A 72,089-nucleotide genomic window follows, 5' to 3' on the forward strand; every position below is an offset into this window, starting at 1 on the left:
ATGGCGAATAAAAAATAAAGGCATAAGAAAAATGTGAAAACAAAACAATTAAACCAAAATATACCGAATATAAACTAAAAACAACAGTAAAATATAAAAAGTGCAATAAAACTAATAAAATAACAAATAAATAAGGAAAACATGAGTAAAAAAAAAATAAGACAAACTAAAAAAGAAACGATTTCTCTCAAAATTAACCCCTTCGGTGATTTCACTTTTTTTTATCAAAACTGAAAAATCACTCCACAAAATGGAATATTTTTTAGCGTTATAAAAACCTCATGAGCCACTAAGAGAAAAATATCCGGTTTATTAACCGGTTTATTAATTCTTACTCCACTAAAAACAGACCAGTCACGTTAAATTAAATTACGTGCTATTTTTATCCCACTGAAAATACTTCCTTATTACCCAGCCATGGAGGGAGTTTATATCCAGTGGGAAATTCCTTTATTTAATGAGTAAACTGTGAAGTGTTATCACCTCGGCTGGGTTTACCTGGGGGTGGGTTTGTTGCGTCATTACCAAGAGCAGGTGTTGTTTCTCACCTGGTGCCGTTCCCAAATAGGTTACGTCATAATGTATGTGTTTATGTATGTATGTATGTATGTATGTATGTATGTATGTATGTATGGCGACCTGTGGTGCAATGGTCAGCAGGCTCGCCTGGCAAACTAGCGGACCGGGTTCGATCATCGGGCAAGGTGAAACTTTGGGCAAGTCTCTCTACGCCAATTGCCTCCATCCTTCCAGCAGTAAATGGGAGCTTGGATGTTAATAGATTTGATGATCGTGTTCCGGGGTAATGGTTAGCCAGTGCAGTTGGTGAGTTGTCTGGTCTTCTCGGACTGTTCCTTGACCCTGGGTTACTCAGCTTGCTAACTCAAGGTGTGGCTGTTGTGTTGGCGACAGCTTCTACACCTTAAACAAATTTACGCCTAGGTGGCCTTTGGGCCGGCTATCCTCGTTAAACGAGGGGTATGTAAATGTATGTATGTATCAAGACCCGTAGCCTGGCATTTTTGTGCCGTGGGTAAGTTTCACGAATAGTGCCCCCTTTCGATTTTCTTTAATTATATATATATATATATATATATATATATATATATATATATATATATATATATATATATATATATATATATATATATATATATATATATATATATATGTGTGTGTGTGTGTGTGTGTGTGTATACAATGCCTCACTAGTAGGAAATCGAACCATGGACCTCTGCGTGTGAACAGGGATCACCATCACCACACCACAAGGACAACAAAAGCAATCCTAGGCTTTGTTTTATTCCACACAAAGCCTGTTCATCATGCTTATTGAGTACCGTGAACCTTCATTGGGGATTGCCCGTGCCAACTATGTGGTCGGAGTATAATTTTACCGAATCCAGCTAGGAAACACGAGGCTACTGTTACGAACCACGCCATCAATTGTCATGATCTACCTACCCAGCACTACGAACCACGCCATCTATTGTCCTGATCTACCTACCCAGCACCACGAGCAACGCCATCTAGGGACGAAACACGAGTATGACTCGTCTTAGTTACCACTCCGGGGTTTCCCTTCTCCATATCCTGATCGCAGAAAAGATTCACAACTTGTTCACATTAATCTCATGAAACTTTACCATTCCAGGCAGTCAGAGGAAGACATCCCAGAGGCTATAAGCCTACCTGTATTGCATACGGTTTTGTCAGGGCCGGAGCCGGAGACAGATGACATGGATCTATTGGAGAATTTAGACTTCCCTCTACCTTAAGAAAACCCTGCTAACAGTCACATACTCAACAACTTGGATGAGTATTTTTCTGTTCTGAATCCATCTCAAGCAAAAGATCTCACTAAGCTATTATCGACATTTCCTAAAGTCACTTCAGACCTCCCAGGGTTTTGCAATATACTTAAACATGATATTAAGCTAATCTCAGATGATGTACAACCCATTAGGCAATCAGCATATCGACTAAATCCACAAAAAAGAGAGATTATGAAAAAGGAGGTAGATTTTTTGTTAAAACATAACTTAGCTGAGCCTAGTACCTCCCCCTGCGCTTCACCTTGCCTTCTCATTCCAAAACCCGATAGCACTTTTCGTTTCTGTGCCGATTATCGTAAAGTGAGCCAGGTCACTGTCTCAGACTCCTACCCTTTACCTTTGATTGAAGATATAATAGACAGCATAGGCTGTGCAACATTTATCAGTACCGTGGACTTATTGAAAGGATATTATCAGGTGGGACTCACGGATAGGGCAAAAATAATCTCAGCATTTATAACTCCATTTGGTCTTTTTCAATATTTGGTTATGGCGTTTGGCTTTTCTAATGCTCCTGCCACATTCCAGAGGGCCATCAATTACCTGATTCAGGACCTAGGTGGGACGTTCGCCTACCTGGATGACCTGGTGGTGGTGTCGGACGGCTGGGACGAACATCTGGTGCGTTTGGAGATACTGTTCGCACGACTGCAAGAGACTGGATTCACCATAAACCTGGCTAAATCTGCTTTTGGCCGGGCCTCAGTGACTTACCTGGGACATATCGTTGGGCATGGTATGGTGAGACCCAAGGACGCAAACGTTAAAGCCATCTTGTCCTTCCCCACTCCAAGGACGAGGAAGGAACTCATGAGCTTCCTGGGGATGTGCGGCTACTACCGTCGGTTCTGCAGTACTTCTCCAGCGTGGCCGGACCCCTCACAGACCTTACCAGTTCTGCGGTCCCTTACATCTGGAACCAGAGGTGCGACCAGTCTTTCCACCGCCTCAAAGCCTTCCTTGCCTCCAAGCCTGTAGTCCACCCCCCTGACTACACCTTGCCCTTCCATCTGCAAATCGATGCTAGCTGTGTCGGAGTGGGGGCTGTGCTCCTACAACCCGACCCAACCACTGATGTCCTTCACCCTGTGACATACTACTCCACCAAGTTGAAAAAACATCAGACCAACTACTCGACCATAGAGAAGGAGGCCCTGGCTCTGGTGTTGGCAGTAAAGAAGTTTGAATGTTATCTCCAGTCTTGCCCACAAACAACCCTAGTCCGACCATAACCCACTCACGTTCATCCAAACCAACAAGACCTCCAACCAGCGAATCCTCTGCTGGGCTCTCCTCACCCAGCCCTATAATCTACAAGTCCGGCACATAAAGGGAGTGGACAACCTGATTGCGGACTCCTTATCCCGAGCTCCAGTGGAAATGCAGCAGCTACTCTCCAGACGCACCAGGTGATCACCTCCTTCGCGCCCGCGCTACGGAGGTCTTTGGAGGGGGGGTGTGTTATGAACCACGCCATCAATTGTCATGATCTACCTACCCAGCACTACAAACCACGCCATCTATTGTCCTGATCTGCCTACCCAGCACCACGAGCAACGCCATCTAGGGACGAAACACGAGTATGACTAGTCTTAGTTACCACTCCTGGGTTTCCCTTCTCCATATCCTGGTTGTTGCGTCACCTCCTTCAAGTCTTCTTCATCAGCTCCAGTTCGATGAGAGTTCAGTTCACTCTGGGAAGTGACCACAGGATCACCTATCCTGGAAACCTACGGCACAGTGACTACCTACCGTCTTCTACAATACTCAGCCTTACTCGTCGCCATCTCAGCTCCGCACTTAAGTATTTGTTATCTTATATTGCCTCCCACCTCCACCTTGCTTCACGATTATTGTATGTTGTATAAATATGTATATACTGTTAATGTTTAGGTTAAGTATGGTTAAGGGTAAATTATAGAAAGCTGAATATTTTGTTAAGGAATTTATGGTACTTTATTATACACAACAAAAACTCGCATCCTTTGTCTACCCTTTTATAGTCCGATTGTCTTTGTTTTTTTGTTGTTGTTGCCTGTTGGGATCTGGGTAGACTTTTAACTATATTCTAAATCCCCAACTCGTAACACTACATATATACCGACCTCATCACTCCATATAGCACGCGGACTTACATATACAAACAATGCCTCACTAATCGGGAATCGAACCCTGGACCTCTTCGTGTGAACAGGGATCGCTACTACCGCGCCACAAGGACAATAAAGGAATGTTAGGCTTTGTTTTATTCCACACAAAGCCTGTTCATTTGTCTTTGTTAAGCAACTAGTGAGGTATTGTTTGTATATGGAAGTCCGCATTCCATATGGACTGATGATATATATATATATATATATATATATATATATATATATATATATATATATATATATATATATATATATATATATATATATATATATATATATATATATATATATGTAGCCTTGTGTTTCCTAGCTGGATTCGGTAAAATGCTACTCAGACCACATAATTGACAAAAAGGAATAAATCTTGAAGTATTTGCAAATTTTTGGCAGCAGTAAAACGCCCTTCTGTCTAGATTTACATCCCCAATACCATGTAGCGTCATAATCCCCTACACATTGACGGTGACCCGTCCACTCTGCGTGTCTTCATATATGTTACAGGGATTATACCTGCATAAGAAACATGAAATATGCATAAACATACACACACACACACACACACACACTACCCTATTCATACCTTTACAATATTTTCCTCCTCTACTAATTAACAACGGCCTTCTTTCTCATAGCCTTCTCGCCGTTCATTCCACCACACACCAGACATTCATCCCGAGTGGCCATAGCCTTACCCATGTAATTAATAGTGATGAGATTTGAAAGATGGACTGGCCTAGCAATGGTCTCGATATGAACCCCAAAGAAATTATATGGGGTTCTATCGTTAATACCTGGGTGCCAGCGAGGGAAGGGACACCAGCAGAACTGATGGACCACATAAAGGCTGAGTGGGAGTTATTCCGGGCCAACCATCAACTGGTGAGGAACTATGGGGTCTATATGCCAGAACGACTGCAGGAGGTAATAAAAAAGGAGGGTGGATGGACCAGGTTTTAATATTACCATATGTTTGTTGAAAAAGACTTCCATGATTATCTTCCAATTTTAAAATTGAATGTCTCCTCTATTTAATAAGTTGTATTAAAGATGTTTGTGTGAAATCATTTCAATACATATTCTTATCACAATTTCACTAGTTGTTGTCAGGCACTACTGTATATATTTTCTTTTGTAATGCCTTATCTAATCGTCTATAAGTTGCATCCTTGGATAAGGGAGGCTAAGGTACCTTGGGGTGTATGTTTGGTGTGTGGTGGGAAGGCGGGCGAGGTGTTGTGAGAAAGAAGGACGCTTTTAATTCATGCCATTATTCAATAACATAATATATTGTAATGTTGATAATTTACGTTCTTTAATTAGTAAAGGAAGGAAATATTGTAAAGATGTGAAAAGGTTAGTGTTTGTGTGTGTGTGTGTGTGTGTGTGTGTGTGTGTGTGTGTGTGTGTGAGAGAGAGATTTGGAACATAAACTGTCATACGGTAGTCACTGATTAGTATCTTATATAGTTCATTGTGCATTACATTGAAAACTCGTAATATACGTCATTCGTCACCACGATACAATGATTACATGAAAATCAGAAGAAAACCTCCCATTGTCGCCTGTGACGATTATGTATGAAGTGTTGCATTGACACCTCAAGTGTTGCCAACATGTTTCCATTTTAACAAAAGAGGGGGGGGAGCAGAAGTATGAAGGTACTCAAACTATCCAACCAGGAGAGAACTCGTAACAATGGTTTTAAATTGGAAAAATTTTGATTTCGGCGCGAAATAGGTAATCATTGGTTTAGAAATAGAGTAGTGGACGAGTACCAAGTTACCAAAGATCATCATTAAATCGTATACGCTGGATAGCTTCAAACATAGGCTTGATGGATATATGAGCAATAGGGATTGGGTGTAAATGGGACTGCCCAGTATGGGCCAATAGGCCCGCTGCAGTTTCCTCCATTCTTATGTTCTTACGGTCTTCTGTTTCATTCGCTGCACATAATTTATTTAAAAACATTTTCAACACATATTGTTACCTTCATACTGGTTTAAAAAAATAAAATGTCTGAAATGACAACTGATGAAAATGTCTTAAATGACACTAGTGTCAATCACTGATTACGGTATGTTATCAATGACTATTCAGTTCACACCACTCGTTTGGCCCTGATTTCTTTACAGATAAAGAAATAGATATAGCTTATAGAAAGGGAATTAATTGTGCTTAGAAAAATGTCATATTTTCATTTACAGCTCACCATCCTTAAGGCTGCGTCACACTGACATTTTTTCGACGACTTTTCTGGTCAACTTTCAGAATATCGTCAAACTTTTTGTTGTACACCATTACACATGCATTTAAAACTAACTCGCCAGTTTCTCTCGCTTTAAAACTGTCAACAAACAAGATGGATCCAGCTGAGGAGAAAGGGCAGCAATTCTACCCTTTCTTGGTGTATGACGAGTCCTGGTGATTCCAGAGACAGCGGCGCAGATACCTTCAGCAAAAAGAAAGCAGCGGCCCAGCGAGAACTTCGCAAACTAAAGAAAGATTGGATTAAAAATAAAGCATGTGAAACACAAAACTTGAAGATCAACACAAGATGCGCGAATTTTTCAATTCCACTAAAACATTTTATGGGCCAATCACTCGTGGCACAACCACCTCCGCTCAACCGACGGTAACTCCTTAATTAAAGACGAAGAATGCATCCGTCAGCGCTGGAAAGAGTACTACCATTCGCTGCTCAACCAAAACACCGATGTTGATGCCCTGACTACCCAGCATGTCTCTCAGCATCCAGAGCTGATCCATTTCAGCTATCCCCCATCCCTGGATGAGGTAGCTACTGCCATCAAACAGACGAAAAATAATAAAGCCTCAGGGCCGGATGGATTCCCAGCCGAGGTGTATAAGGCAGGAGGAACTCTGCTTACTCTCTCCTGGAGAATATATGAGAAAAGGAGGAAATCCCACAAGCTCTTAAAGACGCCTCTATTGTCAATATTTATAAGAACAAGGGAGACCAGTCAGACTGTGGCAACTACGGCCGGATCTCGCTATACTGTCCATTGCTGGCAAGATTATCGCCCAAGTCCTCCTAAACAGACTACAACCTGAGGCGGAAAATTCCTCCCAGAATCTCAGTGTGGCCTTAGACCATCACGTGACACCACTGATATGATCTTTGCTGCCTGCCAGATACAGGAAAAGTGCAGAGAAGAGCGTCGTGATTTGTAAATGGCCTTCATCGACCTAACCAAGACCTTCGACATGGTCAACAGGGAAATCCTCTGGCGGACCCTCAGCCGGTTTGGCTACCCACCAAAATGCATCACTCTTGTGAAGCAACTCCACGACAGCATGACTGGCAGTGTTCCTGCACAATACCAACCAGTTTGAGGTCTTCATCATCCAAACGGGGGTACAACAAGGATGTGTACTGGCGCCAACTCTCTTTTCCATTTTCTTGGCTGTCTTCCTTACTCGTGCTAGTGCCAATGAAGCCGGCGGGGAGGATCTTTTCAAAATAAGACGACTCCAGGCAGGAACGAAGGTGTCTGCAGCTTCCATTACTGATCATCAATATGCAGACAATCCTTCTCACTCACACTGAACGCGACCTACAGGAGATCCTGAACATCTATGCAGATGCACACTTCGGCTTTGAGGTGAATGTGCGTAAGACTCAGATTCTCTTTCAGACTGCCCCTGGTTCAGCCACACCTGCACCATCCATCCAGCTTCCCAGGGATTAGCCCACCCCGGCACAGGTCACTGACCCACATCGGCGTCTGGGGGGTAATAATAATAATAATAATAATAATATAATAATAATAATAATAACAATAATAATAATAATAATAATAATAATAATAATAATAATAATAATAATAATAATAATAATAATAATAATAATAATAATAATAATAATAATAGCAAGAATCCATAAAGAAATACGAAAAAAAAGATCAAGTGTGAGAAACGATATATGTATGTTGTGTTGTCAAAGTGAGAGAAACAATTGAGACCCTGCAAGTGTGTGTGTAAATGAGGCAGAAAGTCAAATCAGCAACCTGGGACTTGGTCACATTTTTTGTGATGCCATCCTCCGAGTTCGCTGGGAAGACAAGAGAACAAATACCAGTATTCTCGCTGACACCAAACGTAGGAGCGTCGAGGCTACCCTTATCCATGTACACCTATGTACACCAGCATGGACGACAGTAGACTGCCAAAGCAGCTACTTTACAGTCATCTAACGAATAGTAAATGTAACGCTGGCGGGCAACTGAAAAGTATAAGGATAGTCTTAAGTCAAACCTGAAAAAGTGCCAAATCGACCCCCTCACCTGGTAGATGATCACTTAACACCATAACGCCTGGAGGACCACCAAACGAAAAGATGTCAATACTTTTGAATTAGCCCGACAGCAAACCGAGGCAGACAAGCGCCAGCGCCGGAAAGACTCTACTGCCGCTCTTCCCGCACTAGATGGAGCCATACACATGTGCAACATCTGTGAACGACTCTGCCTGTCCAGTATCGGCCTCTTTAGTCACCTTAAAACTCACCAACCTAGGTGACATCCTTAATAACTCATATCATCGTATCATAGTTGGATGGCTGGGTGATCGCCATACTAGATTCCGAGTGTGTGTGTGTGTGTGTGTGTGTACGTGTCTGTGTAAGCCTGAGATCACTATATCGGTTTTTGTACATAACTTAAATCGTGGTCAAGGTCACACCACACACACACACACACACATGCATCTCTGAATTTCTGGTCGACACCACAACCGCATCCAGCCCATGCGAACACGTATGGATCGCTTAGTAGAGTAATTTTCATGAAATCCTAACTTTTATGGTCCTACTTTTTTCATTATTGTTGATTTGTGCACCAGGGACTATTCAAACGAGATTTAGCTCCTTTGTTCTGTACGTACTATCGTGCACAAAAGTCGTGTCCACTACCCAGCCACAGTGAGGTTTCGAATAGCCTTGAGTCTGAAGTTTAGAAACAGCTGGGCGAAATGCTATGGTCGGCCAACAGATGTCGCCCACTGTAGTGTGTGTGTGTGTGTGTGGGGGGTGATAGAGGAGGTGGGGGCTGGATGAGAGGCAGGTTTATTTATTATTTATACCACCATAATTTGAAGCTGCCTTTTCAACTACATTTTGTCTTACAGCTGTTTCTTTATGGTTACGAATTCATGGAACAGGTGCAGTGTCCTGGTTTCTTATTGCCGTTCAGGTCACAAAGAGATTATGGTAATATTTATTTATATTCCACCCATCCTTTGCTTAATAAATATTTGTGATATTATACAATATTATATAACTATGTACTTATGTTAAAAAGAGTGGAGTGAAAAAGTTATCAGTATTGTAAAATAGTATTCAGACTTCTAGTTCCAATTCTTCCAAGTTCCAGTGTTTAAACACCCCACCACAATATGCAAGCTTCATATATTTTGGAGTGTGCTCAGTTACCGTTAATATTGTGTGCTGAACATCATGAGCATTTCAATGATGGTAGCAATTGTAACTGTAGGTTATGTGTATAAGCTACTGTGCCGAGTAGCAACCCTGTATATAAGCTACTGTGCCGAGTAGCATTTATATGTATCATCACGTGGCATCACTGCACGTTATGTGGCAACATTGCCCCGAGGCTGCCATATGGCAAGGCAGTCTCAGTCTGACTGTGTGAGCCGTGCATGGCACACGCGAGTCACCACTTGTATTTCTCTCATCCATAATAAACGGACTCAGTGTTACACAGTGTTTCCCTACCCATCACTGCATTCTTCAGGGCACACTAGTAACCACCATGGCGCTGTGGACAGGATCTGTGGACTTACAAAGTGTGTGAACAATGCCGAGACAGTTACGTTGCCGGTGATGCGCGTCGACTCATAGTGTGTTGTGTTGTGTTGCGCTGTGTTTCGCCTCGATGTGCAGTGTCGGGCCGTCACAGTGCGTTTTAGTTACGGTGGCAGTGTTAGTGTCAATGTATTAGTGTGTCTAGAGTTGAGAGTTGAGCATTGGCCTGTTTTTTTTTTGTGGTACCCACGGAGCACGCAGCCCGCAGCCGTACACCCTTCTCGTGTGACATCCCGGGTGATACTGACGGTCTCACTCCCGCCCCGCCGCGTCTCCAGCCACCGGCCTTAAGGCCACCACGCTCCGCTCTCTCAGACACACACACACACACGCACGCACGCACGCACTCGCTCACGGACAGAACAGTGGACTATATGCGTATTTCTGCTCTGTTTATGTCATATATATATATATGTGGTTTGAGCTGTTGAGGCGCCACTTTATATACAAAACAGTGCAGCCCACGCACACACTAAGATGGGAGGTAAGAAGGGACATCGTCAAGATGGGAGACACGACTCCCCACCACCTTCTCCTCCACCGGGCACAGACTCTCATCCTCCACCTCCAGTGATGGACATTGCCACAATTCTGAGGTGGATGGGCGACCGGGACGAGAGATGCAGAGAGATGGAACTTCAGAGGGAGGAGACACGAAGAGAGGAGGAAAAGTTGCGTTTTGAGGCACTATTGGCGACCCTGGCGCTAACCTACCCTCCCTCACTCGCAGGTAGCGCCCTTCAAGGCGCCAGTACACTCCCTCCTCCACCACACCAGCGTCCTCCAGGTACTCTTGCCTCCAAACAAACAGCTCCCAAGGCATCTGTTCAACCCCCACCCGCCCTCTCACCAGACGTCACGTTTCAGCTTTTTCGTGAGTGGAGGCGGCGTTGGACAGATTACTCCACGATGGTGGACCTTGACAGCATGCCTCCAAACAAACAGCTCATCCAACTGCGAATGTGTTTGTCGCTGGAGACCCAGAGAGTTTTGGAGCACACGTTGCAAGTGCCTCCTGATTCTACCTCTTCAGTGACGGATGTGCTCGACCTTTTATAGGAGCACGTTAAAGGTCGGAACAACGAGGCTTTGCATCGCCGTGCCTTCACCAGCTGCAAGCAGACGGAGAACGAATCCTTTGACGACTTTTTTGTACGCTTGAAGAGTTTGTCAGAGGAGATCGACGTCTGCAAGGCGCACAGCCGGGAATGTGAGGAAGCCTGGATCAAGCACGGGATCTTGACAGGTGTCAGGCATGAAGAGTTGATGCAGCGACTCATCCCCCTGGACGCTTCCTCCACACTCCAGGTGGTAGTGACTGAATGTCGGTCATACGAGGCCACCAAGTCCGCCACCTCTGCCTTATGGGCCCCTCCTGCTGTGAGAGCAATCTCTCAGTACAAGAAGGGTAAGAAGGCGGCCAACAACGCGAAGGCTGCCACACATTCTTCCACGCCTCCTCCTAGTGCTTCCTGTGGCAGCTGTGGAAAGCAGCACAGCCCCAAGACTTGCCCGGCCGCCGACGCACTGTGTCGTTGATGTGACCGTAAGGGCCACTGGTCTAACACAGACAGGTGCCCTGCACGAGGCCGCAAGTGTCAGGCCTGTGGTCGCTATGGACACTACGACAAGTGCTGCCGCCAACCCAAGCCCAAAAGCCCGAGACGAGGAGGACAGCAGCGCACTTCCCTCGGGGTGGTTCACACGCAGCCCCCTCCAGATGGCCCACGCAGCCCCAAGCAGCAGCAGAGTCACATCAGGACGGTGGAATCGACCACACACCCCAGGGCTACCCCTTCCCCTACTCTCCGCGTCGCCGTCACACACGGTGATGTGTCGGGTCACATCGAGGTGATACCGGACACCAGCGCTGATACCACGGTGATTGGGTTGAAACACCTCCAGAAACTGGGCCTCACCAAACGTGACTTGGGACCACCGCCGCAGCTGCTGTACTACAATGCGGACGGTTCCCAGATGCCGGACGCTGTGGGCTCCTTTCAAGCGGAGATCACTTACGGTGACAGGTCGTGTCACGGATGGATCGACGTGCAGCCTACTCTCGCTACACCCTTGTTGTCGTGGGAGCACCTCAAGGAGTTATGCATGGTGCCCAGAGACTTTCCCGAGCAGATCCCAGCTGCTCGTTACACCGCCAGCAGGGTGCGTGAGTCGACGAGCGACGCGCCTGGCGCTGCCACACGGAGCTGCCCAGAACCCGCGTCCACTCCCACCCACTCAGGACGCTCCCCTGGTCAGATCCTGTATGGTCACCCTCTCCGCTCTTGCGTTCCTACACACGCCAAGGCCTTTGCGAAGGACTGGCAGACCAAAGCCGAGAGCTGTGACCGCCGCGCCGCTTTACGTGCCCAGGACGCCAAGGCTCGGTATGACGACCGTGCCTGCCCTCTTCAGCCACTGGAGATTGGTGCCCTTGTCCGCGTCCAGGACCCGACGACGACACGTTGGGACAAGGTGGGCATAGTGATGGGCGTCGGCCGGTCGCGGGACTACAAGGTCAGGATGCCGAGCGGCCGTGTCTGGTGGAGGAACCGCCGCTTCCTTCGACCAGTCCCACCCCCTGCTGCTGGCCCCCTGATCGAGGACGAGTCACCTACACCTCACGAGGATCCGCCCCACAGAGCACCTCGACGCTCGGAGCGACTTAGGACTAAGAAGTCCGCTCAAGACAAAGACTATGAGCGTGAGTGGGGAGGGAGATGTAGGTTATGTATATAAGCTACTGTGCCGAGTAGCAACCCTGTATATAAGCTACTGTGCCGAGTAGCATTTATATATATCATCACGTGGCAACACTGCACGTTATGTGGCAACATTGCCCCGAGGCTGCCATATGGCAGGCAGTCTCAGTCTGACTGTGTGAGCCGTGCATGGCACACGCGAGTCACCACTTGTATTTCTCTCATCCATAATAAACGGACTCAGTGTTACACAGTGTTTCCCTACCCATCACTGCATTCTTCAGGGAACACTAGTAACGACCAGTAACTATATAATTATATTGTGTAATAAGACAACACATTCCACGACGTGTCATATAGATCATTGTATACCACACAATACATAATTTGTGGCTGTTAAGTTACTTTGTTATGAATTTTCATGAGATATAGTTTAAGACATCATTAAGGACATGGATTTAAGATAACACTTAGTATTTGGTCCAACCACCCTTTGCATTCAGGACTTCATAAAGGCGATTAGGGATGGAGTCGACCAGCTTCAGGCACACCCCTGGTCATCGACGTATACTCTCCCACACGTCGTAAGCTTTGGCCTCTATTGCTGCGCAGGTTCGCTGCTCCCCAATATCCCAATCACGTTTCATCATGGCCCAAATATGTTCAATCGGATTAATATCACATCCTAGTGTTGGCCAGTCGATGACCTCAATTTCAGGGTAATCCTGGAGGTAGTTCTTCACTATGTTGCTGGTATGAATGGGACTGTTGTTATGAACCAGCCTGATAGTGTGGGGGGCTGGAACTGCCATAGCCCGGACTGTAGGAATTAGCACTTGCTCCAGGATGTCTACATACTGCTCACCAGTGAAACGGCAATTGATTTTGACCAGTTCACCTGGCCCATGTGCCCACATCCACCCCCAGAATGACACTGACACCCTACCACTCACTGCCCAATGTTGAATGTGTTTCTCATGGTAGCGTGTGTTGGAAGGCCGCCAGCACTGCCTTGCTTCGGCTCCCACTGACCTAAACACTGTTTCATCGGTAAATATAGTGGTTCTCCAGTATTCTTCTCTATGTGGAAGGTGTTCCAATGAAAAGCCGAGTCGACACTCCTTGTGAGTAAGTGTTAGCCACCCTTTGTGAGCTGGAATATGGCAGTCGATCCCTGCTTCACGTTTCGTCGTCATGTGATGGCAGTTGAGGCCCAGATTTCTTGCATGCTCCACTGATGTTCGCATTGGATATGCCGTTGCAGCTGCCACGATCATGGAGTCGATCCTTGCCGACGTTACTCGTGGCCTCCCGCTTCGAGGTTTCGTCTCCACTGAGCCCCCTTCCTCCCACCGGCGGATCCACCTCCTAATCGTCTTGGTGCTCCTTCCCACTTCGACAGCATTGTTCGGCACAGTTGTCCCGGCTCTCCACATCCCGATGATTTGGCCTCGCTCAGCAATCACTGCCGACGAATTTGCTCGTCCTGCAGGAATATCTGAAATGGCTGAGTAATATTTTGTTGTGGTAACTGATGCATGCTTTTAAATACTATAGTAAATTAATGGTATTAGTGTAGGTTATGTATCTAAGCGACTGTGCCGAGTAGCAACCCTGTACATAAGCTACTGTGCCGAGTAGCAACCTTGTACATAAGCTACTGTGCCGAGTGGCATTTATATATATAATCACGTGCAACACTGCACGTGTTATGTGGCAACATTGCCCCGAGGCTGCCATATGGCAAGGCAGCCCCAGTCTGACTGTGTGAGCCGTGCATGGCACACGCGAGTCACCACTTGTATTTCTCTCATCCACAATAAACGGACTCAGTGTTACTCAGTGCTTCCCTAGCCATCACTGCATTCTTCAGGGCACACTAGTAACCTTCATGGCGCAGTGAGTAGGATCTGTGGACTTACAAAGTGTGTGAACAATGCCGACAGTTACGTCTGCCGGTGATGCGCGTCGACTCATAGTGTGTTGTGTTGTGTTGCGCTGTGTTTCGCCGCGATGTGCAGTGTTGGGCCGTCACAGTGCGTTTTAGTGACGGTGGCAGTGTTAGTGTCAGTGTATTAGTGTGTGTCTAGAGCTGAGTTGAGCATTGGCCTGTTTTTTTGTGGTACCCACGGAGCACGCAGGCGTACACCCTTCTCGTGCGACGTCCGGGGGACACTGACGGTCTTGCCGGACCACGCTCCCTCCGCTCTCTCAGACACACACACGCACGCACGCACGCACTCACTCACGGACGGAACAGTGGACCTGGACCATATGCGTGATTTTTGCGCTGTTTATGTCACATATATGTGGTTCGAGCTGTTGAGGCGCCACTTTATATATTAAACAGTGCAGTCCACGCACACACAAAGATGGGAGGTAAGAAGGGACGTCAAGATGGGAGACACGACTCCCACCACCTTCCCCTCCACCGGGCGCAGACTCTCATCCTCCACCTCCAGTGACGGACATCGCCACAATTCTGAAGTGGATGGACGACCGGGACGAGAGATGCAGAGAGATGGAACTTCAGAGGGAGGAGACACGAAGAGAGGAGGAAAAGATGCGTTTTGAGGCGCTATTGGCGACCCTGGCGCTAACCCACCCTCCCTCACTTGCAGGTAGCGCGCTTCAAGGCGCCAGTACACTCCCTCCTCCACCACACCAGCGTCCTCCAGGCACTCTTGCTACCCCAACAGCTCCCAAGGCATCTGTTCAACCCCCACCCGCCCTCTCACCAGACGTCACGTTTCAGCTTTTTCGTGAGGGGAGGCGGCGCTGGACAGATTACTCCACGATGGTGGACCTTGACAGCATGCCTCCAAACAAACAGCTCATCCAACTGCGGATGTGTTTGTCGTTGGAGACCCAGAGAGTTTTGGAGCACACGTTGCACGTGCCTCCCGACTCTACCTCTTCAGTGACGGATGTGCTCGACCTTTTACAGGAGCACGTTAAGGGTCGGAACAACGAGGCTTTGCGTCGCCGTGCCTTTACCAGCTGCAAGCAGGCGGAGAACGAATCCTTTGACGACTTTTTTGTACGCTTGAAGAGTTTGTCGGAGGAGATCGACGTCTGCAAGGCGCACAGCCGGGAATGTGAGGAAGTCTGGATCAAGCACGGGATCTTGACAGGTGTCAGGCATGAAGAGTTGATGCAGCGACTCATCCCCCTGGACGCTTCCTCCACACTCCAGGTGGTAGTGACTGAATGTCGGTCATACGAGGCCACCAAGTCCGCCACCTCTGCCTTACGAGCCCCTCCTGCTGTGAGAGCTATCTCACAATACAAGAAGGATAAGAAGGATAAGAAGGCGGCCAACAACGCGAAGGCTGCCACACGTTCTTCCACGCCTCCGCCTACTGCTTCCTGTGGCAGATGTGGAAAGCAGCACAGCCCCAAGACTTGCCCGGCTGCCGACGCACTGTGTCGTGGATGTGACCGCAAGGGCCACTGGTCTAACACAGACAGGTGCCCTGCACGAGGCCGCAAGTGTCAGGCCTGTGGTCGCTATGGAGACTACGACAAGTGCTGCCGCCAACCCAAGCCCAAAAGCCCGAGACGAGGAGGACAGCAGCGCACTTCCCTCGGGGTGGTTCGCACGCAGCCCCCTCCAGATGGCCCACGCAGCCCCAAGCAGCAGCGGAGTCACATCAGGAGGGTAGAATCGACCACACACCCCAGGGCTACCCCTTCCCCTACTATCCGCGTCGCCGTCACACACCGTGATGTGTCGGGTCACATCGAGGTGATACCGGACACCGGCGCCGATACTACGATGATTGGGTTGAAGCACCTCCAGAAACTGGGCCTCACCAAACGCGACCTGGGACCACCGCCGCAGCTGCAGTACTACAATGCGGACGGTTCCCAGATGCCGGACGCTGTGGGCTCCTTTCAAGCAGAGATCACTTACGGCGACAGGTCGTGTCACGGATGGATCGACGTGTGGCCTACTCTCGCTACACCCTTGTTGTCGTGGGAGCACTGCAAGGAGTTAGGCGTGGTGCCCAGAGACTTTCCTGAGCAGATCCCAGCTGCTCGGTACACTGCCAGCAGGGTGCGTGAGTCGACGAGCGACGCGCCTGGCGCTGCCACACAGAGCTGCCCAGAACCCGCGTCCACTCCGTCCCCGCCTCCACCCAAGTCACGGCTGTTTCCTCTTCATAGCGAGACGTCTCCTTCAGCCGCAAGGGCCTACTTCCTGAAGGAGTACTCGGATGTGCTGGTGACGAAGGAGGCCCTACGGACCGCGCCACTGAAGGCTATGGCGGGTCCGCCTATGAGGATACACCTGCGGGAAGATGCACAGCCGTTTGCCATACACACTCCCCGGTTGATTCCTTTCGCCTTCAGGGATTCAGTCAAGAAGGAACTGGATTCCATGGTGGCCCAGGGTGTCATCGTACCCGTTGGTGACGACCCATCCCCTTGGTGCCACCCTCTAGTCGCTGTGGCTAAGACTAACGGTGGAGTGTGGATTACTACCGACTTGTCTAAGCTTAACAGCCAGGTGTCCCGTCCCGCCCACCCTTCACCCACACCTTTTGCAGCTATACGGAGTGTGGATCCGAAGGTACGGCACTTCTTGACGATGGACGCCCTCTGTGGTTACTGGCAGATCCCACTGAAGAAGGAGGATCAGCCACTGACCACTTTCATCACGCCTTACGGACGCTTCCGCTACTGCCGTGGCCCTATGGGATTCGCTGCTACGGGGGACGCCTTCTGTCTCCGTGGTGACATGGCACTTCAAGGCGTGACCAACTGCGTGAAGGTAGTGGACGACGTCCTCCTTTACGATGAGGACTACCTGACGCATCTTCGCCGCATCGACAAGGTACTGACCAGGTGTAGGATGCACCGCATCACTCTGAATGCCGAGAAGTTCGTCTTGGCCGCACCTGCAGTGTCTTTCTGCGGCTACCGACTCTCAAGGGATGGCATTGCTGCGGACCCGGAGAAAGTTCGCGCCATAGCGGACTTTGCGAAACCTGCCAACCTTACGGATCTCAGGTCTTTCATGGGCCTGGTGAACCAGCTGGCAGAATTTTCCCCTGACGTCTCCGCCGCTGCCGCTGCCGGGCCTCTCCGCCCCCTGATGAGCCCCAAGAGGACGTTCACGTGGACCCCTGAACACGACCTCGCCTTTCATAAGGTGAAGGAGGCCCTGTCAAGTCCACCTATCCTCGCTACTTTCCACCCAGCGCTCCCCACCGTCCTCCAGACAGACGCCTCGCGCCTGTACGGGGTTGGTTACGCCCTTCTCCAGGGTCACGGTGGAGGAAAGAACCGGCTCGTACAGTGTGGCTCTCACTTCCTCACCGATGCTGAGTCTCGCTACGCTACCAACGAGCTGGAGCTGCTGGCAGTGGTATGGGCCTTATCGAAGTGCAAGTTCTACTTGATTGGCCTACAGCACTTCGACCTCATCACAGACCACAGGCCCTTGGTCCCCATTCTTAACCACTATTCGCTGGACGCCATCGAGAATCCCCGCCTCCAGCGCCTGAAGGAGAAGATTTTGGCCTTCGTCTTCACCGTGGCTTGGCGCGCAGGTAAGGAGTTGTGCATCCCGGATGCCCTCTCCCTCTCCCCAGTCAGCCGCCCTACACCTGAAGACGAGATGCTCAGCACCGAGGCCGGTTTCTCCGTCAGCAACATCGTCACCTTGCAGGCCGTACAGTCCCTCGCCAGCACCCAGGCCTCAGTGTCGCCACCCGACAGCGATCTGGCCCTTGAGGAACTACGGACCGCGGCACGCGACGACCCCTCCTACACTCAGCTCTTGGAGAGTGTGAGGACTGGGTTCCCTCACGACCGTTTTGACCTCCACAACGCCCTACGCCCGTATTGGAAGATACGTGAGGACCTCTACGCAGATGGGGACCTCGTCCTGTACGGTGCCCGTGTGGTCGTCCCTGCAGCTCTCCGTCGTCGCGTTCTGACCCGCTTACACGACAGCCATCGTGGAGCAGAGGCCACCAAGCGCCGCGCAAGGCAGGCTGTGTACTGGCCCGGCATTGACGCGGATATCGTCAATACGGTCCGTGCCTGTGAGCCGTGCCAGATCATGCAGCCCAGTCAACAGCAAGAGCCCCTCTTGTGCGACGACGAACCCACCAGGCCCTTCGAGTCCGTGTCGGCTGATTTCTTCAGCACAGCTGGGAAACATTTCCTAGTTGTCGCCGACCGACTCTCTGGCTGGCCTGTGGGATAATCTGTGGCTCGGACACGACGTCTGTGGCCACCATTCGCCACTTCCGGCACCTCTTTCGTGACCTGGGCGTCCCCGTACGTCTGCGGACGGACGGTGGGCCACAGTTCACCAGCCGGGACTTCACAGGATTCCTGGAGCGTTGGGGAGTCTGCCACATCGTGTCAACACCCTACTACCCACAGTCAAACGGCCATGCTGAGGCTGCAGTCAAGACAGTCAAGCACCTCATCCTCAAGGTGGCCCCTTCAGGCAACATAGACTGTGAGGCGTTTGACAAAGGACTCCTGGAGTTACGTAATACTCCCACCCACACAGGACGCTCCCCTGCCCAGATCCTGTATGGTCACCCTCTCCGCTCTTGCGTTCCTGCACACGCCAAGGCCTTTGCGAAGGAGTGGCAGACCAGAGCCGAGAGCTGCGACCGCCGCGCCGCTTCACGTGCCCAGGACGCCAAGGCTCGGTATGACGACCGTGCCCGCCCTCTTCAGCCACTGGAGATTGGTGCCCTTGCCCGCGTCCAGGACCCGACGACGACACGTTGGGACAAGGTGGGCATAGTGATGGGCGTCGGCCGGTCGCGGGACTACAAGGTCAGGATGCCGAGCGGCCGTGTCTGGTGGAGGAACCGCCGCTTCCTCCGGCCAGTCCCACCCCCTGCTGCTGGCCCCCTGACCGAGGACGAGTCACCTACACCTCACGAGGATCCGCCCCACAGTGCACCTCGACGCTCGGAGCGACTTAGGACTAAGAAGTCCGCTCAAGACAAAGACTATGAGCGTGAGGGGGGAGGGAGATGTAGGTTAGAGCTTCTGTACCGAGTAGCAACCCTGTACATAAGCTACTGTGCCGAGTAGCAACCCTGTACATAAGCTACTGTGCCGAGTAGCATTTATATATATATCACGTGGCAACACTGCACGTGTTATGTGGCAACATTGCCCCGAGGCTGCCATATGGCAAAGGCTGAGCCGTGCATGGCACACGCGAGTCACCACTTGTATTTCTCTCATCCACAATAAACGGACTCAGTGTTACTCAGTGTTTCCCTAGCCATCACTGCATTCTTCAGGGCACACTAGTAACCTTCAATAATAATAATAATAATAATAATATTAATAATAATAATAATAATAATAATAATAATAATAATAATAATAATAATAATAATAATAATAATAATAATAATAATAATAATAATTAACGGTTTATTAAAAACCGCCCCCCAAACCTCCACCACCACCCCTGCGACTGCTGAGTGAACATTCGCCGATAATCATCATCAAGATTTAGTTTAACCAGACCACTGACACCCATTTGAGTCTCCTAGGGCTGGCCAGAGGGATTAGTAAACATATATTTGTGTTTCTATAATTTAGTGTTATATTGTTTGGGGGAGATTACAGTACAGTATTTCAAAAAGGTCAAAACTGAACTTAGCGAAAATTTTGGGGTCTCTGCTAAAATATCTTACATTGTAGGGTTAGTGAAGCACATTGTTCGATACTGATTATAAATAGGGCATTCAATGAGAACACGTTGGACTGTTATTTGTGTTCAGCAGTTGGAGCATATAGGTGGGGCTCCATTAGGGGAAGACATGAGTTGGCCATGCATCAATCGCATATGCCCAATTCTTAGACGATTCAGAATAGTTTCGTGATGTCGAGAGGATTGTTTTGGTGATGACCAAGGATAAACTGATAATTTGATCATTTTTAGCTCATGACTTGTTGGTTTATTTTCCCAGGACTTTTGCCAATCGTCAAATATTAATTTTTTATAGGTAGTTAGCCTCGCCGATAATCAAAATATATGGTTTTCCACTGCTTTACAAATTTATTTGACAATTTTCAGCTATGACATGTTCGTCCCAGATTACATATAACTGTAATAGGTTACATTACATTAGGGTTCGTTATATAAAAACGTTTTTCTTCATGTTCATTGAGTCGTTCTGAATTCCATTTCTGCTCAAAATACTACATTACCCAACCCAAACTCCCAGGTTGCAACTGGGGCTGTAACATAACCGAGTAAGGTAACATGCAGCAAATGCATAGCACATCAAACACCATATTTTTATGGTGAAGTTAACTAAGGAGGTCATATAACAAGTGTCATAAAATTATAATAGGGTATCCCACTAATTACAGCAGATATTTGTAGAGGTGAAAGAATATGTGATTTTGAGTATAAAACTTCTATACATATATGGATTTTTCGGTTTACGTTTAGCCGTGAGGTGGATTTTACAGAATAAGCAAGGCAACCATTACAAATGGCGGAGTCGAGGCAGGAGATACCAATAGCGATAGCGACATATAGGAAAGGGGGAAGAAGGTTTAGTAGTGAAAGAATGTAGGTTAAACGGAACAGACTTTTAGGAGGAGAGAAAGTGTGTGGCCTTCTGCCCACTGCATGGTATTGGGTGGTAGGTTGGGGTGACTGGGGCGATGAAAGGGGAGAAAAGGAAATGGAGGGCCCATCCCTATTTGGGTGGGGTGCACCTCATCTTTAATTTGTTTGGAGGGCCCATTCATTATTTTTTCTGAGTAGGGTTACACTTTTTATTATAGATAGAGGGAAACGGATGGAAATAGAGATGTGGTGGCTCAATATCACATATTCTTTCACCTCTACAAATATCTGCTGTCACTCATGGGACACCCTGCAATAGTATAAGGACGACATGGGCTATGCTGACAAATTAATGTGACTTACCTGTTGGTGATGACGATGGTAGGAATGATACCTCAGCATGTTTCAGTGTTCGACATCATCTCCTTCCTCTGGTGTGGATGGCACCAACCTTGATAACAACTTGTGTATTCTCCGTGACTACCATTACTGGTAGTCAAGGAGAATTAATTACTGGTGTGCCCATCAGTCTCACCGACGTAGCCATGAACGGCAGAGATATTGTCGTTGTAGTGCTTTTATTTACCAGTTACACATCTCTCACCATGCTTAATAATATTAACTATCTTCATGACATTTTTATTGTTATCAGTGATTGCGGAATTCACGATGTTATGCTCCACCTATACACAGCCTGTTACTAGACTAACCCCCACCTCCTCTATTTCCCCACACACACTACAGTGGGCGACATCTGTTGGCTGACCATAGCATTTCCCCCAGTTGTTTCGAAACTTCAGACTCAAGGCTATTCGAATCCTTACTGTGGTTGGGTAGTGGACACGACTTTGGTGCACGATAGTACATACCTCTGAGAAATGTCAGCTAACTCCGCGGGAGCGCAAATTCCGAAATGGCGGTGGTGGTCATTTTCGCTAATAAGGGAACATTTTCCACAAATTTTGAGGTGAGAAATCTGATGGGAGGGTAAATTTTTTTTGGGGGGGGGAACAATCTTGACCTCCAAATCAAAGATGGCGGCCGTCGCCAAGGTTGAAAATGGGTAAACGATATAACTAAGGAACCAACCGAGCTATATGTCACTAGTTCCAGCCTGGCATATTGGATAAGATAGTCCATCTTACTTCTGAGTTCACCTCGATCCTTTATACAAATCAGTTTCACTTTGAAATCTCATAAAAATGGGTGGGAACATCATGGTTACTGATTTCATTAAAGTAATGCCATCATGTAAGAAAAATTTGTGATCTCAGTATCTGTAGTATATTCTGAATAAAATTAAACAAAAATCCATTTTTATGCTTTGCTACAATAATAGCATACATTTTAAGCATCATTGTCGCTGTCACTGCTTGAACCACTGCTGCCATTTGAATCACTGTCACCATCAGCAGCATCTCCATTTTCACTTTCACTGTCTGTGTCTGTGTCTTCATCATGTGGGAAGTGGTAGCAGGGTGTAGCAGACAGGCAGGCACAGGCCAATCTAACAAATGCCATCCATGCCCGATGGGTGAGGGGTGGAATTGGAGGTTTGGGTGGTTCAGCAGAAAACTGAGGTAGTTTGATCACTTAAGTGGAGGTGATGACTGATTGTTATGAAGCATGCCGTTTCCTCTGCGAGTAAAATCAAGATTGGTGAAAAAGCTGTTGCAGATCTGAGTGAGTGTCTCACTGAATTCAAATGCGATCCATTTGACCATACCAATTAGACAGTTGGTTCTTTGCAGTTAGGAATTCCGGCTTCTGAAATGGTCGCTGCTGACTTGAAATCTGCAAAGGTAGATGGCATGGAAAAATTGGAGGAATTTCCAAGATATAGAGCTTATTCCAAGGTGAAGTCACTGAACGACCGAATGCCGAAAAGCAGAATCCAAGGCTTTACTACCAACGAAGTCAAAAGGACCAACAGCAATACTATGAAAGTAAAGACAGAGGAAATGGAAACAAAAGCCATGGCTTCCGTTCTTGTCCTAACTGAAGAGAGTGGTTCCCTCAAACTTGAACAGGTGTTACAGTATCATGTCACAGAAGAGAGTCTGTCGATCTTCACCACTAATGGCATGATTCGGAAGGTTACAAAAAGCAAGTTGCAAAAGAAAGTCTCGATGACACCCATACATGAACCCGATACATACACGTCGATCATTGACATTGGCTTAATTTGGAGCCTGGTTGTCCCAACCACTGAAGATCGAAAGAAGAGTGGTGGTGCCAAATGCACATTATGAGATAATTATAGAAAGAAGGTGGTGCGCACAGTTCTGACAAAGCATAAAAATGGAGAGCGGATTATTTGCGTGAATGACCCAAACGACCAGAGATGAACAATCAAAGACAGTAAACGCATGCGGCGTCAGAAGAGTGCATCAATCAGTAACATTTACATGAAGTCAGAAGATAAGTTTCCTGCAATCAAAGACCTTCTTATGGGAAAAGCAGAAATAAGATCCGTTTGCAGGCATTTCTGCAGGCTGGATTTCAGAGCACTGTAAACACATCTGCTGTCGAAATCTTCTACTGTATAGGCACCAGTGCGAAAAACCTCAGTAGAGAACAGTCCGTTCCCCTGTAGAGGCTGACACTGCAATGATTTTCATCTATAGTGTCCTCCGGTCTGAGGGCTATACAGAAGCTGTCATTCTTGATACAGAACACACCGATAACTACGTGCATGCAGCTTATGTTGCCCAGCAAATATCAGGAATATTACGTCTGAAGAGGAAGACACGATTCATCACCTCTCGAAGTTTATGCGATGGGGAAATGGCAGCCTGCATCATTCTAATTCATGTTCTCACAGGATGCGATCATAACTCTGGCGTCTATGGCACCAGCAAGAAACTGGTGGCAGATCTCGTCCAAAGTTCTAAGGAGGAACGTGACCTTTTTTCATCATGTGACACAGAGCTGCAAGTCCCAAAGAGGTACTCGATGACTTGGAGAAGTTTGTGATCCGATACATCTATTGTGACGCCAAGAACACTATTCTGGGAGAAGTAAAGGCAACAACGTGGAAGTCACAGAAGAAGAAGAAGAAGAACACCGTCCGACTGGCACCTGTTACAACCTTCACACCCTCTTCTAGGACTCACTTCTAGACTCTGACTCATCTAGAGGATGTTAAACACAGACCCTTATCTTATTTCTGGCTAACAACCTCTTGACAGCTGACAGGTGTTTATTTCAATACCACTGTTCCCATTAAAACTGGTTTAATCAAAACACAGCTTTAAAATTACAACAAAATATAATAAATATGTGCTCTCCATCCATGTGCATACAAAAGGCCACAAGTCAATTCACTTAGAATAATGTTATCGCCACCAAATGCAGTACTCTCTCAATACTACAATACTCTTTAGACTATATGAACATATTACACTTTAGTTAACACCAGAATTATCCATGATTGCCCAGATAATAATTGATAAATGTGCACCACATAAGCTTGACCCTCCTATCCTCCTCAACCTAGCTCCGAGAGTGCTGCCAAAACCAAAACAATGTTCCAATAAATTATTTTTTCATCAACATATCATTTTTTTTTATATACTCCACTCCTGCTTCTTACAGTCTTTCATAGCTGTATAAAGAATGAAAATACATTCTACAAAGCTTACATAATGAAACAAATACTAGTATACAAACTTATATAAAAGAATCAAGACATTATTTAAAGTCTTTACCATTAGCTTGGAATTTCGATTCTAAAGAAAATCGGGACACAATAGAAACTAAATACAATGGGTAACTGAAACAAATATTGAGGGAAATGAGAGATGACCGTAACATCCCCCTCCCAAAAGAGGAATGAGTCAGCAGCAGGATGACTCATGACTAACTGGAATGCGGGACAGTGCATCAGCCACGACATTCAACTTTCCTTTCACATGTTTAATAATCAAATCATAATCTTGGAACAATAGATTCCACTTTGTCAAACGTTGGTTTACATTTTTCATCTTGTGCAAAAATACAAGGGGATTGTGATCCGTAAACACTTGGATCGGTATGCCTGACCCCCTCAAATGAACATCAAAATGGTTCAAACTTAAAATCAATGCTAATGTTTCTTTCTCAATTTTACTAGAGGTTTTTTGATACAAAAGAAACTTCTTTGAAAAATAACAAATAGGATACTCAACATCATCTTTCTCTTGCATTAAGACTCCACCAGCTCCATAATCACTAGCATGTACATACAATTTAAATGGTTTATCATAATTTGGAGTAGAAAGTATGGGTGCACTAATAAGTATCTGTTTCAATTTATTAAAAGCTTCATCACAATGAACACTCCACACAAATTTGACTTTCTTTGACAACAGATTGGTTAATGGTAAAGCAATGGTTGAAAAGTTATTACAAAACCTACGATAATATCCACTCATACCCAGAAATTTATTAATTTTCTTCTATTTGTAGGTGCAAGAAGTTTCACAATACTTTCCACCTTAGCATTAATTGGTTTGACACTTCCCTGACCAACAACATAACCTAGATATTCTACAGTTGCTTCAGCAAATTCACTCTTCACAAGGCTTACAGTCATGTTTGCTTGATTCAATTTGTTAAATACTTCTCTGATTAAATACAAATGTTCTTCCCAAGTTTTTGAATACAGTATAATATCATCTATATACACAGAACAACCTTTAACATCATAAAATAATTGATTAACTAATCTTTGGAAAGTACTACCGCTGTTTTTCATACACAAAGGGTAACACTTTATACTGATATAAGCCATCCATAGTCACAAATGCAGACATTTCTTTCGCTCTTTCAGTCAGTGGTACTTCCCAATATCCTTTCAACAAATCCATCTTAGTTACAAATTTAGCATCTCCTATCTGGTCAACACAATCATCCACTCTTGGAATACGATATGAGTCAGCTTTGGTTACATTATTTACTTTTCTGTAATCAGTACAAAATCTATATGAAATACCATCAGGCTTAGTCACCAATACGCAGGGTGAACTCCAAGGACTGTTACTTCTTTCAATCATATCATTATCAAGACTATACTGTACTTCTTTTCTCATTTTCTCTCTCATCTTAGGAATCACTCTACATGGGTGTTGCTTAATGCGTGTTGTATTTCCAACCTGAACATCATGCTGTAATACCTCAGTTCTGCTAGGAACATCAGAAAACAAAGACCTAAACTTATGTACAATTTGTATGATTTGATTTCTCTTCTCAGTTCCTAAATGATCAAGTTTCTTTTCTAAATTATTCAACACACCTGAATTATTTAACAGTTTATTTTCACATCTCCCCAACTTCATATCTTCACTTTCATCTATCATCTTTTCATCACAGACCTGACACATAGACAATTCACCTTGTTCTTCACTTCATTTTCTGTAGAATTTCTATCATAATGTGGTTTTATCATGTTTACATGACACAATTGGTTTGACTTGCGTCTTCCTGGAGTATTTACAATGTAGTTAGATATTCCCACTTTTTTTCCAATCACCCAGGGACCACAAAATCTGGCTTTCAGTGGACTTCCTGCTTGTGGCAATAAATACCAACACTTGGTCACCAGGTTTGAACTCTCTGCTCCTAGACTTCTTGTCATACCACCTTTTCATATCTTCCTGACTCTCTTTTAAATTTTCTGCAGCAATCTCTCTCGCCCTAAACAATCTGTTTTTGAAACCTGACACATACTTCAATAACCCATGAGAATCACTTTTCCCAATCCACTTCTCCTTCAGCATACTTAATGGACCTCTCACTCCATGTCCATATACCAACTCAAATGGGCTAAAACCTGTAGACTCCTGTGCAGCATCTCTAATGGCAAACAACGCTAAAGACACACCTTCATCCCAATCTACAGACAATTCCTCACAATAGATTCTTAAAGTATTTTTTTAAGTTTGATGGAATCTCTCCACAACTCCTTGGCTTTGCGGGTCATAAGCACTTGACAAATTTGGCGTTATGTCTAATCCCTTTAATATTGATTTAAATATTCCTGAAGTGAAATTACTTCCCTGGTCTGACTGAATAATTTCAGCCGGGCCTACCTTGGAGAAATATCTCACTAGCTCTCTTACAATATTTTTAGAATGTATGCTACGTAATGGTACAGCTTCTGGAAATCTGTAGACAGAAACAATATTGTCAACAGGTAATTATTTCCGTTCCGTGTTTTAGGCAAAGGACCTACACAATCAATTACAATTTTGCTAGAAGGCTTACAAAATGCAAAAATTTGCTTCAGTGGTGCCGGTTGTATAATCTGGTTGGGTTTGCCCACTTTCTGACCCATCTCACAAGTTTTACAGTACTCAGATGCATTTTCTTTATATTAGGCCAATAAAAATGAGTTAGTAGCCTGTCAGTTGTCTTCCTGACTCCCAAATGTCCAGACAAACAAGAATCATGGGATAAAGCAATAACATGTTCCCTATATTCTTTTGGAATAACAATCTGCTTCCTATCCTCCCAATGATCAGATGCTGAAACATAAGCAGGCCTCCACTTTGTATACAAAATCCAATTGATACATCACTCTCACACTCATTTCTCTTATCTTCACTCCAACATTCCCTCAAACTCTCGTCACTCTTCTGTAACCTTACTAATTCCCCCTTGTCCACAACAAAATCTGGTAGTACATCAATTTTTGCTTCTACAGTACACTCCTTATTATTTCCCAACTCTACTGTATTATCTCTGGTCACAACATCTTCTTTACCAAATATATTATCTATTCCCAAATCGTTATCAAACTCTACTCTTCTCTTTGACATTGCCCTGGTCACAACATAAGCTGGGTACACAATTTCATTATACTGTACATTTCTTTGAATCATCCAACACATCTTCATTTTTCACAACATGGTTCACCTCTACAGTAGCCTCTTCATCAAATGGATTTTCACACATAATAGGCTCTGGGACCACAGTGTCGCCAGCCAAATCATTACCCAATAACATCTGTACTCCAGGTACGGGAAGTTCAACACTTACCCCAACTTTTACAATGCCACTCACAAATCCACTCTCAAGATTTACATTATGTAATGGGACAGTCATCCCTGACCCAAATCCTCTTAACTTTACTTCTTCACCAGAGTAAGACTCATCTGTCAACTCTAAAACATTTTTCAAAATCAAACTCTGATTTGCTCCAGAATCTCTAAATATTATAATTTTCTTCTCGGGACTACATTTAATCCCAACCTTCCCTTCAGTAATAAATGGCTCAAAATTCACAGATTTTGGGTTACTCACACAGTAATCGTTACCTCTTACATTACAAATATTCCGCGGTCTTTCCGCAACAGTTAATGCCGCAGACTTTGGACCACTCTGACACAGATATTTAGCATGGCCAATTTCTCCACATGCAAAACATTTTATTGTGTTCTCTCCTGTTGGACTGAGGTCTTGGATGTTTATATTGTGTTTGTCCTTGTGATCTATACCTACAGTATTTTGTGACACCTGGTTAGGTGGACCTCGCTTAGAATAATTTGGACTAGGTTGCTTAACATTTGAATAGTTCAGATACTTATGATTTTTGTCATAATTCTGGCTTCTATTAAGCCTTACTCCACCTTGTTTATGTGACACCTCCTCCTTATACATTTTGTGTACCACTGCTAACTGGTCAGCCAACCTAGCAGCATCCATCAAATTCTTCACTCTATTCTTACTTATTTCATACTTAATCTCAGGGTGCACAAGATTTTTAAAATGTTCCAACAGGACTAACTGTCTTATGTCATCCACAGTCTTTACTTCCTCAGACTTACACCATCTATCAAATCTCATTCTACATTCTCTAGCCACTTCAAGATGAGTTTGTCCACACATTTTCCTAATGTCCCTAAACCTTCTCCTGTACACTCCTGGATCCATTTCCACCGTCTTCAACACTGCTTCTTTAACAGTCTCATAATCCACAGATTCTGACATACTCAGATACGCATACTCCACTCTGGCCTTACCCTTAAATTTACTCAGCACCAATATTGCCCAGTCACTCCTTTGTCCCATTCTTTAATAGTTGCAACTTTTTCAAACTGAATGAAGAAGTCTTCAGTTTCTTCTTCCACAAATTCAGGTAAATGACATACTCTATTATCTTTATCTCCATTTCCTCTCCTTATACCTGTCCTCTCCTGTACTTCTAATTTCCTGAGTTCTACCTCTTTATCTGCCTGTATCTTCTCCTTTTCTGCCTGTAATTACATTTTCTTAAATTCAAATTCTAATTTTAACCTTTCCATTGCCACTTGTTCAATTATCTGTTTATGACCACCACTAAAATTACTAACACCTTCAACTTCCTCCAATATTGACAAAGACAAAATTCATCAATTAAATATCTCTCTGCATATCACTTTTGATATATGACCTCAGAGAAATTTCATACCTAGATGCCACCTCAATTAGTTCCTCCTTATTACTCTGATACAAAAAGTGAACATGATTGGTTTCCTGAAATTTATCAACATTTCCTGCCATGTTTGCATTCTTTCACAGTAATCACCTAACCTCACAATTTTTATACAAGTATTAACACTTACTTGTTGACAGAAATCTTCACCAGCATACCACAGAAGAGCACAGTAACTAACCTTCACTCACTTCGGTACAGCTTGGTTACACTGGGACAATCAGTATACTTGACTCAATCCACTCCCGGACATAGGCTTCCATGTTACAACCTTCACCCCCTCTTCTAGGACTCACAAGAGGATGTATAGTCAGCCCACAGGCCCAATATATCAAAGGAGACTCTGAAATAACAGCTTCTATTAACAGAGATGTTAAATGTTAAACACAGACCCTTACCTTATATCTGGCTAACAACCTCCTGACAGCTGGCAGGTGTTTATTTCAATACCACTGTTCCCATTAAAACTGGTTTAATCAAAATACAGCTTTAAAATTACAACAAAATATAATAAATATGTGCTCTCCATCCATGTGCATACAAAAGGCCACAAGTCAATTCACTTAGAATAATGTTATCTCCACTACTACAATACTCTTTAGAGTTTAGACTATACAAGTGATCGTGGACCCTTCATGCCCGGTGGCGAGTTCAGTGGTACAGTTTTCCGAGGCGTGAAAGTTCGAACGCTCGTGCTTGGCTAGCGCGCAACCACAGTCCCGCTGACAGCGTACAGCCACATCGTTTTCCAGATGGTCGTGGTTGTTATAATCATGGTCTTGGTTGTTATAATCATAGTCGTGGTATTTATAATCATGGGCGTGGTTGTTATAATCAAGGTCGTGGTTGTTATAATCATAGTCGTGATCTTGATCATAGTCTTGGTTGTTATAATCATAGTCGTGGTTGTTATAATCGTATTCGTGGTTGTTATAATCATGGTCGTGGTTATTATAAACATGGTCGTGGTTGTTATAATCATGTTTGTGGTTGTTATAATCATAGTCGTGGTTGTTATAATCATGGTCGTGGTTGTTATAATCATGCTCGTGGTTGCTATAATCATGGTCGCGGTTGTTATAATCATGGTCGTGGTTGTTGTAATCATGGTCGTGGTTGTTACAATCATCGTCGTGGTTGTTATAATTATGGTCGTGGTTGTTATAATCATGGTCGTGGTTGTTATATTCATGGTCGTGCTTGTTATATTCGTGGTCGTGCTTGTTATAATCATAGTCGTGGTTGCTATAATCATGGTCGTGGTTGTTATATTCATAGTCGTGGTTGCTATAATCATGGTCGTGGTTGTTATAATCATGGTCGTGGTTGTTATAATCATAGTAGTGGTAGTTATAATCATAGTAGTGGTTGTTATAATCATAGTCGTGGTTGTTATAATCATGGTCTTGGTTGTTATAATCATGGTCGTGGTTGTTATAATCATGATCGTGGTTGTTATAATCATAGTCGTGGTTGTTATAATCATAGTCGTGGTTGTTATAATCATAGTCGTGATTGTTATAATCATAGTCGTGGTTGTTATAATCATGGTCGTGGCTGTTATATTCATGGTGGTGCTTGTTATAATCACAGCCGTGGTTGTTATAATCTTGGTTTTGGTTGTTATAATCATAGTTATTGTTATAATCATGGTCGTGGTTGTTATAATCATGGTCGTGGTTGTTATAATCATGGTCGTGGTTGTTATAATCATGGTCGTGGTTGCAATAATCATGGTCGTGGTTGTTATAATCATGGTCGTGGTTGTTATAATCATAGTCCTGGTTGTTATAATCATGGTCGTGGTTGTTATAATCATGGTCGTGATACTTACAGTATCTAATATTCTATAAGAAGGAATAGAATAAATGTTAGAATAATTAGTTAAAGAAATATTCGCCATAAGGAGAGGTTAAAATCATAAAAAAAAACAATATTATGAATCACCGATGATCATTCCGAGATAAATTATATTATGAAGAGAAGTGACCTTGATTCTGGTTAGATTATAATCTAACCAGAATCAAGGTCACTTATTATTATCACTTATTATCTGCTTAAGTCATCACCTGTGTTAAGTCACCATCTACGTTAGTCAGTTTTAGGCCCATCTCACATGACTGACAGACCATCGATGTTCTTTCCGCACAAGGGTGTTAGTTTTCAATGCGTCTTATTATTTACGCTTGTGGATGTAAGATCTCGTACCCCAGTGGTATCAACCTTTTTCACTCCATTCCCCCCTTGAGGAATTTTCAACATCCTCGTGGCCTCCTTCATTTTTCTCCCAGAACAGACAAACAGACAAGTGATAAAGACTACAGAATGATAAAGAAGGATAGATAAATAGGACAAGAGTTAGAATGGCACACACACACACACACACACACATTCACATACATAACACGCCCATGCACTCACACATAAAGCACACATACAGTCATACACAAACATGCACAGAGGTAAACATTCATACTCAAGCTAGCAAGCTGAAGTGTACTTCCTGTAAGCAAGAACACGCTTCCTTTGAAAAGCACTGCCCAACTTGGAAGAATGAGAAGACTAGTGAGTTATACCAATTTAGCACTAAAAATGGTAGGATTATTCAAGTAAAGAATGAGTATGAACATCAATGGCACCAATAGATAAGGAAATAATTAATAAAGGAAGTGTAAAAATATTTCACCCACGTAAAGGAGCGACCACATGAATTATGAAACAAAATAAGTAACACCAATTACGGAGTATATTATGCTTGAGTCAAGCTCAAACACCATATATGGTTCAGAGACAATACACTCCACTGTTTTCGTGATGGTACCCCAGGCCAGACTGAGATCATTCTGTTCTATCACCACTTGCAAATGGATGACACACGGAAACGTACTGAACAATTCAGTTCAGCAGCTCGGTCCAGCGCCTGTCACAGACAAGGACTGGACCTGTGAAATCTTAAATAATCCGTAAAAAATAAAAATATAAATGGCACCAGAGTATGTAAATATTAAAATTGTATTGTCGTTATGATTAAACAAAATGACAAAAAAAAATGAAAATTCTCTTTTGCCAAGTCAAAATAAGTAATACAAGTTTTGTTTAATTCAGATTCCCAACATTATTTGAAAACGTACAATTTATAACAGCTCGCAGTGGCTCGGCTAAATTCTTGCCGTGTCTCCCTTGGGGGCCATGGCCCCCAGGTTGAGAACCACTGATACCCTCACTGACGCAGCTATGGTCAATTTGGTGTTATTCTTGTTTATAAATGCCTTATAATCTGTCTCAAGTCTATCAGTCCTGTCTATTGCCATCCCAACTGTCTGTTCGTCTGCGTGGTATTTGAATATAAGCCCGTCTGTACTCTTTGTGTCGTCAAATCTGTTTGTCTTATCAGTTGTTGGCGTGTGTCTGCCTGTTTGTCTAATGTGAACCAGTCAGTCAGCTGTCTGTCCCTCATGTTAGTTGCCATATTGTCTATTTGTGCATGTATGAATCTGTCTATTTTTGTCAACCCCCTGTCTGTTTCACTGTCTATATTCACCCTGTGTCTATTGTAGTCATCTTCTCCATGCATTCCTGTTATTATCTTTTTATCTCTTCTCCTTTTCCATGAGCCACAGGAATAAGTATACACTGTAGCTGTAAGGTCGTCTGGTAACGTTGAAGCTTCGCATCCACACGCATGATGAAACTCAGCTCCCCCCACCTGTTATCTCTAACTTTTTATCTGTTTCCCTTCTTTATTCTTCTATTCATTCATCTTCCTTCCTTTACTAATCCAAACAATATTAAAAAAAAGTAGGCTAAGAAAAAAAGTGGGGGGAGGAGGAAGGAGCCGTACGATAACTGCAATAACTGCAATCGTGGGCAGACAGCTTACAGGGAATGAGGGTGCGCCAAGTCAGTAGACTTGCATCGTTTACCAGCGTAAATAAAATGGTTATAAGAACATAAGAAGATAAGAATGGAGGAAACTGCAGCGGGCCTATTGGCCCATACTGGGCAGTCCCGTTTACACCCAACATCTATTGCTCATATAAGCATCCAACCTATGTTTGAAGCTATTCAGCGTATTCAAGTTAATGATGATATTTGGTAACTTGTTCCATTCATCCACTACTCTGTTTCCAAACCAGTGTTTACCTATTTCGCGCCTAACTCTAAATTTGTCTAATTTAAAACCATTGTTACGAGTTTGCTCCTGCTTGGATAGTTTGAGTACCTTTGTAGTGTCACCTTTGTTTAGCCGTGACTTCCATTTATACATCTCTATCAGGTCGCCCCTCACTCTACGTCTCTCGAGGGAGTGCAAATTAAGATGCTTTAACCTGTCTCTATACTCAAGGTTCCTAATGCCCGGGATTAGTCTTGTCATTCTCCTCTGAATTCTTTCCAAGGATTCTATATCCATTCTGTAATACGGTGACCAGAACTGAACTGCGTAATCCAGGTGTGGTCTCACAAGCTCAAGATACAGTTTTAGGATGACCTCTCTAGTCTTGTAACTAATACTCCTTTGTATGAACCCAAGTACTTATTAGCCTTGTTACAAGCTAAAACACATTGTTTACTTGGCTTAAGGTTCCTACTTATCATTACTCCTAAATCTCTCTCGCAGTCGAATTTCTCTATGGCATCGTTGATCATCTGGTATCTGGTTTTCCTGTTTACATCTCCTATACTGAGTACTTTACATTTGTCCACGGTGAATTTCATCTGCCATTTTTCAGACCATTCGAAATTTTTTTTTAGATCTTCCTTTAGTTTTGCCGAGTCCTCGTCAGATTTAATAACACGTCCTATTTTAGAGTCGTCCGCAAATTTCCTTATGTTGCTGTCTATGCCGATATCTATGTCGTTTATGTATATAATAAATAATAATGGTCCAAGTACTAAGCCTTGGGGAACTCCACTAGTGACGTTGCTCCAATGGGACTTCGTGCCCTTAATGCTCACTCGCTGTTTCCTGTCCTGTAACCACGCCCTAATCCATTTAAGGATATTTCCTTTGATGCCATGTGCTTCTACCTTTTTAATTAGTCTTTCGTGGGGGACTCTGTCGTAGGCTTTGCTTAAGTCGAGATATACCACATCATAATTGTGCCCCTCGTCCACCCATTCGAAAACTGATGAAAAGAATGTTAATAGATTAGTTAGACGTGAACGTCCGCTTGTGAAGCCATGCTGGGAATCATTGATCAATCTGTGCTTCTCCAGGTGATTTCGAATAGAGTTTGAAATGATTGCTTCCAAATTTGCCTTCTATTGATGTTAGACTGATTGGGCGGTAGTTAGAGGATAGTGATCTATCCCCCTTCTTGAAAATCGGTATTACACTCGCTATCCTCCAGGATTCTGGTACTACACATGTTCTTAAGGACATGTTAAACAATTTTGCTAAGGGCATACTAAGCTCTTCCTTACATTCCTGTAATACTCTGGCAAATATCTCATCGGGACCAGGTGACTTATTAGGCTTTAGTTTCTCTATTTCCTTACCAACATCGTTACTAGTCACTACTATCTCGCTTAATTTGTATTCTCACTATCTCTGAATAGAGTCGGTGCCTCGGGTATCATGTTTAAATTTTCGGTGGTGAAAACTGTTGAAAAATATTTATTCAGATTATTGCTCATTTCTACGCCGTTACCAGTGAGCTCGCCGGTATTTGACCGTATTGGTCCAATCTTTTCTCATGTTTTAGTTTGATACATTTGGTAGAATCTTTTGGGGTTTGTCTTCGCCTCCCTTGCTCTCCTGACCTCATTATTCCTCTTGGCTTTCCTTATCTCGGTTTTAACCCTACTCGCCAATACCTTATAATAATCTCGGAGGTAAATTTCGCCACGACTTATCCTTCTACCTATAGCCTTCCTTTGGCCAATGATGTTCTTAAAATAATTATTTATCCATTTACGGTCATTGTTGTCTAATCTGAGTTTTTGTATGGTATGTTCTGCCTTTGTGCATTAAGTAACTCAATATTTAAATTGTCGTGGAACTCGGCAGTCTCAGATCTCATTATCAGGTCAGTCTCAACCGTCAGGTCTCCTGGTACGGTGAGGTCGCCCTCTGTGGGTGCATTGAGTGAGGTCACCTCATGTGAGGTCATGTAGCTCACCCCCAAGCACGACACCCCCCTCCCTCACCTACCTCTTTAAACTGTCAAAGTTTGCCCTTCTGAAATCTGGTACTTTAGTGGAATTTTCCTTACGTCTGCCCTGAAAATCTAACTGGAATCTAATTTCTTTGTGATCGCTGTTTGTAAGCTCGTTCCCTACCTCGACATTGCTAATGAGTTTATATTTTGACTTAGGAAACAGTCCTGGATCGTTTCGAGAAAATCCTCTGATTCTGAGTTACCCGTAAGGTCAGTCCAATCTATTTGGCCAAGGTTAAAGTCGCCTACTATACAGACTTTGTTGTGTATGGAAGCACTTCGCTTTTCATCCCAGATAAGTCTCTCATTAGCTCTATCAAGATTGGGAGGTCTATATATTACTCCTGTGATTAATTTTTCCCTACAGCCGATTAATTCTATCCAAATTGTTTCTATATTCCGCTCAGTTTTTCCTAAAGAAACCATCGATATGGGACCAGGTTTGTTCCACTCTACGAATTTTTTGCGACTTTTACACCAAGTTTGATGAAAAACGATTGTGCCATTTCGGCTGCCCAGAACACACACACATACACGGCTATTCCTATAGTATATTAGATTACACTTTAGTTAACACGATAATTATCCACCCAGATAATAATAGATAAATGTGCACCACACAAGCTTGACCCTCCTATCCTCCTCAACCTAGCTACCGAGAGTGCCGCCAAAACTAAAACAATGTTCCAATACTTTCTTGTTTCATCAACATATAATTTCTAATTCTTTTTATGCTTCACACCTGCTTCTTACAGTCTTTCATAACTGTATAAAGAATAAAAATACATTCTACAAAGTTTACATAATGAAACAAATACTAGTATACATTTCTTATATAAAATAATCAAGACATTTTTCAAATTCTTTACCATAAGCTTGGAATTTCGATTCTAAGGTAAAACGGGAAACAACAGAAACTAAATACAATGGGTAACTGAAACAAAAATTGAGGGAAAGGGGAGATGACCGTAACACACCTAACTCAGACAGTCTTTAATGTAGGATGAAGTATTCCTTGTTTGCCCATTAAACAAGCTTTAATCAAGTCCTTTCGCAAGTAACATAAGAAAACTATTATAATACAAATATAACATAAAACAGAACATATATAAAATGCTCCTAACAGTGAAAACTATATAATTCTTCCCGCCTGGAAAAATTATGATCCATAGTTTTCAGGCGGCTTTGATACTCGAGTAGATCTTCTCAAAGCTGGCGTTGTTTGAACCGAACGTAGGCTCTGTTCCACTAATTCAGCGTTAGTAGTCACTGGGTCAATTATCTCTGTATAGACAACATTATCATGTACGGCAAGCAGCGTCTTCGCCAACAACAGTTTCTTTTTCATCGATGTGTGACACAGGCCCGATGGGGCATGGAGCCAAGTCACGAAGAGATACAGTTGATTCACGGCCATCAGGAAGCCGTACATGGGCGTAATTTGGGTTAACATCGGTTAGTTCAACTTAATCACTTTTGCTAGACCTGGCTATTCTTCGAAGCAGTACTGGGCCAGGGGTTGTTAGCCATGAAGGTAGAGAATTGCCATGGGACGAACGTCGCTGGAATCCCCCAAAAAAATCGTTCATGGTGTGTAGTATTTGTAGATGTTGACAGAAGAGATCTGATAGAGAGCAATGCTTCAGGTAGTACAGCCTCCTAGTTCTGGTCCGGCAGGTCGTGTGACTTCAGGGCAAGACGAACAGCCTTCCAAATGATAGCATTGTACCTTTCAACCTGTCCGTTTCCCATGGGATGGTAAGATGTCGTTTTGGTTGTTGCTATCCCCTTGAGGGAAAGATTATCTTTGAGTTCACGCGACATAAAAGATGAACCTCGATCTGAGCGAATGAAACTTGCCATACCACAAAGGGCAAATACTTGGTCAAGACATTTGATTACAGTTGAAGAGTGCATATTTGGACAAGGAAATGCAAATGGGAAACATGAATACTCCTCAACCACTAGGAGTATATATGTGTTCCGTGTCGAGGAAGGGAGTTGTTCCAAGGGTTGTGTAGCCTTTATAAGAGTGTCATTCGGTGGAGGAATGAATTGTGGCTCTAACTCTGCACAGATCTTACAACTTGAGCATGTTCTTTTTACATCTTCAGTAGAAAAGCGAAGATTTCTTGATCTTACAAACTGTAGCAAACGAGTAACCCCGGGATGACAAAGTTCCTTTATGAATATCAGCAAGAGTTGATGTTGATGTAGTACAGTAGAACAGCAGAAGGCACATGTGAGGGTATCAGGGGCCACATTATCCTTGCCTGGTCGGTATTGTATAATGTAACTGAATGATGCCAATTCTATTCTCCATTCTTGTATTTTGTTATTCTTGATTTTTGTGCGCTTCCTGTTATCAAGCATAAAGGCAACTGAACGCTGGTCGGTAATCAGAGTAATATGATGTCGAGCTAGAAAGTGACTCCATTTACGCATTGCTTCTATGATAGCTGTGGCCTCCTTTTCAACAGGGGGATAGTGCAATTCACTACCTTTTAGGGTCGTGGACATAAAGGCTACAGGTCGGCCTCCTGGGTTCAGTACAGCAGAGATAGCTACTTCTGAGTCACCACATTCAACCACAAATCGGAGGCTTTCATCTGTGGATTGAAGTGTAGTATTTCCCATTTATTTCTTGATGAGGTTGAAGGCTCATATGGCTGATTCTTCGAATGGAAAAGACTTCGCATTTATCAGCGGTTGTATTTTATCAGAGAAATAAGGTATCCATTTTGTATAGTAAGCAAACATTCCAAGGGCTCTACGAAGGGAACCTAGATTTGTTGGTGGAGGGAGTTCTTAAAGAGGACGAAGTCTCTCTGAATCAGGTTTGATGGTGCCCTTCCCAACCCAGTATCCAAGGATATTGATTGTTTTCACAGGTCTTATGGATTTGGATTCATTTAAAGTTAAATTTCGACAGTTCACAACGTCAAAGAACTTTTGGAGAATATCTTCATGCTCTTTTTGGCCATGGCCTGCGATGGTTATATTATCAAGATAGGGAAAGGTGTCTTTCAAGTTTTCTTCAGCAACTAATTTGTCCATTTCTCGTTGGAATGCAGCAACACCGTTCTTACTCCAAACAGGAGCCGACAAAACTGGTGCAGTCTTCCATTTGCCTCAAACGCAGTATACACCCTGCCAGATTCCTCCAATGGTACTTGGTGAGAGGCACATTTCAGATTAAAGGTAGAAATCACCTTATAATTAGCAAGATCAATTGCAATAGCATCGGTGTGAGGTAATGGATAAGCATCTAGCTCAGTGTACTAATTAATGGTTTGATAAAAGTCAATGCATAGTCTCTTCTTGTGACGCTGACGAGGATCTTTAATAATTACGACTTGAGCATGCCAGGGTGGTAAGCTTAATTCGATGATGCCTTCTGAGAGCAGCCGGGAGGTTTCTTTCTGGATGCAATCTTGATCATCTTTGCTAAAGTCTTGATTTAGTTGCTATTGGCTTACATTTCGCAGAGAGATTAGCAAAGAGTGAAGGTTCATCAACAGCAGGTGTTGAGAGCGCGCAAAATGAGTTTTGATTGCTGATAGTAAGGTCTGGTTCCGATCCTCCAAATTGAATAGTTAGACTCTTATGTTGCTTTTGAAAATATTGTCCCAGAATTATATCACTACATAAGTCTTTGAGAATCCCGAGACGTGTAAAAGGATAAGCATGCCCATTGAGGGTTATATCTACGAGAGAAAAGCCGGGAGAACTGGTATTCAGCGTCGTCAATACCATTGAGAATTCCTTGTTGGTTGGATAGACTTTCATACTTAGCTTTCTTGCAGCTTGTTCACCAATAAAGCTGTCAGAACTACACGATTCAATCAAGGCATTCAAGTTTTGTCCTTTGATGGAAACCACTTGCTACGTGTGACAGTCTTTGGGGAAATGCAGCTGTGATGACTAGAAAAGAAAGTTTGAACATGGTTGCTGTGGTACCAGTGGTTGTTTTAAATTAACACACTTTTGCGAAATGCCCCTTCTTACCGTAGTTGTTACATGATGCATCTCGTGCAGGAAAAAGTTTTCGGTTATAGAATACATCACGGCAAAAATAGCAGCTGCAGCTACTGTAGTTTTTTCTGGAGCTCCTACATCAGTCTGTTGAGTTGGCTCAGCGGCTGTCATGGCAGCAGTGTGTGCAATTGGGGAAGAATAAGCATCAGAATTCTTTTGAGCCAAGTCCAGAGTATATGCCTGATTATATGCACTTTGTGAATCAAGCGTCTTGTTTTCCAGTAGCTGTTGCCGTATAAAATGAGAAGTAATACCGTGGATGAAGGAATCACTGATCAACTATTCACGATATTGTTCTGCAGTGACAGCTTTCAGATTGCACTCCATATTGAGTTTTCGAAGTTTTTGAAGGAATTCATCAAGAGATTCTCCAGGTTGTTGTCGTCTGGTTACTAGTAGGTGGCGAGCGAATATTTCATTTGGAGCTTTCACATAAAGATTCTGAAGTGTTTCAATGGCAGTGTCACAGTTTGTACATTTCTCGATATAGTCAAACACGTTATGAGAAACACTGTTAAAAAGAGTTCCGAATTTATCAGATGCATTTTCACCACACTCGGCGATGGAATTGGTGAATGTACGAAACCAGTGTTTCTACTCCTTAGCAGTGTGGGAGAGTTGGGATTCAGATCCAGGCGTGCAGGTCTAAGTAGCTTCTCCATGATGGTTGATCACTACAACGAACAGGAGTTAATTAAATTGATGTTGGATGAAGTCAAACTTGTTTCCCCATTAAACAAGCTTTAATCAACTCCTTTCACAGGATATCTGAAAGTAACATAAGAAACCAATAAAATACAAAAATAACATTAAACAGAACATCAGATGAATGTTCCTAACAGTGAAAACTATATCAGTCTTCACCTCCACTTAAAGCGGATAAACTATCTCAGCTTTCTGCTGAAGCACCTAAACCTCCAATTCCACCCCTCACCCATCGGACATGGATGGCATTTGCTAGATGGCCTGTGCCCGCCCAAAATGAAGCAGCATCGACCCCAAATGAGATGAAACAGTCAGTGTAAGTCAGTTCGGAGACTCATTCCCGTGATTCAGTTTCACCACGAGGAGCGAACTTTTGTCCCAGACTGTACCTTACCAGACCACGCAAGGCAAGAGCGGTACCGCTCTACCACCAGCGCCCCCTCATGTCTTGTAATTCATCGAATTTTGTTTTATTAAAGTATTTATTCATTTTGTCCTCTTCCAAACCGTTTGAAAGTGTCCAAGTATACTTGAAACGTTAGTTAATATTGCTTAATAGATTTTATTTTAATATTAAATTCATCAGTTAATAAATTCCTGTATAAATTCTGGTGTTTCTCGACAAATACCCTTTTTTCATGCTCTTGTTTGTAGTGTCGTTTTTTGCCGTTACTCTTTTTTTTTAATTTCAGTTTGCTTCTCTTAACTTGGCCACCTACTACGTGTCGTCCTTTCTCCCCGAAACCAGGTAGTTACTCTGGCGCGGTAGTAATCTGCTAAACCGATTACTTCGGCTTCATACCTCAACAACAGAGAATTTCCATCGCCATCACCAATATTATGAGCGCTAATCACATTCATACACTCCATTAAGTTATTTTACAGCCGATTGACCTTACGTGATGTAGCTTTTAAATATAGGAGGGGGCTGGGTAGTCAAGGATTTCTGCTGATACGGAGAAAACCTTCACACACGACAACAGACACTCAATTAAAACGAAAATAGCTAATTAAAATATTATTATTCGTTGAGAACTTCTCCGGAGTGCAACGTACTCGTATATCCAGAGAGGCTAGCAATTTGACAGTTGCACGAGGACGCTTCTCCCTCCTGACAGTGACAGCTGCGATGAAGATTATCAGTGCTGTTATCATTGCCTGCACGACCAATATATCAGTCATTCCCGTACGTACATCTGCTTGTGTGCTTTTCCGTGTCCTACAAGAAGAAATGTAATAAATAAGAAGTCCATTATGTCATTAAATTACTGTTTTACTTACCTGTTAAATATATCTCTTCGCTCTCCCCTCCCCCAATATTCGCCGTATTATTTAGGGGGCGCCGCGGCTGAGTAGATACGATTTTCGTTTCCTATCCTAAAATTCACTTGTTCGTGCCCATGACATCTCCAATTCACCCAGAAGTGAGAGCATACCTATATTTGCAGTTGTGGGAAGTAATGGCAGTCAGTTGTAATGTCGGCCACATTGCCACAGAAGACCATCACACACCACCCAGGAGATCAGATTAGACCGTCACACACACACACACCACCCCGGGAGGTCAGAATAGACCATCACATCCACCCTCGGAGATCAAAGAAGACTATCACATCTACACTGGGAGATCAGAATAGAATATTACTCCCGCCCTAGGAGATCAGAGAGAACCATCAAACCCACCCTAAAACATCAGAATGGACTATCACATCCACCATAGGAGATCAGGGAATTCCATCACAGCCAGCATAGAAGATCAGGTTGGACCATCCCACACCATATAGGAGATCAGAATAGATCATCACACCCGTCCTAGGAGATCAGAGTGTACCATCTTACACACAGTAGACCAGATTGGACCATCACACGCACATCCTAGGAGATCACAGAAGACAAATCACACCCACCCAAGGAGATCACAGAAGACCATCACATCTACATTGGGAGATCAGAATGGACCATCACACCCACAATAGGAGATCTGAATAAACCATCACACCCACCCTAGGAGATCAAAATGGCCCATCGCACCCGCACTGGGAGATCAGAATGGACCTTCACACACACGCACACACACACGCACGCAAAAATATCAGGCAAGCTCATCAAACGTACCCTAGATAAGAATAGACCATCTCACCGAAACTTGGAGATCACTGTGGATTATCAACACTAACGCTCTGAATATTCATAGGAGATACCCCGTACTTGTTTACATTGCAAGAGTGACACATCGTGTATACTGCCTTCCAAGGCTCCATGTTGTTTGACGCACGCTTGAAAGGTATTATAGAAATTCGTACGAGAGAGAGAGTCGAAATACTGCGAGAGATATCGGATGGATGTTATATTGTCAACATGTTAGTGAGAGACGATATTCCTTCTTCCGATGAATAAAGTTTAGAAACATGTATGAGATTAATGCACCTCGATATTATTAGTATTATTATTATGTCAAATAGTAAGAAATGTGGTAACCTGGAGGTTGACCCTTTGTTGTACCATTTACACTCAAAGTGGTTGGTTGCCTTGGTCACATACGCACCAGCCTAATCCTTTGCAATGGTACACTGTGAGTGACGACTTCTGGAACCATATTGACTTCCTGGGGTCATTCTCTGTGTGGCGTTCTTACAAGCCACTCCACGGAACCCAATGTGCATGAACGATATTTCAGGCCAACAGTCGTCCATATTTTGTTTATATAACCAAAATATTTTTCTTAATAGGCGATTCAAAGTAGTTTTAAAATTATAGTTTAGTATACTGGTCTTGATATGATCACTGGGGTGTTAGTTTGGTCGTTTGGGAGTGGCAGCCGGCGTTGCTATGAGTCGCGTGAGGTTATCGGACAAGTAAGTACAGTATATTCGTGTAAATTTACTGTAAGTTGTGGGCTTTACCTCCCAGGGTTGTAATTATCCTCTTTTGTTCACCAAACGTAAATGAGCTAAATAAATTTCATATGATTGTGAACATAAATTTCTAGACTATGTAATTTGTGAGACACGTCTCCCGGAAACATACTAAGAAAAACTAGTGTGAAAAATGTTTTGTTTTGAAATATACTGTATATTAGCTTTATTTAAATTACTTGCCTGTTTATAAAGCTTAAATAAAAATAAAATTAGTTATCTACCAGAGGACGGGCTTTCATGGTGTGTACTCGTATGTCATATTCATAATTAAATTTCTGTCTTTCGATGTATCTTTGAGATATTTGAAGAATGGCTAATGTGATATATTTTTGGGTAAGTTAATGTTCAAATAAGCCCTTCTTGGTATGAAAATAAATTGCCTTTAATTTCCCTAACCCAATATAGACTCCCGGATGTAATGTTTAAAGTAAGACAGATGAGGTAGTCTTTATTCAAACAAATGGAAAACTAACTTTATACAGCTAGTACAGTACTTGTTTATTTTCATAGTCTATGTATATTCGAACCATGTTGCATATATTATGTAAGAGAAAATATTATTAAAAACAGAAACGTATCCTACACCACACACGCAGGATGTCGGCAGCTCTGCCTCCCTCAAGAAACAGCAGTGACATGAGCAGCATAAATCATAACCTTCCCCCCGCCACGCCCGCAACTTGTCCAAAAATCAGCTGTAATTAAACGTCACTGTGTAAAGTTATCTATCACTCCTCCCTTCATCATTAATCATTCCTTGTGGCTCCTGGAATTGATGATTTTCGCTTAAGTCATTCCCTTTCAACCCCCCGCAGGATCTGTCAACACACGTGGGTCTGAGGGCGTTCATCTTTCTTCCGTAAGAGCTTTAATCTTCCCTTTGTCACCACTGTAGTCGTCCCAGCCTTCTCTCCCTCCTTACCTTCATCCTTTGTTACTTCTTCAGCTTCCTCTACAGGGTTTCATCAATGAGGCCGTGACCAAAGTGACCTGGTTCCTTCAACTCAACGTACAAGCTCCTATAGCTAACTTGTATTTGGGTCTACTCGATTCATAGATATAGCCTTACCCTTCCTGCATGCTGTTGTGTGGGTGTCCTACATTCACAGAATTCGCTAAATATGGTGCTGTCATACACGAGAAAATATTGATCATAATTATATAGTGGTCGAGATGTTGGTTTAAAAGAGAGTTTGAGTAGGGACTAACTAGGAAGACAGGGTGAGGAGGGACTGACGAGGAAGATAGGGCAAAGAGGGACTAACGAGGAAAACAGGATGAGGAGGGACTAGCGAGGAAGACAGGGTGAGGAGGTATTAACGAAGATGACAGACTGAGGAGGAAAGGTACTAGCGAGGAAGACAAGGTGAGGAGGCACTAGCTAGGAAGACAGGGACTGGCGAGGAAGACAGGGGGAGGAGGGACTAGTGAGGAAGATAGGATGAGGAGGTAGAGAGGAAGCGAGGGTGAGAAGGCACGAGCGTACTTTATAATTATGATAAATGATTGGGAAGAACTCGTCGTCGTCACAATATTTCCCCAACACTAACATCCATCTCAAGTGAGGCACATATTTGTCATAATTACCTCTAGTGACACTGCATACAGACAAACAACTCTTACAAGTACATGAATTGCTAGCAATGTATAGCATCTTCAGCGTATACTGGCAAAAGCTCATAAATCTTTATTACTTTCTTGACACATATGACACACTTACCCTTCGCCTCTATCTACACGAATTTCCTCCTTTATGAATAAACCTCAAAGTACACATATCATAAAGATTCTTAACAGGTAGCTGTTTTGTTGTTTTGTATAGAATTTGAGGCTCGATAGAAAGTACTTACCTACAGACCCTTGCATTTAAAGGTCCAACATACATTAAAAAACCAAAAAATGGACCTTAACCCTAGACAAACAATTCAGGGGCTCGACGACAAATCACTTGCAAAATCCTCTACACCACACTGTGGGTCCAAGGCAGCTGCCGAGCAAGAAATAAACATTGTAGATGTCAGGGATGCGCTTGGGGCCAAACGACCCAGCCATTGCATTATAATAGAAAATAATTTTTTACCATTATGTCGTGAAACTGTGAGGCAGGAGTGACTCCTTTCAGGACATGATGGTTTTTCCACACAAAAGTTTTCCATTGTCATGGTAATGAAACATAAGAACATAAGAACATAAGAAAATAAGGAGTCTGCAATAGGCCGGTTGGCCTGTGCATGGCAGCTCCTGTCGAGAGTTACTACCACTCTCTTTCATCCATGAATCTATCCAGCCGCCCTTTGAAACTTTCCAGCGTTCCAGCACTTACTTCAAAGTTGCTAAGCTTGTTCCACTCGTCCACCACCCTATTTGTAAACCAGTTCCTTCCTATCTCCCTCCTAAACCTAAACTTATCCAATTTGAATCCGTTGTTCCGAGTCCTATCCTGCTCGGATATTATAAGAACTTTATCTATATCACCTTTGTTGATTCCTTTCACCCACTTGAATACTTCTATCATATCTCCCCGCACTCTTCGCCTTTCTAGGGAATGCAAGTTTAGTTTCTTTAACCTATCCTGATATGGAAGGTTTCTAAGTCCCGGAATCATTTTCGTCACTCTTCGCTGCACCGACTCTAGTGAATTGATATCCATTCTATAATAAGGGCTCCAGAACTGAACCGCATAATCGAGGTGCGGCCTGACTAGCGCAAGATATAGTTGCAATAAGACCTCTGCACTCTTATTACTTACACTTCTAGATATAAAACCCAATACTCTGTTTGCCTTATTTCGAACATTAACCCACTGTTTTCTAGGCCGTAGGTCCGGGTTTACAAGTACCCCTAGGTCTCTTTCACAAGTCGACTTCTCTAGGTTGATGTTGTTAAGGCTATATACATTGACAGTATTTGTTCTTCCAATATTAAGTACGCTGCACTTGCTGGTGTTGAATTTCATTTGCCATTTTTCAGACCACCCCTGCAGTTTATTTAGGTCCTCCTGTAATGCATTTGCATCCTGCCCTGAATTAATCTGCCGCCCTATTTTGGTGTCATCCGCAAACTTGCTTATGTCACTGCTGATCCCAGTATCTAGATCGTTTATGTAGATTATGAACAAGCGTGGGCCTAGTACTGACCCCTGGGGAACCCCACTGGTTACACGACCCCACTCAGATTTAACACCATCTACGCTGACCCTCTACGTTCTATAGGTGAGCCATGATTTTATCCAATTTAAAACTTTCCCCTCGATACCATGAGCCTTAATTTTTCTCAGAAACCTCTGATGCGGTACTCTGTCAAATGTTCCTGCCATTAGATTTAAGGGTGTGAACCAAATAATGTAGCGGTAACCTTCAATAAAACATGAAGTTACATATAATGACCGTCCCTTTAAAATTACATGTAATAAATACGAGTTGCAGCAACGGAAGACTAATTGAGGCGCGTATGGCCAGAGTTCATAAAGCGCCACTATGGTCAAAATCGAGATTTAATTACAGAAGGATAGGGAAACCACCTCTGGAAGTGTCACTGTGGTCGATTTTACTATTAAGTACAATTATTTACGTGTCACTACTTGCAGGGCTGGCGATGAGGATGGTGGGCGGTAAATCACAAAGTGGAAAGCACAATATGTCTTTTTGTGTGGCACTTTGTCCACTCTAGTCATACGCGCCTCAATTGTGATATTGGCAAGATTCGAATTTTATTATCCATGTCAAGAGACGCATGGATTCGTACATATGTCACTTGAAATAAATCCAGGAGAGGATGATGATATTACCGAGTGTAGAATGTTATCTAAGTCAAACTGTAGTTATTGGGGTCACTTGTCCGCTAATTCGGGAGCATTGACCATGTGTTGAGCCAATAACTCGCACCGTGAACAATATTATTTCCCGAGTGAGAACACAAAAGGGATGATTGATAGGTCGAAGATAGATAAACAGGGAGAGAGAGAGAGAAATATATATGTGTGTATATATATATATATATATATATATATATATATATATATATATATATATATATATATATATATATATATATATATATATATATATATATATATATATATATATATATATATATATATATATATATATATCATATAGATCCACAATGGAAACGTGGATAAGATAAATCTTGATAAAATCACACAGGGAAAAGGGAAACAATAGAGCACCTTACCTTTCGTCTTTATTCAAGACATCTTCAGAGGCAACTGAATTACATGGACGGAGAGAGGCTTAAATACACAGGGTGACTTTATCAAACATGAGGTCAGGTCATAATCATGACATCCACTAATCCGCACACCAACACTACCACACACGCAGAGGAGTTAAGAGAAAGGGCGACGTGACTAGTCAAGTTAAGTCAGCTAAAAAATATGGGACCCACTAATCATCTATCCTACATCTAACTAAAAGGTTTTCAAAGCATTTTTAACCTTTATGCTGTCTAGGGACTCGATATCCATTTTGTAGTATTGTACAATCACAATCCAAAGTTTCCACAACCCCCTGGCTGGGTGTTCGCCAAGGCTGTTGAGGTAAGGCTGGGTGATATGATGCAGACTAGTTCAGCAATGTAGTAACAAGGCACTACGATGGTGAGGTTCACATTCTACCACCACAACACTCTGAGACTCATAGCACACGAGCACAGGAAGGAACTTATTACGAACTTTGGCATGGCATGAACTTGCATAACAAATGCATTCATTCATAACATTGTTGCCACAAATAACAATAACATGTTAAGATTGGAGCATGAAAAACTTTGCCCGGTCCCAAAACACTGGCTTGGAACGACTCTTATTACACATGAATCATCAGGGCAGCATATATTACGGGTGGCCGGCGGCCGATTTTTGTCAAAAGGGAGCGAGCGGTCACTCGAATATTATGGGAATATAATGGTTTCACACATACTAGGAATTCATATAGTCATGTTTACAATATTTGATGGCATATCGGTAAATACATTGTAGTATTTTATGTGTTGGAATGTTGCAATTCACATTAATCATGGTATCACCCAAACAATTTTTGTTTGGTCCGGAGCAGCGATTTTGCCGAAGACCTCGACCCTCAGCGTAGTTGCCTGGCCGTGTGTCATCATTAGTGACTACTTCTTGGTCACTTGTCTTGTTTCCTGTCTACTGCTGATTTTAGTTTTTAAATTTCACTTCATAATGTCTCGGTTTATGAGAGCTATGGCACAGAGATCACCAATATTACAACTAGTTACGCTATGATTATTATTTTTTTTTCACCTGAATGATAAATATCTATGACGTCCTAATCATGGTGTTTGGAAACATGGAGCTAATTTCCAACAGACATGGACATTCTGGCTGGAGGACGTGGGCTAAGTCCACCTAACACTCGAGCCAATCGCCCGGAGGTGATAGACAACAGAGCTCTGAGAGTGGGTCACTATCAGGGTGGAACATCAATTAGTGAAATCCGTCGGCTTATTATGATTATTGACTGTTAATGTACATCTTTGTGATGGGACTTATTCTTTATCTGTAGTAGTGTCACGATACTTTTTGCCCAGCAACACGTGATGTTTATCAATATTCATATTTCATAACTGGGTCGAGAACAGCCCAAGTTTCTCATGCCTCACTCCTAACTTGCTATTGTTATGTGTGCAAAAATTTTAAAAATGGAATTTTGTTTTGCAGGTGCATGTCATGTCAAAATTCGTAAAAATTTCCTTCCATGCTCGTGTGCTGTGAGTCTAGCGTGTTGTGGTGGTGGAATGTCTGCGTCCGATCACCCAAACTTACCTCAACCCTGGCTTCGGCGAACAACCAGCCAGAGGGGTGTCGAAACTTTGGATTGTGACTGTACATCGACCAAAATTGAACTGCATTATTCAAGTGAGGTCTCACAAGCCCAAGATAAAGTTTTAGGATAACCTCTCTAGTCTTGTAACGAACACTCCTTTGTATGGTGTCTAGTACTTTGTTAACCTCATTTCGAGCATATACGCATGGTTGTCTTGGTTTCAGATTCCTACTTATCATTACCCCTAAATTGTTCTCACAATCGGATTTCTATATATTAACGCTGTTCATCTGATATTTGGTTTCTCTATTTACATCTAGACTAATAAGTACTTTACAATTTCCATATTAATTTCATCTGCCATTTTGCAGGCCATGCAAAAATTTATTTAGATCTCACTGTAGTGAGATTTACTTACACACCATATTTTAGTGTCGTCAGCAAATTTTCTTATGTTGCTGTCAACGCCCATTTCTGTCATTTTATGTATATATATAATAAATAGTAATGATTCAAGTACTTAGCTTTGAGGTACTCCACTAGTGACGTTACCCCAGTCGGATTTAGTGCCATTAATGCCAACTCTTTCTTTCCTGTCCCGACACTATGCCCTAATCAAATTTAGAATATCTCCTTCAATTCCATGAGCATCCATTTCACGAATTAGTCTTTCGTGTGGGACCTTGTTGAAAGCTTTGCTAAAGTCGACGTAAGCCACATCACAATCGTGTCCATAATCCACCGTTTCGTAAACAGACATAAGCGCTCATTGATCAACTTGTGTTTCTCGAGGTGATTTCGAATTGAGTTTGAAATTTGCTTCCTGTAATTTGCCTACAATTGATGTTAAACTGATTGGACGATAGTTTGAGGATAATGATCTATCTCCCTACTTGAAAATCAGTATCACCCTCGTTATCCTCCAGGATTCTGGTACAGGAAACACTCTTTGGAACAAGAACAGGAGACACAGTGGGAGTGAATTAAACAAAAGTAAAAATACAGAGAAAAAGGCAAGTGTTAGGAATGATGACTCAAAACTAAATTAAACAGGGAGTTTAAAACCGACGCAGTAAAGGGAGGACTCAGAGCCACGACTAATAATATACTACTACGCGAACAGTAAGTATAGAAACAATGCCTTGATATTGGGGTAGTAGCTGCCAGAAAAATCGATATAATAGCATTCACTGAAACATGGATCAACCTAGACTCACGTGAGTTTCCGGTCGAATACCAAATTGCGGGTTACAAATTGTTCCCTTACCGATAGACGGAAAAACCAGGAAAGGAGGCGAATGTAATCTATATTAGTGATAATCTGAAGTGTGAAATAAATAAAATAAAAAGCAGAATACAGAAACAATTTGGATAAAGATTAAGCAGCGGGTTTAGGGAAAATTAATCACAGGTATATATAGACCTCCCAATCTTGATAGAGTCAATGAGCGACTTATCTAGGATGAAATACTTTGGGGCTTCCATACGGCTTTAAGTCTGTATAATGACGACTTTTAACCTTGGCCAAATAGATTGGATTTGAACTGGTGCTCAGGATAGAGATTTTCCAGGCTGATCCAGGACTGTTTTTTTCCTAAGTCAACTTGCCTGTGAGCCCACACGGGGTAATAATATACTCGATTTAGTTCTGTCGAACAGAAAACCTCATTAGCAATGTCGGTAGAGAACGAACTTGCAAACAGCGATCACAAGAAATTAGATTCAGGTTAGTTTTGGGGCAATAAAAAATTCCACTAAATTTTTAGTTTCTGAAGGAATAAAAACTTTGGTAGTTTTAAAGGCAACAGGGGTGCTGGCGCAGCCAGCGAACCTGACAGATGACAAGACCTGATAAACATCTGAGATTTAGAGTTCCACGATCCAATTTACATAATGAGTTTGTAATAAGAGGCAGAACATACATACAAAAAACTCAGATCAGACAACAATGACTCAAATGGATAAATAATTGTTAAAGAAACATCGTGGCCCAAGAAGGCTATAGGTAGAAGGATAAAAGCGTGGCGAAATTTACCTCCAGTTCTTCTTCAGATATTGGCGGAGTAGGGACAAAACCGAGATAAAAAAGGCAAGAGAATAATGAAATGAGATAGCAAGGAGAAAGACAAACCCAAAGGGATTCACCGTATTCATCAAACAAAACGAGAAAAGATTGGTTAATACGATTAGATACAGCGGAAACTCACTGACAGCGGCAGTGACAATAATTTAGACCATCAGCCCGCCAGCAGGTTTTACTGCGAAAATTTGGCTTATGATACCCGAGGCACCGACTCTTACAGAATATTAAAAGAAAACAAATTAAGCCGAGATAGTAGTGACTGTCATAGTGTTGGTAACCAAATGAACCAAACTAAAACTAATAGATCACCAGGTCGATGAGATATTTGCCAGAGTATTAAAGGGTATAAGGAAGCTTGAAGTATGCCCTTAGCAAAGTTGTTTAACATGTCGCCAAAACAGGTGTAGTACCAGAATCTGGAGGATGGCGAATGTAATACCGATTTTTTCAAGAAGGATAGATCACTGTCCTCTGTAACTACCGCCCAATCAGTCTAACATCAATATTGCGACCAAATTGGAAGCAATCATTCCAACTCTATTCAAAATCACCTGGGCTTCGGTTGATCAAGTTACAGCAGCTTCGGCGAACGTTCTTGTCTATGTAATCTATAACATTGTTTTCGTCAGTTATAGATCAAATTGGACGAGAACTGAATTATGATGCATGGGGTATATCTAGAGCTTTAGCAAATCCTTGACAGGTCCCCAAAATAATTAGAAGGTGAAAGCTGCTCAGGTAATTTAGTGGATTGAGGGCGTGGTTACAGGACAGGAAGCAGAGTGAGCATTAATGGCAACAAATTCCCCATTAGACAGGTCACAAGTGGAGTTCCCCAAGGCTCGACAACGGACCGTATTATTTATTATACCTAAGCATTAGATATCGACATAGACAGCAACATAAATAAAATTTGCTGATGACACTAAAATAAGGACGTGTTATTAAATCTGACGAGACAAGCCAAAACTTCTGGGAAGATCGAAATGAAATTTTCGAATGGTCTGAGAAAATGGCAGATGAAATTCAGCGATGATGGACAAATGTAAAATTACTCAGTATGGGAGATATATAAACAGAAACCAGAATACCAGATGAACAACGATCCCATGAAATCGGCTGCGAGATTTAGGAGTAATGATAAGTAGAACAGCAAGCCAGAAGTAAACAATGTGTTTTGCTTTCGTAACTAAGGCCCTAATAAAATGCCGGAGGTTCATACAAAGGAGTGTTAGTTACCAAGACTAGCGAGGTCATAAACTGTATCTTTGCTCTTGTGGGACCACACCCTGGATTACGCAGTTCAAAGTTTTGGTCACAGTAATTACAGAATGGATGTAGAATCATTGGAAAAGAATTCAGAGGAGAATATTAAGACTAATCCCGGGCATTGGAACTTGTGAGTATAGAGACAGGTTAAAAAGCATCTTAATTTACTTCCTCGAGGGCGTGGGGCGGGCGACCTGATAGAGGTGTATAAGTGGAAGTCAGGGGCTAAACAAAGGGGACATTACATGAGTACGCTCAAACTATCAACCAGGGCGAACTCGTAACAATGGTTTAAATTGGAAAAATTTGATTTGGGCGTGAAATAGGTAAACACTGAACTTTGGACACTTGAAATGGTGTGGATGAATGGAACAGGTTACCAAATATCATCGTGCTTTCGGAATAAATGAATAGCTTCAAACATGGAGTTGGATGCTTATATGAGCAATAGGGTTGGGTGTAAACAGGACTGTAGTATGGGTAATAGGCCACTGCGATTTCTCCTCCATTCTTATGTTTTATGTTCTTATGTGTACTGCACCCGTTTTTTATGACATGTTAAACAAGTATGCTAAGTTAAAACTTTGGCATATATTTCGGTTTTAGTTTATCTATTTCTTTTACCAGATACTATTCACTACTATGTCGCTTATATATATTTTCTTCACTATCTCTGTAGATAACGGTGCCTTGGGTATCATGTTTTAAGTTTTCGGTTGGAAAAACTGATGAAAATATCTCTTCAGAAAATCGATCATCTCTTGTCGTTATTATTGTTATTACAGTTTATTATTATATCTTCGCCCCCAGGCTGATGTGGGTCAGTGACCTGTGCCTGGTGGGCTAATGTGTGTGTGTGTGTGAGATATAATAATTATAATAATAATAATAATAATAATAATAATAATAATAATAATATGGTTTATTGAAAAGTTCTGAAAGTTCTGCAGCCCGAAGGCTGAAAATATACATTGGACATAATGACTTATTACATACATTGACATTGGTGTTTAACAAAAGCATTCATTTGAGAAAGTAAAGGAACATACAGTGAACATACAGATTAATGTTTACAGTGAAGGTCACGTAGATCTTGTGCTGAGGTATTGAACAGCAGACACGTAGTGTAGTAACTCTCACATGGCGTTATGAGGACATCACGTGAGGATAGTTCCTTTACAGGTGGTGTTATGGGAGGGCTTGACGTGGTGTAGTAATTCCACAGATGGTGTTATGAGGGCATCACATTGTGTAGTAATTTCACGGATGGTGATATGAGGGCATCACGTGGTGTAGTACCCCCACAGATGGTGTTATGAGGAACCTCACATGATGCTGTAGCAACTCATTCACTACATGATGTCAGCATCATGGGGACACCATGTGGTCTGGTGCTCAGGACCTCACTCACCTAGGCGGAGTGAGGTGGTCCTGCCCCTATCGTGTAGGAGTAACACATAGCTGGTGTTGTGGAGTCTCACAAGTATATCACTGGGTACCTGGGACCTCATTGTGTGAAGATTAGCTTGGGTGATCAGCTGTTACTGCCGAGTTGTTTCACTGACTTAAGCACTGTTCACCACTATTCAACACTGGTTCCATTCCTTTCTAATTGAAATAGTAACTTCTGGCAAGAACTTGTTGATATTCCGGTGGGGAGGAGGGTTCCAGGGAGGGAGTTGGTATGAGCCAACATAACAGTTGATCGGCTGCTGCCAGAGCAGCGCCAGGTACGTCTTGACCCTTCGGTGGTCAGGATGAAGTTGTGTGTATGTGTGTGTGTGCATTAAGATTAATAAACCGTCTCTACAAAAACAATCAACTCGAAGACACCTGCTACCGGAAATTAAGCCATTAATTAAGGAACACAAGCACGCAGGTAAATCAACTTAAATCCTCACACGAAAAGGTTAACCCATACCGTTAGGCAATCAGCTCTTCACCAAACACACACACCACTACTACTACTTAGCTATCACTCGGAATCGAGTATGACGATCATTCAGCCATGATACAATGATATGAGATAATAGATTTCACCTGCATTGGTGAGTTTGAAGTGACTAAAGAGGCCGATACAGGACAGGCAGAGTTGTTCACAGATGTTGCACATATGGAGGGCGACATCTAGTGCGTCTTTCCGGCATCGGCGATTCTCTGCCTCATTTTGAAGTCGGGTTAACTCGAAAGTATTGACACCTTCTCGTGTGGTGCTCCTCCAAGCGTTACGATGTGGAGTAATCGTCTCCCAGGTGAGGGTTCGATGGCACTTTTCCAGGTTTGTCTTAAGACTATACTTATAAATTTTCAGTTGCCCGCCGGCGTTACGTTTACTATTCGTCAGGTGACTGTGAAGTAGCTGCTTTGGCAGTCTACTGTCGTTCACGGGGGTAACATGGCATGGTCAGCGTAGTTGTTCATGGATAATGGTAGCCTCGATGCTCATAAGGTTGATCTCTTGTCATCCCAGTGAACTCGGAGGATGGAATGTCGACTACGTTGAAAGTTTTCAAGTCCTTAAGGTGCCTCCTGTATATGACCCATGTCTCACTGCCATATAGCAGGGTGGAAAGGACCACTGCTCGATATGATGTGCTTTGTAGATAATTTCAGCTCCCTACAGCTGAAGACCTGAGTTTTCAAAGGCTTGAGATGCACATGTGATCTGATGCTGACTCTCTTCATCGATGTCCGCGGTGGTGGACAGGTGGGAGCCGAGATACCGAAAGTTGGTAACATTAAAAAGGGTACTACCTTTAAAAGTGGATGGTTGGTGCAGTTGTTCTAAAACAGGGGCAGTTACATTCACCGAAAGATCAAAAGTGTGCATACACATCTGCGTAGGTATTCAGGTCACGTTCAATGTGAGCAACAAAGGTGAGGTCGTCTGTATAGTTTCTGTAATGGAAGCTGCTAACACCTTTGTTTCTTGCCTGGAGTCGTCTTATGTTGGAAGACCCTTCATTCGGCACTCGATGTCCACCGCCGGCAAATGGCACTGGCATGAGTGGAAGGCAGCAAGAAAATGGAAAAAAGAGTTGGTGCATTGTACTTGTTTATTTTGAACTTTGGACGGGCTGGGCATTGTAGCACACTGCCGTTCATGCCATCGTGAGTTTTCTCATGGCGATGAATTTTGGGGGCAGCCAAAGTGGCTGAAGGTCCAAGGGCTTCTCTGTTGACCGAGTCGAAGGCCTTGGTTACGTCGGTGAAAGCCATGTACAGGCCACGACGCTGTTCTTCTCTGTATCTGGAGGCAGCAAAGATCATGTCAGTGGTGCCACATGATGGGTTAAGCACATTAAGATTCTAGGAGGAAGTTATCCTCCTCAGGTTGTAGTCTGCTTAGGAGGACTTGGGCGATAATCTTACCAGCTACTGACAGTATAGCGAGATCCGGCCATAGCTGCACAGTCTGACAGGTTCTCTGATATAATATTGGTAATGGAGCGTCTTTAAGAGCTTGAGGGACCTCTTCCTCAGCTATTCGAATGGGATAGGGTGAGCCTCTGGATGCTGAGGGATGTGCTGTGTAGTCAGGCCATCCACATTGGTATTTCGTTGAGCAGTGACTGGTAGTGTGCTCTGCGCAAGGAGCTTCCATCGTCTTTAATTACAGAGTTACAGTCGGAAGAGCGGAGGGTTGCGCCAAGAATGTTTGGCCAACAAAATATTTGGTGGAATTGAAATTTCGCACATCTTGTGCTGAACTGAAAATTTTTGTGTTTCACATGCTATATTTTTAAACCAGTCATTCTTTAGGTTGTGAAGTTCCTGCAGAGCCACAGCTTTCTTGTGGAAAGTATCAGCTTTGGTCCTAGACTGTGGGTTTTCTGCCAGTCAGTTAAAGCAGCACGTTTATCACTGATGAGTACATTGATTGTCGGGTCATTTTTCAAACCAGTCATGATGTATTCTTTCGACCTGGTCGATCTATGCATTTTGTCATGACGTTTGAGAAATATCCATTCGGCACGGGATTTGCGTTGTTTGTTTTGTTGTTTGTTTATTAGCCCATGTTCGAGCTCCTCTCTGAAAGCATGTGCTACCGCTGGATTCTCCTGATGGTTAGTGTTAAAGCCTCTTTTAGAGGCTTTGCTTCCTTCGTTTTGGGCGACGTGAAATCAGAGCTGGCTTCTGACGAGCCGGTGATGAGTGTCGCAGTGGCCTGAGCTACGCATAACACGGGTGAAGAGGACTTCTCGGCGACCTCTTTTTCTGACAATCATACAGTCAATGAGATGCTGGTGTTTGGATCGTGGGTGTTGCACGATCCCTGAACTCCTTCCTACAAGGTATTAGTGATAGTGAGGTTGTGCAGCATACCTGTTGAAGGTAGGCCGTTGAGATTACACTTGCCTAGTACATTTCTCCCCATGGTTCCCTGCCAAATTTCAGCATCTGTGCCAACTCTGGCATTGAAGTCACCAAGGAGCACACCCTTATCTTCTCTGGGGATAGAAGTTAACACTGTGTCGAGGTCGGCGTAAAGGCCTCCTTGATATCATCCTGCATTCAGTGCTGGGGCGTATGCACTGATGAAAAAGGCATGACGTGAGTGATTCAGTGGGACTCGAGGCGTTATGAGGGCTCTTGATCCCAATAGGTATTTCAGTTATCCTATGTTGGATGCGTTGTCGGATAAGCCAACTCCATAAATGCGGTTTCCTCAGACCACACACACACCTTCCTGCACCTTCAAATGAATATTACAACTCTAATTAACTAATTACATTGATCACCGTATTTTTTTGTGTCAGTCGGGCAAAAGTGTAGAGGGACATAGGATGGGGTGGGGAAAACTTGTGGTTAGAGTAGGGAGGGAAAGTGCTGGGATGGGGAGAGGGATGTGAGAATGGGAGAGGGAGGGTGTAGAGTTGAGTGTGTGGGAGATGGATGTGCTGGAGCAATAGAAGACTAAGAGAGGAGAGAAATCGATGGGAGAGAGGCGGTGATTGGGGAGGAAGAAGAGAATGAGAAAAATAGGAAAGGTGTGACTCAGCTTTATCATTAATCAGAAATTATTACGAATATAAACACTCAAAAAAAAAAAAAAAAAAAAAAAAAAAATATATATATATATATATATATATATATATATATATATTTCTGTAAATCCACAATGAAAACGTGGATAAGATAAATCTTGATAAAATCACACGTTGCCTCTGTCTTGAATAAGACAAAGCTAAGGTAATTCGTTGTTTCCATTTCCCGTGTGATTTTATATATATATATATATATATATATATATATATATATATATATATATATATATATATATATATATATATATATATATATATATATATATTCATCTAGGTGAGTACAGACTAGTCTACTCACCCTGAAGATATGAATTACACGAAAGCGCTTAAACCTGTGTTTTTCTTTCTCAATATATATATATATATATATATATATATATATATATATATATATATATATATATATATATATATATATATATATATATATATATATATATATATATATATATATATATATATATATATATATATATATATATATATATATATATATATTGGGGTCACCTAAAATCATACATGTCTGACCATGCTCGTCAATACTGAATTCGATATTTACATCTATCTTGCTATAAAAATCGATGTTAGCGATAAAATTATGCAGTCAATTTTTTGGGCATTTTGTTGATCTTATCACGGGAGTGTTGAAGGAGAGTCTGGAAACGACTTAATTTATTTGAGCGTTTGGTTGACGAAATTTTAACAGGTGGCGTGGGTGAGCTCAAGATTAAGATTACGAGCCACAATTAATCCTAGTGGTCGTATTTATGTCCAGAGGCAGCAAGGAAAGAAAGATTTCTTTGTAGTGAATTGCGGTTTGTTCAGAGATAACTCTATATACCGTATTTCTGTAATTTCCCTGGTGTTATTAATGCATAAGAACATAAGAACATAAGAATGGAGGAAACTGAAGCGGGCCTATTGGCCCATTAATAGTAATAAGATATTTATTTCATCATGACCAAAATAGTTCAGTTTGAAGACACGCAGCACCTTCACCATCATAACATTCAGCTCAGACAAACTGGAAACAATGAGAACATTGTCGAGAAGAACCACCAGAGACTTAAACAAGTCCCGTCTGATCCTATCCAAAAAATAAATCACTAGCTGAAAGTCTTCTAAAATTTAATAAATTAGGAAAACTACGGTACCTTGAAGATATATATGAGCTAACTAGATAAAGGTACAGTCAGCCAAAGATGCACAGACCCCACCCTGGGTCTCGTGCTCGCAATTTTACCTGGCAATACTTGAAGGAAAGTTGCTGGAGTAGGTTACCGGAATTGACAGCCGAATAGTGAAGGACTGGGGAGTCAGCCCACGCGTCCCAGGAACCTCAGATGAGTACACAACCAGAGTTGGAATCGAACAGCCGGGTGAAGTAACAGCTGTGGTGAAGGCTGGATTTTTTTTTTTGGGGGGGCACCCCCCTAAATCCTTGTGTAAGGTGAAGCGCAGAAGCGTTTACAGCGCCCAACAGGGAAGCATGCTAAGTTCATGCTTGCCTTTATGTCTCACGAGTTAAGGGCTGGATAGTGTCTGGCGTGCAACGAGGCAGCAGCGACCTTCTCACCTCCGTCTCTCCCCCATAGTGGGGCCGCGAACAAGCAAATGAACGGCGGACAACTATCCTTCTCGTTACAGCCCTTACACAGACAATACATTACTTTTATCCCTTCGGTGTCGAACATAATAACAAATCGGCGAAAAATGACGTCTAAAGCTCTCGCATTTGGCTTCGCATTGTTACCCCTGCTTTCTTTGCAATGGGAAGAATGTGGAGCTACAAGTGACATTATTCCTTTAATTTGTCATAAAGCAATTTTTTTTGGTGTTATCTTATGTTTCGAAATATTATTAAAATATTCGAAAAGCAAGGATAAGAGGAATGACGTCGCAATCACTATCGAGATGACAGGGAAGATAGTGCCCATTTTCACATCCATTAAACCAAGGGTTAAAGTTCTTTATAGTCTGACTATACATGTGCTGTAATGAATATTTGCCAATCAAAACAAGTGACATAATAAATCTAGATGACAATACAATGATACAGTGCTGTCTAATCACGGCTACTATGAGTGAATTCCTACCAACAAAATATGAACACTTGTAACACTTTTAAAAACAAAGGGAGAAACAGCACTGAGTACCCAAAATACATTTTCGTTATTGCTGTGTTTACCAAACAGATTATGTCTTGACAAGTTGGTAAATTTTGATTATAATAACTCGCTTCCACACCTTTTTTGTGTAGTGTAGCATTTTGTCTGTGTACTTTGTTAATAATACATATAATTATTTTATACAATTAATTAAAAGTAAAGTATCAATATTAAAAGTCTTATGTTTTTGTCTGTGTCCTTGTTCAAAATACATATAATTATTTTATATAATTAAAGAAAATTAGAGTAAATTTTAAGGCCATTGGGGGAGGCCGGAGGCCATTTATATTAAAAAAACTAGTGTTAGTAGTAGTAGTAGCCTGTCCTCTTTACTCAGCTCTGCATTGCTTTGCCAACAATAGTCGCAGACATACAATATACATAGACTATGAGGCAACAGTCACTGAATGCCTCATAGATCTGCGGCTTAACTAACTCATTTAAGGAAGTAGCTGCTTTTGTATTAGGATAGTTTGGTAATTAAATAATGGAGAATGTATAGCTGTAAGGGGAGTTTGGAGACCAAGTGATAGAGAAAAAAGTAGTCGTAGTATGCAGTGAGAATCCAGAATGTGGTCCAACATAGGGTTACGTCGTGATCTAGTTGAGGTGTCATCTATCCTTCCCTATGCTGAGGTTTGCCCTGCTGTGTCTCAGGGGAACCAAATCTTCGATTCTTAAACCAACAACAGTTGCAGACATGGAATATGAGGAAACAATCACGGAATTTCTTATAGATATGCGACTTAACTAACTCAGCTAGGGTAAATAATTTTGTAATAGGATAATTACTAAAGGTAATGAAATGTGTGGAGTTGTTGTAGTTGTAATAGTAATAAAACAAGTTGTAGTAGTAGTAGTAGTATACCATACCATGTTCGTTAGGCACTGGAGAATCGTTTTATTGAATCCCGTTCCTTCTTTTTGTGAGCGTTCAATTTTCACTGAATGACACTCTCATGAAGCTCCAACATTCCAGACCTGACATCCATGTTCAGCCCAGCCAGTATAATAATTGTTAGGTCACACAACTCCTAGTTCCGCTTACAATGGGTGATTGATGCCCCGGAAGTTCTCTGGCCAGTAATTCCAAGAAGGCTACTGTAGTTAACATAGCGGTAGAAGGCCCAAGCAAAATATTCAAAATCAATAACGTATTATGTCTTAATGTGTCTGAAAATCAAAACTACATCGTTTTTTTTTTACATATTTCCCTGTGAATTGATTATTCTTTCAACTACTCATATCATGTTGTTATAAATATATATAACTGCGTTTTATGCTGTACTAATCTTAGATAAACATTATTTAAACCTGCTGCGCATGCGTACAAAGTGTTCTTATTCATATGCCTCAATATGTGAAAACTATTCATTAAATAGTCTACTAATGGTATAAGTTTAGTTATAAAAAAATGCACAGCGAGTGTGTTGTGTGGTAGCAGTATTCAGGACACCATCATGAAGAGCTTTTCATCGGACATCGAACGACGGACCAGCTTTTAAACCAAATAGATTTGACTACAACAGAGGCAAAATATAAGTTGAAAGAGCTTTAGGAATGTAATATATTTTGTAACTTTTTCTAATATAGGATCAACTCTCTCTCTCTCTCTCTCTCTCTCTCTCTCTACACACACACACAGGCTTTAGTCCACTCGAGTCTCAGAGTAATTCACAGCAATTGAAATAGCAATCATCATTAGCCTATTTTAAAACAAACACACCATTCCTGAATGGTCCCATCTCACGTTGTCCATTTTGAAAGCATTAACCTTGACCTTTGGCCTTTGAACCCTCTCCAGTACATAACAGCCCAGTTGTCTCTCGTGGTAAATACAAGCACCCAGGACCTTAAATTTCTTGGTACAAAATAGCAAGACGAAGCGAGAGAGAGAGCAGTAAACACCCGACTCTGTTGACTTCTTCTGGGTGAGTGGCTTTCCTCACTTCACTAGTATCCTTAAACACCTAGTCCTGGATTCATGAGGTAGATGAATACTGGCGAGTTGTTTCTATTTATTAGTTTATTTAGGTTAAGGTACCATTAAAAGTATGTGATTTTGTGTGATCTTGTAGAACCTTCAGTCTTTACTTAGCCACTTCCAAACATCTTGTCCTATTTTTTATTTATTGTATTTTATGAACATATGTGGTGGTGGGAATAAGTTAATAAATGTTCATATTTTTATTGACTTATTTAGGTTTTCACCTGTTAACTTGACCTTTGTTGGGAGAACTTGGGTTTAAGAATATAATAAAAAATACTGATATATATGAAGACTTAAGTAATTTGTGTGTATGTAATAATCTACCCTAGAGTTTTAACTCTTGAGACTATCTTTATACCTTTTCAGTTGCCCGCCAGCGTTACGTTTACTATTCGTCAGGTGACTGTAAAGTAGCTGCTTTAGCAGTTTACTGTCGTCCATGTGGGTAAAATGGCAAGTCCAGCGTAGTTTTTCATGTGTTACGAGTGTCGGAATAAGAACCAATGAATAGATTACCGGTCGGCTTATAAACTTGGAATGATTCGTTGTGTGGACACTGAAGCATTAAAAGTAAAGCAGTGATTTATTTGAGGTAGTTTAATGGCAGTTCAAATTTAGATATTATATGTTATTTATCTATATAAAACAAAGAAGTCTGTCCGTTTGTGTGTTTATTTGTGTGTCCGCACGAGAATCTCGGAAACTATTTTACAGATCTGTAGTGATGATGGATAGTGTTATATGTAGTGATGATGGATGGTGTTATATGTAGTGATGATGGATGTTGTTATATGTAGTGATGATGGATGGTGTTATATGTAGTGATGATGGATGATGTTATATGTAGTGATGCTGGATGTTGTTATATGTAGTGATGATGGGTGGTGTTATATGTAGTGATGATGGGTGGTGTTATATGTAGTGATGATGGATGGTGTTATATGTAGTGATGATGGATGGTGTTTTATGTAGTGATGATGGATGGTGTTATATAAGAACATAAGAACATAAGAAAGTGGGATACTGCAGGAGGCCGACTGGCCCATACAGGGCAGATCCCTTTCACACCCATCCCAGCACTTCCATGTGCCTATCCAACTTCGTCTTGAAGCTCCCTAGCGTCCCCGATCCTACTATAGCACTCGGTAGCCTATTCCACATATCCACAACTCTATTACCAAACCAGTGCTTGCCTATATCCTTTCTGAATAGGAATTTATCTAATTTAAAGCCATTTGTTCTAGTTATTTCGTTATTACTGAGCTTCAGAACATCTTCCATTTTACCCTTGTTTATCCCACTTACCCACTTGTACACCTCTATCATATCTCCCCTAACTCTACGCCTCTCTAATGAATGTAAGCCTAAGCTTTTCAGTCTTTCTTCATATGGAAGGTTTCTAATATTATGGATCATTTTTGTCATCCTTCTTTGTACTCTCTCCAAAGAATCTATGTCCATTCTATAATAAGGACACCAGAACTGAACCGCATAATCTATGTGTGGCCTCACTAATGCTAGGTAAAGTTTCAAGATAATGTCAGCAGTTCTGTTACTCACAGATCTAGATATGAACCCAAGAATCCTGTTTGCCTTGTTGTGAACGCTAAAAACATTGTTTTCTAGGTTTCAAGTCGTTGCTAACAAATACACCTAGATCTTTTTCACAAACTAAGTTTTCTATTTCCGTGTTACCTAGTTTATACTTAACGTTTGTATTCGTCTTCCCTATCTGTAGTACCTTGCATTTATCAGTATTAAAATTCATTTGCCAGTCTACTGACCACTCATGTAAGGTATCTAGATCTCTTTGAAGGTGTTCAAAGTCACTGTCTGAATTTATCACTCTCCCCCATTTTGGTATCATCTGCAAATTTACTAATCCTACTAGTTATACCTAAATCAAGATCATTAATGAATATAACAAACAGCAGAGGGCCTAATACAGATCCCTGGGGAACTCCGCTTTTGACCGCACCCCAGTCTGACTTAAATCCATTTATGCTGACTCTGTTTCCTACCAGTTAACCATGACCTAATCCATTTTAATAATGATCCACCTATTCCATGTGCTTCTACCTTCCTTATCAATCTCTCATGAGGGACTCTATCGAATGCTTTACTGAAATCTAAGTAAATTATATTATATGACTTATCATTATCTACCGCTTCATATACTTCTGAGAAAAAGCTAAGTAAATTTGTGAGACAAGAACGTCCCTGGGTGAAAACCTGCTGAGAAGAATGAATTAAGTTGAATGTTTCAAGGTGGCTTGATTTTTGTGGTAATAATTACCTAGCAACTTGCCTATGATTGACGTGAGACTAATGGGACGGTACTTGATGCTATTGATTTATCACCCTTTTGAAAATCGGAACTACATTTGCAAGTTTCCAAGCTTCTGGCACTAGGCCCGATTCTAATGACTTATTAAATAAACTGCTAATGGATTACTCAACTCATCTCTACATTCTTTAATATTTAGCATATATACCTCGTCTGACCAGGCGATTTATGAGGCTTCAGTTTGTTAATTACTTTAAGTAACATCGTTACTAGTAATATTGATATTCATCAACATATTTTCTATACTGTCGTTATATATCTTATGAACTTCTGGAAACTGTGCTAGGTTTTCATTTGTGAATACGGAGCGAAAATGACTATTTAACGTACTACACATTTCTAACTCATCATCAGTCATTTCTCCTGTCGTAGTTTTAAGGGGACCTATTGTATCTCTAACCTTTGATTTATACATTTGATAAAAAGCTTTGGGGTTATTTTTCGATTCGTTTGCTACCTTGATTTCCATAATTTCTCTTTGCTTTCTTAATTTCTGTTTATACCTGTCTTGTTAGGTTCTGATAGTAACCAAGTAAGTGATTTTCGCCTTTCTTAACTTTTCTATATACTCCTTTCTTTTTCCCTAGAAGATCTAAGAGTCTATTATTCATCAATTTTGGTTGGTTCCGTATCGATCTGAATTTTCTTTTAGGGATGTGTTTATTTTGGGCATTATTGATTGTCGCAATAAATTGTTCATAAGTAGCTGCTAAATTAAATTCGGGGTTATCCCGTCCTAAGTTGACAGTTTCACCAGGGTGTGGAAGTTAATCTTTTGACCATAGGGTCATCATAGAGTCTCTCCTTAAGCTACCGTAATTAGCCTTCCTAAAATCCGGGATCAAGGCCGAATTTTCCTTCTTCCTGCCATCCCATATTATGTTAAAATATATGGCTTTATGATCACTGTTTCCTAGTTCGTCTCCAATCCCAACATCTTTTACTAGATTTTCATTATTACTGAGAACTAAATCGAGGATATTATTTCCTCTAGTGGGCGAGGTTATGAATTGATATAAAAAACTATCTTGTACTACTTCTAGAAAATCTTCAGATTCATTATCGCTAAGTTGATTTTTCCAATCTATGCCTGAAAAGTTGAAATCGCCTAGAATACATACATTGTTTCTATCAGATGCCTTCTTTATTTCCTCCCATAGCAATTTACCATCGTTCCTACTCAAATTAGGTGGTCTATATATAACACCAATGACTACGGATTCACTGCCCTCACCAATCTCTACCCAAATACTTTCATTGTCGCTATTTGTTTTAATGTTTGATTTATTGCAGCTTTTTAATGACACCCTGATATACACTGCTACACCGCCCCCTCTCCTTCCTACTCTGTCAAATTTAAATAGGTTATATCCTGGAATATGGAATTCTGCTAAAAAATGCTTGCTGTTTGAATTTATCCATGTTTCCGTTATTGCAATTATATCTATGTTCTCTTTACTAACAATGGCCCTGAGCTGGTCCATTTTGTTACACAGGCTTCTACTATTAGTATAATAAACACTCAATATATTTCTTCCGTTTCTATCTGTTTTACATTTATTACTTTGATGTTTGTTATTATGACTAACTATATTTTCAGCATTATCTACTTCTGTTTCACTACTTCCCAGGACCTGCTTGTTTTTTGACTCCCATTTTCCCCGACCCCTCTCTTCTGGCGAAACCCCCCCTTCGGAGTGACAATTTCACGCTCCAGGGATGCAGACAACGTGTTATATGTAGTGATGATGGATGGTGTTATATGTAGTGATCTATAAAAAAACTCCAACCAACCTGATCAGACACACCCAACCCAACCAAATCCGACACACCCAACCCGACCCGACCCTACCCGACCCAACACGCCTGAGAGAACGAGAGAAAGAGAGAGAAACTAATGGTCAGCCATGACGCACACACTTAGACAAGTCCTATGCAATCCTATGATTTACAGCTATTTTGATCCTTAGGATTCTCTTTCATTATGGCTTACTTTTCTCTGCATCTAACCTCCATCAGTTAAGCCACTTATTATTGCTAATTTTATCTTTATGCTCTCTCTCATTACAGCTTACTTTTCTTTGATCTGTAACTTTTGTAGGCTATCCATTCTAACAAGATAGGTAGGTAGGTAGGTAGGTAGTCCATTCTAACGAGGTATGCCAAATATACGATATTTCACACCGTGGCTTAGCTAAAGAGCCGCCCTGAGGGCGGCATTTCTGCTAGTTCCCTATCAAAATAAATTCACTCTTTTCTGAGATCTATCGTATCCTCGACTTCATTTCTCAAATCCACCATCTCTCATATTATCGTACTCATAGTACATGGGCATCATATCATAATTATCGTACTCTCCTTCAAAATAGGTTCGCTTTCTTTTCTAAGATCTATCATATCCTTGACTTCCATTCTCAAATCCATCATATCCCATATTATCTTACTCAGAGTCCATGGGCGTTTCTTCGTAATGCACAATGGGAGGTTATTATTCACCCAGAGATCTGACTTTGAGGAATCGACCATTAGCAAGCATGACGTCATGGTCAGTGTGGAGGACTGTTTTTAAAACGTGATGCCTCTTGTATGTAATCAGGGCACGACCCCTGTGGGACTCTGGGGTAATATGGCAAGGCATATCTATTTTATCTATATCTCCAAACCCAGCGAAGTAACTTATAATTTCCGAGCGTGACAACTTGAAAGATATATTTGAAACTTGGATTGTTCGGCTTTTTCCATCCAAACTGTTATCATGAATGATTTTATCTTCGTTTTCGTTAGAGCAATTGTGGTTTTCTGGCTCGAGCTAAGGAAGGCTTTTATTGACCTTTGGGTCTGCTGCGGGATCATATCTTACTCTCACACCAATCTGGCGTCCGCCTACGCTTAACGGACTATGATCGCCGTTCAGAGCGGACTCAAAGTCTTTTCTTGTTCTGTACATGATACGAGCGATGCCCTTGTGCGATTCTTCGTGGGTGTAACACGGCATAAACACATTATAAATCTTACCGAATTGTGCAAAATCTTTACGTACTTCGGTTTGAGTCCGAGAAAAGGGAATATTAAAGGCGTTTATTACGTGGGCTATCCCATTAAAACCATCCTTCTTGGCATCATTTTTTAAATATTTTTATATTTAAATTACGCGGTCGCCCACATTGAGACCGGAACCATCCGGCCCCAGAGCAAGTTTATAAGACTATTTGGAGACATAAGTAATCAGTGCCCACCCATCCTATTATTAGGACACAACTACCCAATCGTCTTCTTTTTCCCTAACGCTCATGGGCATATGAAATTCATATATGTCACCAAACCCCGCGAAGAAGTTTTCAGCTTCCTATGGAGTTCGTTTAAACGAAATATTATTGACGCGAAGTTTATACCTAGACTTTCAAAGCCTTTTTCTTAATTTGCCTATATTGTTTAATGGATGGGACCATTACTTTGAATGACTAATGTGACTTATTTTTATGATGCAATACCGGTAAGGGTTTAGTTACAGCTTCATCATTGGTAAAGCGCAAGTAAGATTTATTCAAAATTAGCTTGATATTATCAAGCGTCAAATAGCGCAATTATTCTGTGGACATAATATAATTTTTTGGTAAAATCTTACAATACCTTATGATCTTATTATACAAATACCTTATGAACAGAGCTTGCAAGCGATACAAGCGGAGCAGGGAGGTATGATCCTTCTCGATGCACCTGGCGGGACAGGAAAAACATTCCTGATCAACCTTCTGTTGGCCAAACTACGTCATCAGGAGAAAATTGCTCTTGCTGTGGCATCCTCAGCCATTGCCGCAACACTACTAGAAGGAGGACGTACTGCACACTTAAATTTTAAACTGCCTCTCAACCTTGCTCACAATGAGAATCCAGTGTGCAACATCAAAAAAGGATCGGCAAAGGCAAAAGTCTTAGAAAAATGCAGCCTCATAGTCTGGGATGAATGCACTATGTCTCACAAGTTAGCGTTTAAAGCATGAGATAGGACCTTGCAAGACATACAAGAAAATGACCAGCTCATGGGTGGCATTACAATGGTCATTGCTGGAGACTTTCGCCAGACCCTACCTGTCATTCCTCGAAGCACACCAGCTGATGAACTGAATGCGTGCCTCAAGGCATCATACCTTTGGAGGAGTGTTCAGACACTCACCCTATCCACAAACACGAGAGTACATCTACAAGGAGATCAGGATGCTGGACGGTTTGCAAACCTTCTCCTACAGATTGGGAATGAAACTTTCCCTGTTGATTCAGAAGGACAAATTATCATTCCTCATGGATGTGGATATGTTGTAAAGTCCTCAACTGAATTCACTAACATGGTTTACCCAAACATTATCCACCACTACAAGGATCGCAAGTGGCTGCGAAAACGCGCAATTCTGGCACCAAAGAATGAAACAGTGGCTGAAATCAACATGGCTCTACTCAGACAGCTTCCAGGCAGTGAGACTTCATTCAAGTCTGTTGATACAGTAATCGACCAGGACCAAGAAGTCCAGTACCATGCAGAATTCCTTAATTCCTTGGAGCCCCCTGGAATGTCTCCTCACCACCTCACTCTCAAGATTGGGACTCCTATAATGCTCTTAAGAAATCTTGAACCACCAAGGCTCTGCAATGACACAAGACTGGTGGTGAAGCGCATGATGCCACATATACTGGAAGCTACAATACTGCCAGGAAAAGCTAAAGGAGAGGACGTGTTTATACCAAGGATACCTCTCATCACCACTGACCTGCCATTTGAGTTCAAGCGACTTCAGTTCCCGGTTAAAGTGAGCTTTGCCATGACCATATACAAAAACCAGGTACAGTCCCTAAAGATGGTTGGCCTAAACCTGGTGTTTCCTTGCTTCTCTCGTGGACAGTTCTATGTTGGATGCTCCAGAGTGGGAACTGGCAAAAATCTGTACATACTTGCTGCTAATGGCAAAACCAAAAAAGTGATCTACACTAATGCACTACAGTGAGACAACGTGGAGCCTCCCGGAGGGTGGCGTCCTACCGTGGCCTAGCGAAAGAGCCACCCGGAGGGCGGCGTTTCTGCTAGTTGGTAAATAATATACGGATGGCAGAAGTGGTACATATATAATATATAATAGTAGAGGGGAGAGGTTTATTTAACATAGAATTTCAGCATAGTTACAGTACAAAAGTGAGATAGGCAGGGAGTGAACACACTGGTTAACTACGAGTTGTTGATAATTTTACCAATAGTTGATATTTGACTGTTGTTATAGTAAACAGTACGTGGTCGTATGGGCTGGATGCGGTTGTATCTCGGACAATTCACATACGAGGGATCTCGGGGTGGGGGGGCAGGAGACGGTGAAGAAGGTGGTGCAGAAGCTTCTTCCTAAACATACAGATGAGGTCAGAGAGTCAAAGAAAGTCAGCGTACTCAGCGCCTCTTAGTGTGTGGGTGGTGGGGGGAGGGGTAAACCGATCGACCAAATACACTTCGTGGAACATTATTACTCAGTTCTGACTCTCTCTGTCTCATCAGTGAAAGTTGCAGCAGTTAAGCTAAAAGATTAATACAATGCCAACCATTTTCCATTGTACCAGCATTAGATGTCCATGTAGCACTGTAACATTTACGTTTTTCTCAAGATATATACATAATTATACTAAGAAACACTTATTACTGAAAAGCCAAATATTGTAAAAAGTAATTTTATTAAGTATAATTCGACTGTGTATAATTAAGTTCTGAAATGCTCATAAGAACAATGAATCAAACCACTGTATTAAACCTAATCACACTTGTGTAAGATATTAATACTATATCGTGTTATGTATTATATTGGAGTCTGTAATCAGACATGGCCCGGAAAATGCACCTCTGAGCCATTTACAATGTTGTTTACACTTGTAGTCATCATGGAGAGGGTGAAGGAGCTCCAGGACCTCATCTGGTGGGATGGCAGACTTTACGGGTTCCTGAACATAGACGACAATACAAAAAAAGCATCGACACCGCCCCACTGTATAACAAACCGTCTCTCTTCCCTATACCTGGTGCAAAACCTTTATCTACCACGACTAGAAATTGAATACCTATATTATCATCATCTTTATTAATCCTGCAGTCTAGAATAAAGGTAAAGGTATTAGTGTTGCCAAGCCTTTGTGCCCTTATCTTCAAGTATCGGAAATCGTGTTCGTTCAAGAGACAGAGAAAATGGCAGGCAACTCGAAGTGAAATTTAGTATAGAGTTTTGTATAATAAATATAAAGATAAGGTTCCATAATCATTTTTTTTAAGTTTATTTACAAGAATTATGATTACTGCCAGATTGAGAGATTATAACGGAGATGATTTATAACAAACTGGTGTGTAATGCTGGTGTGTGTACCAGATGTGAGTCAGTTCTGTGAGTTAGTTCTGTGAGCCAGTTCTGTAAGTCAGGTGTGTGAGTCATTTCTGTAAGTCTGGTGTGCGAGTCAGCTGTTTGAGTCAGGTGTGTAGCTGTGTGAGCCAGTTTTGAAAGTCAGGTGTGTGAGTCAATATTTCTTCCTTTGTCTTCAGATTTCTCAACGAAAAACACAAATTTTACCCAAAATTAATTTTCATAACAATATATCTAAAAACTGAGTATATTCTTATAAATAATAAAATACAAGGCGACAGAAAAGGAGGAGGAAAAGAGAGAAGAATGGAGGACAGAGAAAGAAATAGTAATTGAGAGAGAGGGGAAGAGAAAGAGAGAGAGAGGGGGAAAAACAGGAGACAGAGAGAAAACCGAGAACAAAGGAAAGGAGAGACAGAACAAGGGGAACAGGAATAAGAGAAAGAGAGAGCAAGGCTGATATAACGGTAAGGAGAGGAAGGAAAAAGAAGGAGACAGAAGTGAACAAATCGACGGGTAGAGAAAATGAGACCAAGACAAACAAACATAGAAGTACCAATAAACAAAGAGAAAAAGGCAGAGAGGGAAATGTAAGAATAGAAAACTGGAAGAAGCACATAAGCATACACAAATAGGCAGGGAAATGCCAAGGAGAAGAGATGAAAGAAAATAACATAAAGAACATAAGAACATAAGAAAATAAGGAGTCTGCAATAGACCGGTTGGCCTGTGCATTAGGGTGTGTCATACGGAGGCGAATATTTTTTTTGAGTTTGAAAGATCGGCCCATGGTATTAATGATGTAGTTCTATGTGCAGAATCATGTGATATCTTCAGATTTGAAAAGTTTTCATTTTTTGCTAGGTAAATTTTAACTTGAAATCTTATGAAAATTCAGTATTCCCACCCTTTTACCAACACCACTAAATAGCTTATTTAAAGTAAAGTAAATGTATCAGGTTAATTTATTAGGATGAAAATTATCCAGAATAGTGAAACGAATGATCTTGACACATTTATTAAATTTAATATTCCTTTAGAAAACAAAATCATCAAATACAAAAACCGGTTTTACTACTACGACCCGGTGTTGCTGCACACCATAGAGAACATGTCTTTCTTGCTTCTGTTTCTACTCATCACCTCCCTGCTGACCACCTGAGCTCGGATGTAGCCTTCCCTCCTCTCCTGGCTGTACACGTGACTGCTGGCCTCGCTCACTTGCTGTACACAACGCTCTATGCTCTGGGTGTGCGAGGGCCAGGCAGGGACATGCATGGGGTTGTCCAGGAAAGCTCTGACTTGAACATTGGTGAGGCTGCAGGTAAGAGGGGGCTCACTGCCAGCCTGGATGTTATCCAGATCTATGAGATCAGTGAGGGTCTTGGCACCTAGATTGACTTCAGGAGTCTTCCTGACCCTGAAGGAATCGTCACCAACTGATTCGTCATGCCCAGATCCTCTCATAAGTCTCATATCCAAGATCTTTTTGACTGCCACTCTTCTCTCCTCCTCATCCTTACTGCAGAGCATTGTCTGCAGAACTGCCTCGGGATGAGCATACCAGGAAGATCTCCTCACAGTCTGCTCCACAATCTGAACAACCTTC

At 42.2% G+C, this 72,089-nt stretch overlaps 2 protein-coding genes across 2 annotated transcripts; both read right to left on the reverse strand.

Moving 5' to 3' along the window:
* Positions 1–27,948: 27,948 nt before the first annotated feature.
* On the reverse strand, positions 27,949–29,082 carry LOC121853846. The gene has a single exon (XM_042348222.1). It carries the CDS (start codon positions 29,080–29,082, stop codon positions 27,949–27,951), a length of 1,134 nt encoding a protein of 377 aa, XP_042204156.1.
* An 8,304-nt stretch (positions 29,083–37,386) lies between these two features.
* On the reverse strand, positions 37,387–38,364 carry LOC121853847. Its single transcript, XM_042348223.1, has one exon. The coding sequence runs from the start codon at positions 38,362–38,364 to the stop codon at positions 37,387–37,389; it is 978 nt and encodes a 325-aa protein (XP_042204157.1).
* Between the last annotated feature and the right edge of the window lie 33,725 nt (positions 38,365–72,089).

Source organism: Homarus americanus, unplaced genomic scaffold (assembly GCF_018991925.1).
Source record: "Homarus americanus isolate GMGI-L3 unplaced genomic scaffold, GMGI_Hamer_2.0 scaffold18703, whole genome shotgun sequence".
Classification (NCBI taxonomy): domain Eukaryota; kingdom Metazoa; phylum Arthropoda; class Malacostraca; order Decapoda; family Nephropidae; genus Homarus; species Homarus americanus.

What these genes read in the sequence shown, in the direction of transcription:
- LOC121853846 (XM_042348222.1), bottom strand. Translation starts at nt 29,082, where the DNA reads ATGTCAGAATCTGTGGATTATGAGACTGTTAAAGAAGCAGTGTTGAAG.
- LOC121853847 (XM_042348223.1), bottom strand. Translation starts at nt 38,364, where the DNA reads ATGGGAAATACTACACTTCAATCCACAGATGAAAGCCTCCGATTTGTG.